The sequence below is a fragment of the Triticum aestivum genome, chromosome 2A (assembly GCF_018294505.1).
Source record: "Triticum aestivum cultivar Chinese Spring chromosome 2A, IWGSC CS RefSeq v2.1, whole genome shotgun sequence".
In the NCBI taxonomy this organism is placed as follows: Eukaryota; Viridiplantae; Streptophyta; class Magnoliopsida; order Poales; family Poaceae; genus Triticum; species Triticum aestivum.
Window position 1 is genome coordinate 500,310,212 of NC_057797.1, and position 72,089 is coordinate 500,382,300.

The window sequence follows — 72,089 nt, forward strand, 5'->3', positions numbered from 1 at the left end:
AGAGAACCGACTCTTTGTGGTGGAACCAGTCCATCAGAATTTCAGTCTTAAACTTGGCACTAGTGCTCTTATTTTTCTAGATTTATTTCAGGCACCCCGATGATGTTCGTTCAATGAAATAAACTTTCCCGTTGACTACATAGACGTTACGGTAACTTTGTCATTCTTAAGATGATGTGTCGATCGGTTTCTTGAATGTGCTCATAAGGTGCGTATGCATGCATTTATAGATGTGAATGTGTGTGCGTGTGTATGGACGTATTTGTCTGTACTATATTAAAATAAACACGGCAAAGAAAATAATTAATTATCCAGCACCAACTTTGTATTAGTATTGTTTGTACATATTTATATTAGAGGTAGTGTATTATTTTCTGACAAGGACCGACGTTTCAATCGACCACCAGAAGATCTGAGAACAGTTATGGCGGTTGCATATGTCGGATGGCAAGAGCAAAATAAAAACAGAAACAGAAATCAAAATCGAGATCGAGCAGAGAAACGCATAATCTCCGAGTGACAAGACAACATGGCATCGTACAATATGCAGTGTGGCGCCCACAGGCACAAGCACAAGGTCCATCGACCGACGAGCCACTGGCCGGCATGCATGGCGGTTGATCATGTAACCTGCCGGCAGATGCAACTAGAAATTTAAGGCGCTTCCATCCGTGTGTGTACCGAAAAACGATATATGGATCCTACAGCGTTGATTTCCAACAGAAAAACATGCACCATGTAACGAGAATTGAATGTGGCGGTTGCATGCACTGACCAGTGAGCCGTTGGACCCCCACAAGAAACGCAGGCCCCCCTCCGTCTCTCCCTCCTGAGCCCTGACCCAGGCGCACTTGGCCGGTTTTCGACCAGATGCCAACGTACAAATTTTTGTAACACGTACCAGATGACAAGCCGAGACGCTTGAGACGTACGACCGGCCGGCCGGCCAAGTGTTGCGGCATCCGATGCCTGGCACGGCATTTTGTGTATAGATCGGTGGCGCGTGTGCATGCATGCACATGCGCTGCATTCGGTCAAACTTGAGAAGGGGTTTCACCTTTCAGCAGCCGTGCTGCACATATTGTCGCTTCGACGTCGTGCATCGCGGATCTTTGTGCGGTGAAGTCGGTTGACGTGTGGCTGGACAGGGAGACGAGGGCGATGGTCCGATGGACCCGCGGAGATCGAGCGGGCGGCCGGCCGGCCAGGAGGAGATCCCCGATTCGAGGCCCGGCGGGACTGGTGATACGTACGCCGTATGGCCGGCCGGCCATGCACGCGTTCAGACTGGGAGACTCCGGAAAAGCGCCGCATGCATGCGCGGCGTGTCTGGTCGGTGTAGCGCGTTGGCGCTGTGTGGCGGGCGCGCCTGGGGACGGGACGGGACCGGGACGTCGTGGGCTGCAGCTTCCCGCCGGGCCACATGCACGACGGTATGCCGCATTTGGCCGGCCGGCCGGCCATCAGGGGTACTACGGTACTGGGAAAGGTATATTTCCCCTCGGGTCATCCACTTGTTCTATAGCGTTTTATATTTCTACCTTTTCATAGTTTTGGGTTCTCTATGTGCGGCGTGGTTCGAAAACAACCATTGCATATGGTTAACATGTGAGCTTTTTTATGGTACCCTATACTGCTACGGAAAAGGGAGCAGTATATACCTAATCTCACCGTTCAATTCTTGAGGGTATTTTAGACCTCTAATTTTCACATTAAAAGAAAACCAAACTGTTATTAGTTTGTATCTGGAATCTGTCATGGCTGTCGACTGTCGAGAGAAAATGCCACCGACTCAATCCAGACGCGCAGTCTCCCATATTGCACGCCCCGGCCATCTAACTCCCCCTCACCGCCGCCGTGCTAGTTCACTCCATCCATATCTAGCTATCTGCATGCTCCTTTTGTAGCCTCACAAATCCGTAACCTTCCAACAGGCCTCGAACGTCCGCCGCCTTGTTATGGATTAGAAGTTCAGTTATCCATACTTGGCTGCATCGTAGAAACTGAGTGATGTCAAAAACTTTCTTCCAAGGGGCTAGCTGCCGCTGCTAGGAACTAACAAACCCATCACTGAAATTGCCAACAGCCTGAACCAAGTGGTGCAGCTTAAAACCTGAATTTGCATTGGACATGGCCAACTCTCTACAAAGGTGAACACTAAATTATCCGTCAGCGCCTGTCACCTGTGGGATGAGGGTACTTCACATCCGGCCTGCCGAAGAAGAGAAGCTGCGCCATTCTGCCCTCACATCCGGTGTACGCAGGAGACGTCGGGTGCCGACTGCCGAGACCTGCGCCATGCCGCCAAGCGCCTGATCCACGAGCACAGGCTGGCCGAGGAAGGGACGAGAGATCGGCTCGCCGAGGGAGAATGCGTGGGGCGCCTCAATCTGACGAGCTAAAACTTAAAAATCTTCCCGAGTTGCCCTCAAATCACATATACCGCTTACGTTGATCGAGCAGTGCAGTCTTTATACTGCTAAACCAATTCCAGCAGTATATATCTCTTTGGGCCGTTGGATCTTCCAGAATGGAGGGCCCGTATTCATTACCCGGTACCGTAAAAGAGCTCTAACATGTAGTTGTCCGATGTACATCTAACGCCCGAAATAGATTGACTGACCTTCGAGAAACACATGCAGATAACTTGAGAATAGGTGATCCTTCACTCCTTTTACGTTTTGTAAAATGCAATAAAACCAAACCAAATTAACCAAAGGTAGTACGAAATGAGCATAGCTCTGATTGTTAGCCTTCTTACAGTGGACTGATGTTCGTTTAGTGAGAAAAAATGTTCCCGTTGATTACGAAGGTGTCCGTGTCAATCATAAAATGTTTTGCTGGCTTAGTATCTCAAAGATGCTCATGAGGATAAGATACATGTATTCATAGGGATGAGTGTATGTGCAAGTATGTAAGCATCTGTGTTTATACCATGTTAAGAAAAATAACCAAAGGTAAGTAATAAGTGGAGGCGCATGAGAGGACGAATTAATATTGTTCTCAAGATTTAACTTGCCACATCTATAATTGAAGATGCTGTTACTCCTATATAAAACCATGTGCCCTACTTGCACCCACCAGTCCAAATCATTGGGTTGACCACCTTTGGTCGTCCCCACAAAGAATCAAACCCAAAGCGACCTCTGCCCTGCATGCCTGTGATCGATCACTATGGCGAGCTCACCTCGCCGCCCCATCTACATGCATGATATGTGTACCCACATATATATTCCAACTAATTATTTCCTAAGATCGAATGATTGATTAAAAAAGGGGCTAGCGGTACTAGCACATAACGACGGATCACCTTGTTAACTAATCCTGTTAATGAGCTTGTCATGGCCAACCTCCACCCCACTTAACTAACCCTTTTCACTTTCCCGCACTTATATATACTCCCATGCAACACCGTCCCATGCAGCATCCATCCAACCACCATTTCAACCACCTCTGACCTCCCATCTCTCTCATCTCCACTTGTCAACGACCAACGCATAGTCACACACAGTCTCTATTGCTTGCTCTGTTTTGATCACGAGCTAGTAGGAAGATGAATTTCTCGTCCTACTTCTTCTCCTCATCCTCCTCGTCCTCCTCCTCGTCGGACAAGAAGTCGTCATCTTCCAAGCGCCGGCAGCAGGCGGCGCAGCAGCAGCCGGACTCCAACCCGACGCGGTACCTCGGGGTGCGTCGGCGGCCGTGGGGCCGGTACGCGGCGGAGATCCGCGACCCGGCCACCAAGGACCGCCACTGGCTCGGCACCTTTGACACGGCGGAGGAGGCCGCCGTCGCCTACGACCGCGCCGCGCGCTCCCTCCGCGGCGTCCGCGCCCGCACCAACTTCGCCTATCCCGATCTTCCCCCGGGCTCGTCCATCACCCCCTACCTCTCCCCCGACCTCACCTCCGACGACAACGCCGTGCAGCTCCTTCAGCCTTTCTACGCCGACCCCGTCCCGCCCCTGCCGACGCATCAGCCCGCGGCTGGTGGCGGCGGCCAGGACGTCGGCAGTGAGTACCTCTACGGCGGTGCCCCTGACATGTCTTCGCTGATGGACGACATCGCCATGCCCGACGACCTGCCCATGATCGACGGCGGCGGCGACATGGACTTCTCCATGTATGGCGTCGGCGGCAACGGCGCCAATGCCGCAGGCGGCGGCGGGTGGTGCGACGCGTCCGAGCTGGGAGCATACTCCTCCACGCCGGGTGGCGGCCACGGGGTGTACTTCGAGGAAGGGTACGTGCACAGCCCGCTCTTCTCGCCGATGCCGGCCGCCGATGACGCCGGTGCCGACGGGTTCCAGCTCGGGGGCTCGTCGTCTTCCTACTACTACTGATATGATCACGTGCGCGTCGGTGCCGTGTCGACCGCCTCTGCGCCCGCCGTTGTGCTGCGGCGTGGTGAGTTGCTGGGTGTGCTTAGCAGTTAATTTACTTACTTTGATAAGTCTCGTGGTAATAATGCGTCTTTTATCGTTTTTGCGTCCTTTTTCATATCATGGGCCTGTATCTTCTCTTTTGGAGATCCATGAGCCTTTTGTTCTGGGCTGTTTCCTTTTCCTTTTTTTTCCTTCTCTTTTTTCGTTTTAGGCCTCATTCGTATGTGCAGATATGATCAGTCGGCATACACCTGTGTGTTGCTGGCGCTTCAGTGTAATATATTATCCATGTTATATGATGATTTACCTGTTCGTTGTTATGTACTCCTGCCTATTTTACTTTTTCTTTCACTGCCAGATGTTCTGCCAATGTGCCGGTAACGCCCTTACGGCGTATAAGTCTCATATGCAACAAATTAATACATTGTTTTTCAAAACATAGTACGTGCACACACACATACACTCATATTATGGACACACACGTTCACCTGCACACCCTATTTCTAAGAACACCTTTGTTATGTTCCCGACTCATGTGAACTCCGGTGAACAGTATAACCAAAAAAATAAAAAATCTGAAAAAAAATTGTGCCAAACATTGATAAGTATTTTGATTTGTTATAAATTTTCATCACCAGCTGACATTCATGGAAAACATGGCAAAAAAAATCCTTCAAAATGTTATCTTCAAAAGCATTTTGGAACATCAATTTTTTTGCCGCGTTTTTCACGAATGTCATCCATTTTGGAAATAACATTTTCAAAAGCATTTTGGAACATCAATGTTATTTTTTAGCCAAGTTTTTCACGAATGTCATCCGCTGATGAAACTTTGCAACCAATTAAAACATTTGTCAATGATTGGCACAAAATAAATTCAGATTATATTAATTTTTTTTATTTTACTGTTCAGCTGAGCTCACATGAGCTCGGGATCAGAACAGCACTTTCGATAAAGAGAGCTCGTTCATTCATTCATAGTAAGAATACAGTTACTTCCCCTTCCCCGACCCCTTCGTCCGCCCTTTTCTCCGCTGGCGTGGTGGTTCCCTCGTTCCCTTCTTTCTTTCCGGCCTCGGTTCTGACGGCCTGCCGTCTCCCAGGCGCTTGGCCACGCTGCTAACCGCTTCTGGGCGCTTGGCTCCAAGGATGGGGATTCAGAGGATGAGCAGTCCTCTGCGGGTAGTGTCATGGTTGATGGCGGCAGGGTTGTTGGGGTGGCGATGCTGGCCCGCGGTAACGCCCATCGCCGCAAGTTCACCCTCGGCAGCCACCTTCCTGGTTGTGGTGCCTCGTCGGCTAGGTGTGGACCAGGGTTGGGTGCTCATCGTCTCCACCCGTTCTCATCCGTTCAATAAGTTTTCCTCTTGCTCGGGGATCCTTGGTTCATGTCTTCCTCCTCGTCGTTGTCCACTCCTGCTTCACCCTCCCCCTCGCCGATTTCGTCTCCTGTCACCGGCGGCAACTTGTATCTGAGGGTGGCGGATCCGCCTCCTCTTCGATCTCCATTGCTAATCCTAGTGGGGGCTGGTGCTGGCTTGGTGGTGGTTAGTCGGCCGCCTGGGATGAACCTGGGGCCACCTGTTGGGTTGCTTGTTGGGCACTATAACTCTTAGGACTGCATTTCCTTGGACCCCTTCCTCCCTCTAGTGCGATGTGTTGATATTGGTTCGGTTTTTGTTGTGTGGTTATGCTTGGTGACCCTGGCCTAGTCCCGTCATTCCCCCGTGGGTATTTATGGGTGCCCAAAGGGTGTCTTGACCCCTGTCTAGGGTTTCCAGCCACTGCCACTGAAGTTAGTAGATCTAAACTCCATCCCCGTTGCCCGGTCCATATTCCCCCTCCATCACCTCTCTCACAATCGTTTGTGGTTGTCATAGCCATGGACCGTTCATGTGGGTCGTCCAAACACCACAACTCTAACAACAAGCGACATTTGGAGGGCTCCAGTGAGGTGGCAACTGACTCTCTCGCCTATGAGGCGGAGCTGCGCTCCAAGTTGGAGGTAGAGCAAGCTGCGCGAGAGTGTGTGGCCAAGGAGCAGGAGGCATAGGGTACACCTTCGACGTGGTCTATGGAGGACGAGTAACACAAGGAAGAGGAGGAAGCTCAGCGGTGGAACGAAAGGCGCCAACCGTCCCCTCTTCGGCTACTAGTTTGGGGAATCAGCTGCCTCGATCTCATAGGCGGGCAAATCTGGTGCCTCTCATTTTCTTGCCTCGAGATCTCGTGCTCTCCCCCCATCGATGGTGGCAGCTCTACCCCTGCTGACAACTTTGCCCAACCGGCGCAATGAGATCCACAGCTACAACTCCGGCTACAACAACAACGGGTATCCCAGCAAAAACCAAAAGTTCAGGCAATGTGATCATCACCCTCCACCTCTTTCGGGTCCTGGTGCTCCTCCTATAGGATTAGGCTCTTCATCTGGTTCGTCTGCCCTTACTTGTTTTGCATGTCACGTCTTGGGCACTTCCAATTGTAATGCAACACTCCCTCCCCTTTTGTTTGATCTATCACGCTGACAACCAACTAACCGTGGACTACAATAACCGTTCTAGTCTGCATGTGCTCAAGCACTATTAAAAAGGTTTGCCTTGATGTGGTTTCTTTAGCGTCAAGGGTGGTTTGTATGTAGTCGGGGATGCACCCACCATCCATAACATGGCGGTGATTTCTATGCAATCTAAGGAGGTCACCTTGCAGATGATTTCTGATGAGTTGCGAGAGTGGGGTTGGAAGGATAGGACCTGCAAATCCAACAGCTCTCGCCCTCTGAATTTGGAGTGGTGTTCCCATCTAAAGAATTTCTCTGTATGGTTTCTACCAGTACCAGTTTTACTCTTCCGCTAGACTAATTAGTGATCTCTGTTAAAAGAGCATGTTATTGTGACAAGTCTTTAGGGTCCTTGGTGGAATCGTGGGTCCTGTTGGATGATGTTCCTGCTATGATTTGCAATTCTGCCTCCCTGATGGCATTATGTGAGTTGACCGGGAAACCAATTGGTGTTGAGCCTTGACTCGGCGTGTGTGCGTGTATTTGTGGAATTCTTTCGTCTCACCTTCACATATTGTATCAATGTTCGCGTGGAGGGACAACCTACTATCAAAATCCCCCTCCTCCTCCATCGCCTACATCACATGATGATAATACCAACAATCACAGTATGAGTGGGGATGATTCTGAACCACCATTCTCCCAGTAGGAGTGGATGCCATTGGACCCACTCTGGAACAACTTTATCATAGTCGTGCTCCTAGGGATGGTGGTTCTGCTGCTCCAAGAGACCTGTGATGCGTCAGCCATTTCGATGGTGGGTGCCAATGTCGTGATGGGGAACCGCCCTAACCCTATGTCTGTTGTGTGCTCCAACTAACCGGCCTGCCCAGCTCCCCCTTCTCTTTTTGGAATTGTTGATTCTCCAGAACACCCATCCAAAGATGTTGAGGTTTCTGGGCCAATCCCGAAGAAGAAAACCATTGTCAGGAAAGTTTCACCCCGCAGTCGTATCTCTTGTGCTTCCAAGCAGGTATTGGCAGGGTTGTACCGCAAGCTCGGTCATGATCTTGGCAAGGTCGCTGGTGATGAATTGCCTGAGATATTTTCCTCTTCGCCATTAGGGTGCTCTGTCCCCGTCAAGACTCTTGTCTCCATGGCACACGAGAGTCATCCCCCTCTTGATAATGGTGAATGGTGACTATGCGCGTAGAACACTGCGCTGCAAAGAATGATCGCGCCCTACATGTACTTCTTCATCTTCTTCCCCCAAAGGTGTTATTCTTCCAGATCATCTAAACTTGCATTTCACTAAGGTTGCTCTTGATTCCACTTTAGTCTTTGATTCTTCTTCCGGGTCCCCATCTAAATATCTTTATGTGATTCGGGCCAGTGAGTTAGCTCAGGTGTCTTTGGGCAAAGCCTGAGCAACAGTTGTGACTGCTACCTCGCCTTCTTCTGATATGCCTCTAGTCGATGGGGTCCGAGCTAGTAGTGGCTGGCCTACACCCGCCCCTGCCATCCGCACTTGAGGGAAAAAAGCTAAAAGTTGTGTGGCCTCTAGCAGGGCCGGTTTTCGTAAAAAAAACACTTCTTCAAATGAGGGCTCTTTTCTAGAATATACGGAGTTTTAGCGCGAGGGGCGCTGGAAGCAATTAAAGGATTATGTCTGTGATGCGCGCATTGATCTTATTTGTCTCCAGAAAACTATCATTTTTTCTGTAAATGAGTTGTCCTTTATCGCGGGTGCTGGTTACTTTGTGTGGAAATGGTTGCGTACAACCGTTCACTCCAGTGGTATCCTAATTGGGCAAAGACTGATGCTTTTTATTTTGTTTCTTTTGATTGTGGGGATTTCTTTGCTAGCATGGTTTTTTTTGCATCCATCCATTATAAGTTCTGGGAAGTTGTTGTTTTTTATGGCCAGACCGATTACTCACTGTTTCAAATTTTCTTAGATGAGCTTGCATTTAAGGTTTCTACTTTCAATCTCCCGCTTCTTATTGAGTGCGATTTTAACCTCCTTCAGGCACATGGGAATTAGAACAATGTCAACTTCTCGTGGTCTAGGGCCTCTGCTTTTAATGATTTTATAAACAATGCAGCCCTCCATGAGCTTCATGAAGTGGGGGCCCGACTCACGTGGTCTAACCGACAGCTGGACACTGTCAAGTCTATGTTCGACCGTGTTTTCATTTGTCTGCGAATTCCAAAAAAAATCATGAATTCAAAAAATTCTCATGAATATAAAAAGTGCTCACGAGTTAAAAAAATGTTCACAAATTTCAAAAAATGTCACGAGTTCAATAAAACTACACGAATTCAATAAAATATTTGCGAGTTCAAAAACATTTTTTGAATTAAAAAATGTTCATGAGTTTGAAAAATATTCACAAATTTTCTTTATAAAACTCAAGTTCAAAATTTTCACAAATTTCAGAAAATATTCATGGGTTTGAAAAAAGTAATGAATTTCAAAAAAATGTTTGCAAATTTAATTATATTTACGAATGTGCAAAATATTCATGAGTTTTAAAAATGTTCGCACATAGTTTAAAAATACACAATTTTTGAAAAAAATTCTGGGTTTTCAAAAACATTTATGAATTTGAAAATTGTTTGTGATATACAAAAAAATTTATCAACTTGAAAATTGTTCACAAATCATGAATTCATAAATGAAAAAAAAGGAAAGAAAAAATAATGTGAAAAAGAGAAAGGAAAACAAAAAATTAGAAAAACGAATAGACAGAAAACCCGCGCAAAAATAGACTAACGGGTTGGCCATTACTGTGGACGGGATACGTGTTTGGTCGCTATACCCAGGCCAGCGCGAGGAATAGGGGGACACCGGGATTTTTTCAGAGCAACTAATTGAGGAGTACTCCTACCAGGCCAACGCGAGGAATAGGAGGACACCGGGATTTTTTTCAGAGCAACTAATTGAAGAGTACTCCATGGCGAGCCCCCCTCCCCCCCCCTCCCCGCCAAGGTCACCTGGGGTGGGCTGGGAGCACTCCACTTGGCGCGCTCTCAGCCGCCGCCAAGTGTCACGCCACGTGTCGAAAGGGAAAAACGTGTTTTCTTGTTTCACGAGAGACCTGGATTTGCTTCCACGAGAGGCACAGACATGCCTCTCGGGAAGGAAAAAAAACATGTTTTTTTGTTTCGTGAGAGACACAAAATTACTTTTCATGGAGGCACGGACTTGCTTCCGTGAGAGGCACAGGCGTGCCTCTGAGGAAAGGAAAAAAACATGTTTTTTCTTTCGTTCCATGAGAGGTACATATTTACTTCTCGTGGAGGCGTGAATTTGCTTCCACGAGAGGAATGATTGTGCCTCTCGGAATGGGTACAAAATGTATGCCTCATCGGAAATGAAAGAAAATGTGCACCGATTCAGTGTTTTTCATTCGGTTTTCTCCGTGAAGAAAAAAAGTTTGTCGAAACCTATCAACACTGGATCTAATTTTGAAAATCTCAACGTGAGGGACCCAACAGCAAAAAAAGTTTAAAAGATAAAACATTTTGAATAAAGGAATCTGTGAAAAAAGAGAGGAAAACTCATACAGCATGCCATTTGTCACAATTTGAGAAGTTGGAAGTGTTCTTTTGAAGGAGTACACCTCAATTAATGATTTCATGAAGTTTCCTATTTCCCGGACGCTCGGCAAAGTGTGTTGCCAAAACGCATAGGCTTTGGTCAAATCAAGCGAATTGGCCCAGCCCATTTTCAGTTGTACACGAAGATATCTCATTCCAGTTTTGGTCCGTAAATAAAAAACGAGAAATTCGATAAGAAGAAAAAAAAGGGCCTCTACAAAAAGATAAGCAGAAAAGTCTGTCTGGATTTCAAATATTTGTTCATGCTTTTAGAAAATAGTCAGGATTTCAATTTTTTTTACCTTTTTCAAAACATATAGATTTCCAAAATTTATTAAATAATGTAAAGAATATTTAAGCAAATTAACGTTTATAATTTTTTTCCTGCTTTTCGAAAAGGGACGTGCTACGCGTCCACCGGCTGATCTTTTTAATAGATCAGCCGGGTCGCGAGCCGTTAGATGCCGCATCAAGCGGCCGGGTGCGCCCCACCATTGCAACGCAGGTCTTCTTGCAGAATTATTTCTGCAACATATGTCTTGTTGCGGAATTATTTCTGCAACATAGGTCTTGTTGCAGAATTTTTTTGCAACAGTTGTTTTGTTGCATTTTTTGCAACTGAGTTTAATGTTTTCTGCAATCAAGGTCTTGTTGCAGAAAAAATTTGTAAGAGAAGTTTTGTTACAAAACATAGATTCGTTGTAGACCATTGCGACACTACACATGTTTCAAAAACATTGCTCCTGTTGCAAAAGCGCGTTCGAGTGCGGGTCTCACTTAAACACGTGTAACACATGGGAGGTGGCGGACGCGCCGCTGCGATCCACCGGGTGATGGTAAGAGTTTCCCTTTCGAAAAATGCTCACAATTTTTCAAAAAAGTTTGAATTACTGATTTTTTGGGTGTAATTATAAGTTTATTTTTGAATTATATATTTTATTCATATATTTCCAACAAATTATTCATGTTTGCACAATGTGTTCAAAAAATTGAAAAATCTATACGCTATAGTAATGAATGCTATAGTTAATATCCTGCTGGAGTGAGTTCTTAAAACTCATTTGTGCTGTCATTTCTCACCAGCAGCCATAAATTCTAGTGGCTAGTAGTAAGCGTAGATAATTGTGACATCGCAGTTTCGATCCCTCACAAACTCATTGCTTTTTGTTATGTTGTGATCCAAATTCAAGCAGAAAGATGAAGACTAATTTCTGAAAGCGAAGCAAGGCCCGTCGCCGGTAAACTTGAGCTGAAGTGGATCAATAGGTCACCTATGTTATATATATATATATATATATATATATATATATATATATATATATATATATATATATATATATATATATATATATATATATATATATATATATATATATATATATATATATATATATATATATATATATAGCCGCTGCACGGGGTAAGTTGATCAGTTGTAAATCCTCGACGTTTTGTAACCTCTTCTGATATAGTGAAGATTTGCTGGATGGAGTCCATGGTTTTTTCTCTTCGTATTGAAGGGGTTTTTCATGTCAAATCCTTGTGTCCCTGTGTTTAATTTCGTTCTTCATCGTTTCGATTGTGTGTCGTTCCTCTAACAACTTCTCACCATTTTTTGAGATATACTAGCACATATGCCCATGTGTTGCAATGGGAGAGAAAATTACCGGTTATGTGCAAGCCCAAGGTCTTGTAGGGAATTTGTTACGATGAAAATTCTAGTTGTCCCGTCCACCAAAATGACCAATAATGCAACATCCGGATAGTGCCACCTTGTGGCAGGGATGCGCACACCAAAGCTAGAAAAAAAATGCATATCAGCCTGGCATTAAGCACATATGCTCATCCTTGCAACGAAAGATAAAATTATACTGAATGTACAACACCCAATAGCAAATTCGGTGAAAAAATGCATGTTGTGCCACCAAAACGACCAACACGCCCACACCGGCAAGTCGAGAAGGAATATCATCAGTTTGATTTTCGCTTTAATTATACACCTTTTAATCAGCCCACACAAATCCCGTTCAGCCAACTCGAGAAGGAGTAATCAGTTTCTGGTGATCTCCACTTTACTCCAGCTCACAATACTGTCTTTAATTATGCACCTTTTTCCAGCCCACACAATAGTTCTTTTAGTTATGCATTTTTTTTCAAGCCAACAAAATCATTTTTCAAGTTACTCCAGCCCACAATCATTCTTCTTTAATTATGCACTTTTTTCGCAGGGTGCAAAGCCTCTCTCACCTATTTTTTTAGGGATCCCATCTAATTAGCTCATGGCAGACAACGAAGCAGAACGTATATAAATTGGTGACAATTAGTTTTGTGCACCAAGGTGGGACTATTCAACATCAAATATCCATGATTTTTGTTCTTTGATGATAGCGGGCTGATGGAGCTGGCCCAGCTGCTAGAACGCAGGCCGAGGCCAATGACGGGCATGTGGCCCTATTGTTGTCATGTGTGTTATGTGGCCCGATGGTTAGGAAGGTATAAATTGCTTGTGGACAAGGTATAGAATTCGAATTCCAACATGCTCATTTTATTTGCTGATTTATTGATTATTGATTCACGGGAAGAAGTGTATTACGACAACAATAGGTTTTGCTTTCCTCTAGAACAGAAAATAAGTACATGTTTTCTCACCTCCCTCACGTACGGGTTTGCCTTTTTTCACCTTTTGTTTCCCTTTTATGAATATTTAAAATCTTAACTAATTTCAAATTTGGTTCAAGAATTTGAAACAAAATTCCACATTAAAACGTCGTGAGTTTGATTGCTCGCAACCGCACTGTTTTTTATTTTTGTGATTTTTTGTGCTATATATTGGTCCGCCCCAGTTGGGGCACTCCTTGAGCGGTGGCCAACTATTTGCCTTAGTGAGCGGCGTATAGTAGATCCCGTTATACCGATCGCCTATAGCAATCCTCTTATTAGCAATCGCTCCGAGCTATGACACACAATAGTTAGCAACATTCGTTCAGATCGCTCACGAATAGGTTTGCTTTCCTCTCAATAAGAGAAAATGTACAGGATCTCACCCCCTCCCTTGTTGGGGAACGTAATAGAATTTTAAAATTTTCTACGCATCACCAAGATCAATCTATGGAGTCATCTAGCAACGAGGGAGAGAGGAGTGCATCTACATACCCTTGTAGATCGCGTGCGGAAGCGTTCAAGAGAACGAGATTGATGGAGTCGTACTCGACGTGATTCAAATCACCGATGACCTAGTGCCGAACGGACGGCACCTCCGCGTTCAACACACGTACGGTTGGGAAGATGTCTCCTCCAACTTGATCCAGCAAGGGGGAAGGAGAGGTTGATGAAGATCCAGCAGCACGACGGCTGGTGGTGGAAGCAACGATGATCTCGGCAGGGCTTCGCCAAGCGCAGGGAGACGGAGGAGTGTCATGGGAGGGAGAGGGAGAGACCAGGGGCTTGGGTGCGGCTGCCCTCCCTCCCCCCCACTATATATAGGGTGCCTAGGGGGGGCGCCAGCCCTAGGAGATCCAATCTCCTAGGAGGGGGGGCGGCGGCCAAGGGGGTGCCTTGCCCCCCAAGGCAAGGGTGGCGCCCCCCACCCCTAGGGTTTCCAACCCTAGGCGCAGGGGGAGGCCCAAGGGGGGCGCACCAGCCCACTAGGGGCTGGTTCCCCTCCCACTTCAGCCCATGGGGCCCTCTGGGATAGGTGGCCCCATCCGATGGACCCGCGGGACTCTTCCGGTGGTCCCGGTACAATACCGATTACCCCCGAAACTTTTCCGATGGCCGAAACTTGACTTCCTATATATAAATCTTCACCTCCGGACCATTCCGAAACTCCTCGTGACGTCCGGGATCTCATCCGGGACTCCAAACAACTTTCGAGTTGCCGTATGCTTATATCTCTACAACCCTAGCGTCACCGAACCTTAAGTGTGTAGACACTACGGGTTCGGGAGACATGCAGACATGACCAAGACGCTTCTCCGATCAAAAACCAACAGCGGGATCTGGATACCCATGTTGGCTCCCACATGCTCCACGATGATCTCATCGGATGAACCACGATGTCGAGGATTCAATCAATCCGTATACAATTCCCTTTGTCAATCGGTACGTTACTTGCCCGAGACTCGATCGTCGGTATCCCAATACCTCGTTCAATCTCGTTACCGGCAAGTCACTTTACTCGTGCCGTAATGCATGATCCCGTGATCAACCACTTGGTCACATTGAGCTCATAATGATGATGCATTACTGAGTGGGCCCAGAGATACCTCTCCGTCATACGGAGTGACAAATCCCAGTTTCGATTCGTGCCAACCCAACAGACACTTTCGGAGATACCTGTAATGTACCTTTATAGTCACCCAGTTACGTTGTGACGTTTGGCACACCCAAGGCACTCCTACGGTATCCGGGAGTTGCACAATCTCATGGTCTAAGGAAATGATACTTGACATTCGGAAAAACTACAGCAAACGAACTACACAATCTTTGAGCTATGCTTAGGATTGGGTCTTGTCCATCACATCATTCTCCTAATGATGTGATCCCGTTATCAATGACATCCAATGTCCATAGTCAGGAAACCATGACTATCCTTTGATCAACAAGCTAGTTAACTAGAGGCTCACTAGGGACGTGTTGTGGTCTATGTATTCACACATGTATTACGATTTCCGGATAACACAATTATAGCATGAACAATAGACAATTATCATGAACAAAGAAATATAATAATAACCATTTTATTATTGCCTCTAGAGCATATTTCCAACAGTCTCCCACTTGCACTAGAGTCAATAGTCTAGTTACATTGTGATGAATCGAACACCCATGTAGTTCTGGCGTTGATCATGTTTTGCTTTAGGGAGAGGTTTAGTCAACGGATCTGCCACATTCAGGTTCGTATGTACTTTACAAATCTCTATGTCTCCATTTTGAACACTTTCACGAATGGAGTTGAAGTGACGCTTGATATGCCTGGTCTTCCTGTGAAACCTGGGCTCCTTGGCAAGGGCAATAGCTCTAGTGTTGTCACAGAAGAGAGTCATTGGGCCCGACGCATTGGGTATGATCCTAGGTCGGTAATGAACTCCTTCACCCAGACTGCTTCTTGTGCTGCCTCCGAGGCTGCCATGTACTCTGCTTCACATGTAGATCCCGCCACAACGATTTGCTTGCAACTGCACCAGCTTACTGCCCCACCATCCAAAATATACACGTATCCGGTTTGTGACTTAGAGTCATCCAGATCTGTGTCGAAGCTAGCATCGACGTAACCCTTTACGACGAGCTCTTCGTCACCTCCATACACGAGAAACATGTCCTTAGTCCTTTTCAGGTACTTCAGGATATTCTTGACCGCTGTCCAGTGTTCCATGCCGGGATTACTTTGGTACCTTCCTACCAAACTTACGGCAAGGTTTACATCAGGTCTGGTACACAACATAGCATACATGATAGACCCTATGGCCGAGGCATAGGGGACGACACTCATCTTTTCTCTATCTTCTGCCGTGGTCGGGCATTGAGCCGTGCTCAATCTCGTTCCTTGCAATACAGGCAAGAACCCCTTCTTTGACTGATCCATTTTGAACTTCTTCAATATCTTGTCAAGGTACGTACTTTGTGAAAGATCAATGAGGCGTCTCGATCTATCTCTATAGATCTTGATGCCTAATATATAAGCAGCTTCTCCAGGGTCCTTCATTGAAAAACACTTGTTCAAGTAGGCCTTTATGCTTTCCAAGAATTCTATATCATTTCCCATCAACAGTATGTCATCCACATACAATATGAGAAATGCTACAGAGCTCTCACTCACTTTCTTGTAAATGCAGGCTTCTCCATAAGTCTGCGTAAACCCAAACGCTTTGATCATCTCATCAAAACGAATGTTCCAACTCCGAGATGCTTGCACCAGCCCATAAATCGAGCGTTAGAGCTTGCACACCTTGTCAGCATTCTTAGGATCGACAAAACCTTCCGGCTGCATCATATACAATTCTTCCTTAAGGAAACCATTAAGGAATGCCGTTTTGACGTCCATTTGCCATGTCTCATAGTCATAGAATGCGGCAATTGCTAACATGATTCGGACAGACTTCAGCTTCGCTACGGGTGAGAAAGTCTCATCGTAGTCAACCCCTTGAACTTGTCGATAACCCTTAGCGACAAGCCGAGCTTTATAGATGGTTACGTTACCATCCGCGTCTGTCTTCTTCTTAAAGATCCATTTATTTTCTATGGCTCGCCGATCATTGGGCAAGTCAGTCAAAGTCCATACTTCGTTCTCATACATGGATCCTATCTCGGATTTCATGGCTTCCAGCCATTTGTCGGAATCCGGGCCCACCATCGCTTCTTCATAGTTCGAAGGTTCACCATTGTCTAACAACATGATTTCCAAGATAGGGTTGCCGTACCACTCTGGTGCGGAATGTGTCCTTGTGGACCTACGAAGTTGAGTAGCAACTTGATCTGAAGTTTCATGATCATCATCATTAACTTCCTCTCTAGTCGGTGCAGGCACCTCAGGAACATTTTCTTGAGCTGTGTCACTTACCGGTTCAAGAGGTAATACTTCGTCAAGTTCTACTTTCCTCCCACTTATTTCTTTCGAGAGAAACTCTTTCTCTAGAAAGTACCCATTCTTGGCAACAAAGATCTTGCTTTCGGATCTGAGGTAGAAGGTATACCCAACAGTTTCTTTAGGGTATCCTATGAAGACGCATTTTTCCGACTTGGGTTCGAGCTTTTCAGGTTGACGTTTCTTGACATAAGCATCGCATCTCCAAACTTTTAGAAACGACAGCTTAGGTTTTTTTCCAAACCATAATTCATATGGTGTCGTCTCAACGGATTTCGACGGAGCCCTATTTAAAGTGAATGTGGAAGTCTCTAAAGCATAGCCCCAAAATGACAACGCTAAATCGGTAAGAGACATCATAGATCGCACCATATCCAATAGAGTGCGATTACGATGTTCGGACACACCATTACGCTGAGGTGTGCCAGGCGGCGTGAGTTGTGAAACTATTCCACATTTTCTTAAGTGTGTGCCAAATTCGTGACTCAAGTATTCTCTCCCACGATCTGATCGCAAGAACTTGATTTTCTTGTCACGTTGATTCTCAACCTCACTCTGAAATTCCTTGAACTTTTCAAAGGTCTCAGACTTGTGTTTCATTAAGTAGACATACCCATATCTACTCAAGTCATTAGTGAGGGTGAGAACATAATGATAGCCACCGCGAGCCTCAACACTCATTGGACCGCACACATCAGTATATATGATTTCCAATAAGTTGGTTGCTCGCTCCATTATTCCTGAGAACGGAGTCTTGGTCATTTTACCCATGAGGCATGGTTCGCACGTGTCAAATGATTCGTAATCAAGAGACTCTAAAAGTACATTTGCATGGAGCTTCTTCATGCGTTTGACACCTATGTGACCAAGGCGGCAGTGCCACAAGTATGTGGGACTATCATTATCAACCTTACATCTTTTGGTATTCACACTATGAATATGTGTAGCATTACGCTCGAGATTCATTAAGAATAAACCATTCACCATCGGAGCATGACCATAAAACATATCTCTCATATAAATAGAACAACCATTATTCTCGGATTTAAATGAGTAGTCATCTCGAATTAAACGAGATCCTGATACAATGTTCATGCTCAAAGCTGGCACTAAATAACAATTATTGAGGTTTAAAACTAATCCCGTAGGTAAATGTAGAGGCAGCGTGCCGACGGCGATCACATCGACCTTGGAACCATTCCTGACGCGCATCGTCACCTCGTCCTTCGCTAGTCTCCGCTTATTTTGTAGCTCCTGCTTTGAGTTACAAATGTGAGCAACCGCACCGGTATCAAATACCCAGGAGCTACTACGAGTACTGGTAAGGTACACATCAATTACATGTATATCACATATACCTTTAGTGTTGCCGGTCTTCTTGTCCGCTAAGTATTTGGGGCAGTTTCGCTTCGAGTGACCACTTTCCTTGCAATAAAAACACCCAGTCTCGGGCTTGGGTCCATTCTTTGGCTTCTTCCCGGCAGCTTGCTTACCGGGCGCGGCAACTCCCTTGTCGTCCTTCTTTAAGTTCTTCTTACCCTTGCCTTTCTTGAACTTAGTGGTTTTATTCACCATCAACACTTGATGTTCCTTTTTGATTTCCACCTGTGCTGATTTCAGCATTGAATACACCTCAGGAATGGTCTTTTCCATCCCCTGCATATTGAAGTTCATCACAAAGCTCTTGTAGCTCGGTAGAAGCGACTGAAGGATTCTGTCAATGACCGCGTCATCCGGGAGATTAACTCCCAGCTGAGTCAAGCGGTTATGCAACCCAGACATTCTGAGTATGTGCTCACTGACAAAACTATTTTCCTCCATCTTACAGCTGACGAACTTGTCGGAGACTTCATATCTCTCGACCCGGGCATGAGCTTGAAAAACCATTTTCAGCTCTTTGAACATATCATATGCTCCGTGTCTCTCAAAATGCTTTTGGAGCCCTAGTTCTAAGTTGTAAAGCATGCCACACTGAACGAGGGAGTAGTCATTAGCACGTGACTGCCAAGCGTTCATAACGTCTTGGTTCTCTGGGACAGGTGCGTCACCTAGCGGTGCTTCTAGGACATAATCTTTCTTGGCAGTTATGAGGATGATCCTCAGGTTCCGGACCCAGTCTATATAGTTGCTGCCATCATCTTTCAGCTTGGTTTTCTCTAGGAACGCGTTGAAGTTGAGGACAACATGGGCCATTTGATCTACAAGACATATTGTAAAGATTTTAGACTAAGTTCATGATAATTAAGTTCATCTAATCAAATTACTCAATGAACTCCCACTCAGATAGACATCCCTCCAGTCATCTAAGTGAAACATGATCCGAGTTAACTAGGCCGTGTCCGATCATCACGTGAGACGGACTAGCCAACATCGGTGAACATCTTCATGTTGATCGTATCTCTTATACGACTCATGCTCGACCTTTCGGTCTTCTGTGTTCCGAGGTCATGTCTGTACATGCTAGGCTCGTCAAGTCAACCTAAGTGTATTGCGTGTGTAAATCTGGCTTACACCCGTTGTATTCGAACGTTAGAATCTATCACACCCGATCATCACGTGGTGCTTCGAAACAACGAACCTTCGCAATGGTGCACAGTTAGGGGGAACACTTTCTTAAAATTATTACGAGGGATCATCTTATTTAAGCTACCGTCGTTCTAAGCAAATAAGATGTAAAACATGATAAACATCACATGCAATCACATAGTGACATGATATGGCCAATATCATTTGCTCCTTTTGATCTCCATCTTCGGGGCTCCATGATCATCGTTGTCACCGGCATGACACCATGATCTCCATCATCGTGTCTTCTTGAAATTGTCTCGTCATCTATTACTTCTACTACTATGGCTAATGCTTTAGCAATAAAGTAAAGAAATTACATGATGTTTATGTTGACACACAAGTCATAAATAAATAAAGACAACTCCTATGGCTCCTGCCAGTTGTCATACTCATCGACATGCAAGTCGTGATTCCTATTACAAGAACATGATCATCTCATACATCACATATATCATTCATCACATCCTTTGGCCATATCATATCACAAAACACTTGCTGCAAAAACAAGTTAGACGTCCTCTAATTGTTGTTGCAAGTTTTTACGTGGCTGCTATAGGTTTCTAGCAAGAACGTTTCTTACCTACGCCAAAACCACAACATGAATTGCCAATTTCTATTTACCCTTCATAAGGACCTTGTTCATCGAATCCGATCCGACTAAAGTGGGAGAGACACACACCCGCCAGCCACCTTATGCAACTAGTGCATGTCAGTCGGTGGAACCAGTCTCACGTAAGCGTACGTGTAAGGTCGGTCCGGGCCGCTTCATCCCACGATGCCGCCGAATCAAGATAAGACTAGTAACGACAAGCAAATTGACAATATCGACGCCCACAACTGCTTTGTGTTCTACTCGTGCATAGTAACTACGCATAGACCTAGCTCATGATGCCACTGTTGGGGAACGTAGCAGAATTTTAAAATTTTCTACGCATCACCAAGATCAATCTATGGAGTCATCTAGCAATGAGGGAGAGAGGAGTGCATCTACATACCCTTGTAGATCGCGTGCGGAAGCGTTCAAGAGAACGGGGTTGATGGAGTCGTACTCGACGTGATCCAAATCACCGATGACCTAGTGTCGAACGGACGACACCTCCGCGTTCAACACACGTACGGTTGGGAAGACGTCTCCTCCAACTTGATCCAACAAGGGGGAATGAGAGGTTGATGAAGATCCAGCAGCACGATGGCGTGGTGGTGGAAGCAACGGTGATCTCGGCAGGGCTTCGCCAAGCGCAGGGAGACGGAGGAGTGTCACGGGAGGGAGAGGGAGAGGCCAGGGGCTTGGGTGAGGCTGCCCTCCCTCCCCCACTATATATAGGGTGCCTAGGGGGGGCGCCGGCCCTAGGAGATCCAATCTCCTAGGGGGGGGCGGCCAAGGGGGTGCCTTGCCCCCCAAGGCAAGGGTGGCGCCCCCAGCCCTAGGGTTTCCAACCCTAGGCGCAGGGGGAAGCCCAAGGGGGGCGCACCAGCGCACAAGGGGCTGGTTCCCCTCCCACTTCAGCCCATGGGGCCCTCCGGGATAGGTGGCCCCACCCGGTGGACCCCCGGGACCCTTCCGGTGGTCCCGGTACAATACCGATTACCCCCGAAACTTTCCCGATGGCCGAAACTTTACTTCCTATATATAAATCTTCACCTCCGGGCCATTCCGGAACTCCACGTGACGTCCGGGATCTCATCTGGGACTCCGAACAACTTTCGGGTTACCGTATGCTTATATCTCTACAACCCTAGCGTCACCGAACCTTAAGTGTGTAGACCCTACGGGTTCGGGAGACATGCAGACATGACCGAGACGCTTCTTCGGTCAGTAACCAATAGCGGGATCTGGATACCCATGTTGGCTCCCACATGCTCCACGATGATCTCATCGGATGAACCACGATGTCGAGGATTCAATCAATCCGTATACAATTCCCTTTGTCAATCGGTACGTTACTTGCCCGAGACTCGATCGTCGGTATCCCAATACCTCGTTCAATCTCGTTACCGGCAAGTCACTTTACTCGTGTCGTAATGCATGATCCCGTGATCAACCACTTGGTCACATTGAGCTCATTATGATGATGCATTACCGAGTGGGCCTAGAGATACCTCTCCGTCATACGGAGTGACAAATCCCAGTCTCGATTCGTGCCAACCCAACAGACACTTTCGGAGATACCTGTAATGTACCTTTATAGTCACCCAGTTATGTTGTGACGTTTGGCACACCCAAGGCACTCCTACGGTATCCGGGAGTTGCACAATCTCATGGTCTAAGGAAATGATACTTGATATTCGGAAAAGCTACAGCAAACGAACTACACGATCTTTGAGCTATGCTTAGGATTGGGTCTTGTCCATCACATCATTCTCCTAATGATGTGATCTCGTTATCAATGACATCCAATGTCCATAGTCAGGAAACCATGACTATCCTTTGATCAACGAGCTAGTCAACTAGAGGCTCACTAGGGACGTATTGTGGTCTATGTATTCACACATGTATTACGATTTCCGGATAACACAATTATAGCATGAACAATAGACAATTATCATGAACAAAGAAATATAATAATAACCATTTTATTATTGCCTCTAGGGCATATTTCCAACATCCCTCACGTACTGGTTTGCCTCTTTCGTTTCACCTTTTGTTTTCCTTTTTACGAATTTTTAAAATCATAACTAGTTTGAAAAATTGGTTCATCGATTTGAAATGAAGTTCCAAATTCAAAATGTTCGGAAAATTTGAAAACAAAAGTTCATGAATCAAAAAATGTTCATGCATATGCAAAAATGTTAGTGAATAGAAAAATATTAACAAATTCAAGTAAAGTTTACGAGTTCAAAAAATTTCATGAATTTGAAAAAATGTTAATGCATTATAAAATATTCAGGAATTTGAATAATGTTCACATCTTAAAAAAATTACGAATTAAAAAAATGTTGGATGATTTTTGCAATCTCAAAACATGTTCATGCAAATACAAAAAATGCTCATGCAATAAAAAAATCATAAATTCAAAAACGATCATGAATTTTAAGAAAATTGTGAATGGAAAAAAACTCGGATTCCAAAAATGTTCATGCGTATATAATAAATCTTCATGAGTTCAATTTTTTTCATGAATTCCAAACCAATTCTCAAATTTTGAAAACTATCCATGAATACAAAAGCTGTTTGGATTTTTTAAATCATGACATTTTAAAAAATGTGAACAATTTATGAAATTCAGATTATTTTGAAAAAGCACAATATTTTTGAAACTAACAATTTCTGAAATTTCAAGCATGTTTTTAAAATAATGAACAAAATTTTGAAACATGATTTTTTTTAAAGATCATTTTTTTTTATTTAGTTGAAATTTTGCAAAAAAATAAAAGAAAGGAAAAAACGTGGAAGAAAAAGAAGAAAAAAACCGAAAAAAAATGAGACATAGAGAAAGAAGAAGGAAACAAAAGAGACATGATGAAAATAATAACCCAGAAAGAAAACCATTACAAAAAAATGTAGGAAAAAGAAAAAAAAACATATGGAATCTCCTAGAAGCAGATTGAAGTTTCAAAAACCGGACGAAAAACACTCTCATGTCTCGACTGATCCCTTCGCATGTGGTAAGGAGTCGTCCTACAGGAGCACCCTCAGTATGCAATCGCTGTCTTACGCGTTAGTGTAAGCGATATGTGTCAGTTATGGGAATAGGATCCTCACGAGTGCTTGTAATTAGCGCCTTCAGCGCTGGTTTGGAACTGGCGCTCGCTTCAGCAACACTTGGGCCGGCCGCTTAGGATAGTTTCTCGCCTGCGCTTGCCCGTCCACTACCTTCCCTAAAAAAAGCAGAAAACATGACTTGCCCTAAAAAATCCTCATCCGTTGCTCCCTGTCCAGAAAAAAAAACAATAGTGGTTGGTTCTGATAAAACATAAGTTTTTTCTAAAAACCAAATGTGAATTTTGCAAAGTCGTGAAGAGGCACCTGTTTTCTAAGAAAACCTGAATATTTGAAAAACGTTCACGATTTTGAAAAAAATCATGACTTGTTTTTAACAATGAATTTTCAATTTTTTTGATGAATTTTAGAAAAAGTTCACAAATCTGAGAAGAGTTCACAAACATGGAAAAAGTTCATGAAGTTTAGAAAAACACAGTTAAAAAGTTTGCAAAAACAAAGAAAAGGAAAAAACACAAAGAAAAGAAATAAAATCAGAAAACAAACCGCGGTCGGAAGCTCGTAGAAGATTCACAAAACCGCTTGGAAGCATTTAGAAGCTTTCACAAAACCGGATGGTTGATGTTTATGTAAAAGAACGCAACCTATATGGGTCGGCCATTCCTTCGTAGGTGTGCGCGATGTACAGAATTGCCTATAAATAGCGCCTTGAGCGCCAAATAGGAATTGACAAACCGAAGAGAGGTGACGGACAAAAGGACGCGCCGATGAATGAAAAAAATTGAAAAATAGTGAGGACTAGAACGTATTTAAAAAACACACTATCACAGTTCAGGTAGGTGTCTCTCAGGCTCTACAAAATGTCCTGCAAAATCACCATGTTATCTCTACTTTTTTGCTAAAAACTACCACTACGAGTTAATTACTAATTGGGCTAAAATTAAACCCGATGTGACAACATTTGCCCACCGGTCAGTTCCACGTGGCGCCACAAGGTCAACTTTGTTTGGTTGACCGTTAAGTTGAGCGTTATAACATGTGGGACCCACATGGTTGTCTTAATAAAAAAATCCACTAGTTTAGTCACCCAGCCTCAATTGAGCCTCGATGCCCCGATCCAGCCCCGATGCCCAATGTTCCTCGAGGTGATGCCTCGCACGAGGTGCCCAAAAGAGTGCCCCTGCCGCCATCGACGAAAAAGAGGCTCTCCGGCAAGTGCAGAGCCTTGCCAAGCCAGTCCACGACCACCATCTCCGGCTTAGCAGCTACCGGGGAGGTGGCCCACATGAATGGTTCCATATTGATGTAGCTAATGAGCCCCTCTCCGAGAGGAAATGAACGACACCACGTTGATGCCAACCACTTGTTGCTGGACACGGGAAGTGTGTGAAGTGGCGAGGGCTCTGCTAGTGCGGATGAGGTCACAGATGTCCCTTAGCATCGAGCCAATTGAGTCGGGCTCCAGACGGGACGACGGGTCTGCGGGGAGCACGTCGTTCCGTGTCCGTCACCTCCAGTAGTTACGGTTGCCATAGCGGATGCAACTTCAACGGTGAGGGAAGAACGACCACGTGGATGCGTCCGTTCTGCAGCTGCCACTGGAGCCGAAGCACAAAGTGTTTGAAGGCACCGTCTGTGATCCATGCCTGTCGGCGTCTTTCATCTTGGTGAAGACAGTCAGGTGGGCCTTTGAATCCCGGCGGCGGCCTCCTTGCGGCCGGCTGTAGTGGCCGTCAGCTCCTCCCTCCGTCAAGCTTACACTGCCACTCCCCGTGACCACATGTACTGGGGTGCCCACAAATTTATTAAAATGTCATAGAGATAATGGTTGACTCTGATGGGTGGGGCCCACATACAACTTGACGGTCAAACTACTCAATGCCGTGTCAGATTTGACAGATGGGCCACCCCTGGGCTGTCATAATCCGGCTTAAAATGCCTGAATCGGTACCTTATCAAAAGTGATAGTTTTGAGCAAAAAACAAAAATGCAAAAAATGGTAGTAGTTTCATAGGACTTTTTGTTTTTTTAGAAAAAGGGTATTACACCGGCCTCTGCATCCGAAAGATGCATACGGCCTATAATAAAAACCAAAGTAGCCACAATATCTGAAGGTACAAAAAAAAACAAGCTGCTCCAGTGAGCCAAATCAAAAAAATCCACAACCGGCTGGCAAATAAAATAGGAGCACTACATGCCTATCTTATAACATGACCGCCATCCAAACCGGTTGAAAATACCCCGAGCTACCATCTCCCATCGGGTAGACGCAGTAGCCAAACGCCCCCTGGCCTCCGTCGGAGTGAGTAACGACCACATACGGATCAATGCTGTGGCCCTGAAGATAACCTGCAAAAAGTGAAAGTTCGTTTTTCTGTTAAAAACCAAATCATTTCTGCAATTCCATATTGCCCATAACAAGGCACACGCTCCCACACAAATGTGTCTTGCTATATTCAAGTTAACCCCATCAAGCCAAGTTCCAAATAACATATTGATAGATGTAGGTGGAGTAATATTAAAAGCAATATGAATCGAACGCCAAAGAATCTTAGCCAGCGGACAATCTAAAAAGAGGTGCCTTATAGTTTCGTTACAATCACAAAAGCTACACCTAGCAGAACCCACCCAATTACGTTTTGCCAGGTTATCTTTTGTCAAAATCACTTGTTTATGCACAAATCACATAAACACTTTGATACGCAAAGGTACCTTAACTTTCCAGACGTGCTTCGAGCTTGTAGCGTGGTAGGAGTAGTTATGAGGGTCACTTTGCCCGAATTGTGGTAGTTTTTTCTGTTAAATTCTACCTAGATAGATAGGGAGACCTGCGATATAAGCTCGTACGATACTGTCAACGACGTATGTATATTCCCCGCAAAAAAAAAACGACGTATGTATAAAGACAAGAGTGTCAATTTAGCTCGGTGGAGTTGGTAGGGAGTCCAAATCCGATTGAAGCCCCAAGGGAAAACGAAACAAATGTCTAGGACGCCCTGGTCCGTCGCGCTAGACAGGGATCCCATAGCAGCTAGGACGCGCTGGTCCGTGGACACTGGACATCAAACAAGAAACAAGTGCACAAATCCAAATTGCAAAAGTCCTGGTCCTTCATTGTTTCCCGTGGGAAGTACGATTTGGGAGGGAAAGGACATGCAAAAAAGTTGGCCCTTCATTATTCCACGTGGATTGTTTGTAACTACTCACTTCGTTCCTAAATATAAGTCTATGTAGAGATTTCATTATAGACTACATACGGAGCAAAATGAATGCATCTGTTTCTAAAATGTATCTACATATATCTGTATGTGATCCATAGTGAAATCTCCAGTGGCGGAGCTTGAAAGAAAATTTTGGACGGGCCAAAGGGTGTTTTTTCTTCTAATTCTGAATCTTACAAGATGGAGTCGGCAGATTCTGAATCATAAGCACATACAGAGATATGAGAGGATGGGGAATTGGAGACGTTGTGCGTCTGTGTACGGTGCGAGTATGAGACGAGAGGGGATGGGCCTGCTGTGTGTTGCGTAGGCTGGGCTAGGAACTAGGAACAGCACATAGGTAAAAGAATTTGGTGAAATTCCTGGGCGGGCCATGGCCCTGTTTAGCCCTAAAGCTCCGTCCCTAGAAATCTCTACAAAAACTTACATTTAGGAACGGAGGGAGTATATCTTTACATATACTTACAAGACAAAGTATTGTTAGTGGATGTATGTCTATCTGCAACTGTATTTTTTTTAACCGAGACAAAGATTTGTCTCACTAATTAATTAAGAAAGAAAGAGTTTATAGTCCATTACATCGGCTCCACAACATAGCCCATCATACAAGTATAACGCCGTCAAAAAATAGGATTACCCTCTCAACATGACAGCGCTCAGGTGCCTAGTCCCTGCGGGGATCCATAGTCTTCCCTGTCCTGGATGAGCTTCACAATGTAGAAGGGGTGATTTACTATAAATTACAAATTTATATGCATGATCTCACGAAAATTATAAACTTATGTGCATGTGCAATAGTCTTTCCCACTGCATTACTTGTCATTATATGAGTGTTAAACCCTGTGATGATACGGACTTTTTTCTAGTCTTTCCTACTACACTAGTGAACTAGTACCCATGACTGATGGTCTGATGTTATATAATACTTGGATACATATGTATGTTTTGTAGCTAGATGAGAAAATGCAAGTAAATGACTGTCCTTAATCCTGAATACCGCCCTATACCTACCTATCTGCTCAGCTCGACCTCATGTTTGTGTTATGGGGCTATTGTGCCTTCGTGTGTTGTTGGCCACTGACCTGCACAATCTGTCTATCCATCTTAGATCAGAATTGTATGCCATTGATGTTGACTCGTGATAAGAGGGGTCTGGACCGAGTTTAGTTGGGTGTCAAATTGGATGGTATCATATCGTGTGTTTGCACGTGGCTACACATGTACAATAACTTTTTTTGATTTATATAAAATATATCCCAATATATATGGATTTATTATGGTAGACCAGCCCACCCAACTTTAAATCCCAATAAAGACTAACGCGCGCTTCGTTGCACTGTTTTTCACTCGTGGGAATGGAATTAACTCTTTTTTCTCTAGCAGGTTATTGTAGTCAGTTTTTTCGTTATAATTTTATTTGTGTTGGCTTGGGTCATAATTATGTCATGGCGGTGTTTTTTTATTCGTATACCATGTTGGGCTGTTTTTAGAGTTGGTATTTGTTCTAAGAAGACAGTAGAGTTACTTGATGCATGCTTGTGGACCTGTGGTGTCCTTACATGTTTCAGGTTCAGTGTCAGCCAGTGGTGATCGTGTAGCTCCTTGGGAGTTCCTATTCCATGCTTAGACCATGGAACTGCTGCTATAACGCTCACATTGTTCGGTCCATGAAGCTCTTGCCCGCTCGGCTCGGCTCCCTGCTCCGCTTGCTTAGTTTTTTTCCTGCTCGCTTCAATTCTAGCTTGAGAAAAACAACTTATTTGAAAAACTTCGCTGAATCAAAATATGTTCACTAATATTTTTAAACATACTGGATTTTAAAAATGTTCCAAATTAAAAAAGAAATGTAAAAATTAGTCAAACAAAAACGAAAAAAATCATTATTTTGTACACGAGTTGAACCATCCATCATCATTATGTTGTGAGAAACAGTGTTTCATGAAAATAGACTTTCACTCAACTTTATATATAAAGGACCGACCACTGCCAAACAACAAATTATTCAAGTGCAAGGAAACTAAGAAAAAAAGTCTATGACAACCTCTCTTTATTCGATAAATAAAACCTCCCTTTATTATAAAGCATCGACCATAGCAGTACAACAAATTATCCAAGTGCTAAGAAAATGAAAGGAGTTCTACCAAGGTCCAAGGCAATGGTACATCACATGCCCAAAAGCGAAGAAAGAAAATCGGTACACGACTCAGAAATAGTGTTTTGGTGGGAAGCAGAATGATATGTGCCGGTGAAGATGGACCCGCGCTATAGGACGTACAAGCACCCTCCATCATTGCAAGTTTTTTGACCGCTTGGTAAACACCCTCCATCATTGTGGACTATCAATAGTACAACAGATCAATAAATTACTTTCGCTAAAAAAGGATAAATTAAATCACCTTCACAAATATTCTCAAAAGAAAAATCACGTTCACAAATAAAACAGGATTTACATGTACAACATATCAATTAAATTACATCCACAAATAAAAATGATTACATGACACATCTTCCTCCTCGAACGTATATTGAACAGCTGAACTCGTAGACGTACAGAAGTAACACTGGACTAGTTTATTAAGGCTCGCATTATTCGGATTTTCGATGCATGGTAAAAAAAATTAGGCGGTGCAGATAACGTGGCAGCACCACATCAGTGCAGTCCATGGGTTGTTCATCGTAGTAATCCAAGATCAATCATCACATGATGGAGCAGGCATCCGATGGGTTCTCCTCCGTGAACCATGGTGGCGGCATGAAGCAGGGTTGCTGCGGCGGCCAGGTGGGCGGCGGCCAGCAATTAGCAGGCGGCTTGCCGCAGCCACAGCCACCGTGAGAGGGGTGTTGCGACTGCGAGCACTTACAGGGCTCCGGCTTGGGGGGGTCCGGCGGCGGTGGGGGAGGCGGTGGCGGCGGGGCCGGTGGCTTTTCGGCAGGGCAGCAGTGACACTGCTGCGGAGGGCAGTTCCACGGCGAGCTCTGGCACTGCATAGGGTACGGCACCGGGTACGGGTATGGCACGAACTTGTATGTTGGTTTGGCCTCAGGTTTGCATGGTTTGTGCTCAGCCGGGCATGGTTTGGCCTCAGGTTTGCATGGTTTGGGCTCAGACGGGCATGGTTTGGGCTCAGGTTTGCATGGTTTGTGCTCAGGAGCCGGCGGGCATGGCTTCGGGTGACATGGACATGGTTTTGGCGGCTCGGGCGGAGGCGGGCATGTGCATGTGCATGGTTTTGGCGGGTCAGGCGGAGGCGGGCATGTGCATGCGCATGGTGGTTTCTTTGGCTTGTCTGGGCATGGGGGCGGCGGCGGCGGCGGTGGCGGCCATTGTTTTACGATCTCGATCTCCTTGACGGCCTTGCAGGCCTTGCACCAGATCTTTTTGCAGAGCTTGTCCGCGTCGAATTTCCCACGGACGATCACCCTGTTGTCCTTGTCCTCGTACTCAATCTTCTCGATGCAGTAATCCTCTGTTACACGCAAACACGACTTGTTAATTGCATGAATCCTCTTATGATCAATCTTACGTAAGAAGAACTATTATGTGCAGTTTCATCGAAAAGCACTACAAATAGCAAATCTGGAACAATTTCCTTGTTTTGAAGATACCATTCCCAGTGCAAGAATGAGCCCTGGTTTTACCTTTGAGACACTCGAGGACATTCTTGATCTTCTTCTTGCAGCGGCAGCATTGCAGGTCTACCGTAATCACCAGTATACTCATCTGCAAACAGTCACACAGATGAAAACAGCCCGGCAAAGCAATCATAGTTTTTTTTAATATAAATTGTATTTTCATTTGATCGTTATATCGCACCGACCGAAAACCTGCAATCCTAGCATGTGTCCATCATTTCTGAAATTTCTAGCTGCTCTGCTCAGCAACATATCGAATGCTTTTGAAAATAAGAAAAACTAGTAAGTGTCAACATTGCTTACATGCTTACCTCGTGGATTAGCACGAATAGCTCTGCAGCAACTAAAGGAAAAACGTCTAGTGGTGGTGGTGGGGTCGATAAAGCTCACCTCTCAGCTCTGGAGCATGAAGGTTGCAGTGCCCATGGGCGAGTGGAGAAACGGAGGAGGATGAGCAGGGAGAGGTGAACCATGCGTTCCTTTATGTTGGGGGTACGCCGAAGGCTGCCAAAAAATGGTGATGTCCCGTCTGGTCCGTCCGATCGCGCCTCCAGTGGAAAGGACGATTTGGTCGTTTTCAGATAGTTCCTCTCGTTTTCTTGCTTTTCTGCTCGGTTCAGAAGTTCCTTTTGGCTTACGAAGAAGGGATTAAGATCTTGCCGATCCCTCTACAGTGTGGTTGTTTTCTTGCTCTCCCTTCGGTTATGAGGGTACACGGCAAGGCAACAGTAATCCTGACTTGTGTCTAAATCTAGTCCTCCCACCCAATGGGAGAGAACTCAGAAAACACAGCAAAATTTGACTAGTATCCAAGTGAAAATCCTTGATCACCTGCTCCTCCGTGCGGCTGCCACCCGCAACATAATCGCCGCGTCCTTCCATGGCGCTCGCGCTGCTCGTGCTCGATCTGTAGAACAATTTTCGAAGCTTGGGTTCAAAACATTGCGGCCTTGGACCGATTCGTTCTGATCCTTTTTCTTCTTCTTGCTGGTGCACTCGGGCTTTAGCGCCACGAGCTGCCGAGTCTTGTTTTTTTTAAAGAGACATCAGAAAAGGTCTTATATCTACACGTTAGCGTCGTCCCTAAAAAAAACTTAGGGTTTCTTTGCCTTCCGGCGGCGCCGCCACCGATCCGCCTCGTCTCCGATGGCCTTAGGGCCATGGCGGCGCGGTGGATCTCGGCCTTTGCCGGCGGGAGGGCTCCGTTTTTAGGTGTTTTTTAAAATTTTGTTAGGGTTTAAGTCCTGCTTAGAAAGACGAGACAACGATGGCTATCTGAAGATGGAATAAGGTCTTCCCCGCCTAGCCCCTGTTCCGGTGATGTGTCTAGCATCATCGATGGACGTGTGGAGGTTGGATCCTTCCGATCTACGCTACTCTTTATCGGCGGCGGTTGCTCTTCTGTTGCGCCGGTCCTATGGAGCCTTAGTACGACGACTTCTCGAATGTCTACTATAACAAGTTTTGCCCTGCTCCGACAAGGGAGGGACAATGACAGCGGCGCGCCTTCGGCTCGCTTCAGTGCTTGTAGTTATCGCTAAGTGGTCTATGAACCTGGATGTAATCTTTATTATTTCTGGTGTTCGTTGTATTGCCATGATTGAAGATAAGTAGATTGGAAGTTTTATCAAAAAAAGAAGAAAATATCTTATATCTGAAATTTATCAAGATAAACAACGGCCAGTATAATAAAAGGACAATTGGACGTACACAGACTGCTACTTCCTCCGTTCCAAACTAAGTGTTTAACTTTGTACCAATTTTAGTACAAAGTTATATTAAGGTTGATACACTTATTTTGGGACACAGGGAGTACAAAATAGAATTACATTGCAAAATGTATTAGCTTTCTTCTTTGATATGATCGTATGCTGCTCGTCAGAGATTGAAAATTACAATGAACCAACATTGAAGAAAAAGGACACCTACAAACATCTTGGCCATACCAGAATTAAAGACCGCAATAGCCACTTGCCTCTTGAGACGAGATCTATTAATCATTGAAGAAGCATTCGTTGAAGCATCATCCCACGCAGAGCAACTTGCATTCCATCACCACCGGTAGAAGATATCAAAATCTTTGCACAATGGCTAGCCAATTTGCTTTCACTGAAGGACACACCAACTGTCAAGATGTGAAGAGAACAAATAGATCTGGGACACCAACTCTCACAGGCCTATCGACGAAGCCGGATGGCAAGGTAGAGAGAGACTGTCGGATGTGGGGCTCCGGCTAACCCTTAAGATTCGAACACTGGGGTGTGCGCGAAGTCTTTCCCTCCTACCGATCTACGTTCTAACTCGCTAAGATCTTGCGGACGAACTCGACGAACTCGCAACATGGAAAGACACGGGGTTTATACTGGTTTGGGCCACCGTTGTGGTGTAATACCCTACTCCAGTGTGGTGGTGGTGGATTGCCTCACAGGTTGATGACGAACAGTACAAGGGAAGAACAGCCTCCTGAGGTTGAGGTGTTCTTGTGCTTTCGGACTTGTGTGTGTCTCTGGGTCTGATCCCCTCTCTCTCTACTATGGTGGCTAGCTCTACTTATATAGGCCCTGGTCCTCTTCCCAAATATTGAGCGGGAAGGGAGCCAACAATGGCGGGCTAATCTGAAGGGGGGCAACTAGTACAAGCTATCCTGACAAAAGGTAGTCTGCGCCTGTGAAAGGCTCTGGGGTGACGCCGTCTTGGGCTCCATGATGAACTCCGCCTGGTCTTGGTCTTGTTGCACCAAAATGGCAACCTTTGCCTGAAGCCTCGGTACTCCGCGGCTGCGCTTGCCTCCTTTGCACCAAAGGAGAAAGAAGGACGCTGCGCTCGCTGGCGCCCGCCTGGTGTCGATCGTCATGGCTTACGTCACGAGAGCCTCGCGAGGTTTGCCCCGCCTTGATATCTCCGCTCCTCGTGAGCCTGCCTGGCCAGATCACTCCAGAGGAGGTCTTGCGTCGTCCGCCTCGCGAAGCTTGGCCCCTCACGAGGGTCTTGGGTGCCTTGTTAGTGAAGGTGGGTCGTACAACCTGCTGGCTCAGCCACGCCGTGGGCCACAGGCAGGCAGGTCTGGGGACCCCCATTCCCAGAACACCGACAGTAGCCCCCGGGCCCAAGGTGCGCTCGGGCTTGGCTTCGCAGCGAAGCCAAGGGTCAAGTTCGGAGCACCGCGAGCCCCAAAAGCCTGCGGCCTCGGTCGACGCGTGGCGTTTGATTGGACGTGGGCGTCTCCGCTTCCCCACGCTGCCTCGTCAACTGCATGACTTGACAAGTCCCTGCGACATGCAAGGAAAACCATCATTACCTGAGATTGTGGGAGGTGCCGGTTGGCCTTCTTCCGTTATAAATGGAGAGGGGGGCGGAGCCCCCGTCACCCATCTCTTCCTCGCTTGCTTGCTTCCTCCTCCTTGCTCTACTGCTTGCTCCAATGGCGCCTATCAGAAGGTTCTCCGTCGAAGAGAAGGGGGAAGCCCCCCGGGATGTCCCGGAGCCACTCCCGCCGAAGAAGAGGTCGATCCATCGCCGTGACGAAGCGCCTATGCAAGTGGTGACGAGGCCTTGGTGCGAGCGGCCTCCACTGGGGTACCCGCTACCCCTGTACGCCCAAGCCGAGGGCTTGGGAGGATGAAGTGACGAGTAGTGCCGCCCATGCTGCATCCGGGGTCGCCGTGCCATGACGACGCGTGCCGTCCACGCTGCGGACTCCTCGCACGAGTTGGTGCTGTGGGCGCCGATGCCTCCGAGCTCCTGGATCCGCTTCCCGCGGTTCTTCTCTGACGTGATGCCGCCGAGGGGGCCTCTCGAGCTCTGGCTGCAACACGCCGACTGCAGCGCTTCAGCGACCGGAGCGGAGATCGAAGCGGTCCCCACCGGTAAGATCTTCATGACCCGCGGCTGGGGGGAGATCACTCGAGTCTGTCGTGCGAGGGGCGCCCTCGCGATCCACTTTGAGTACGACGGTGCCTCCACGCTCTTCTTCAAGGTCTTTGACGCCGAGGGCCATTGCCTGGAGTGCTGCTCCGGAGAAGAGCGCGAGGCTGATGCGCGCTCCGCTCGCGACCACTCTAGCAGCAGCAGCCCTTGGGAGTCCAGCAGCTCTCCCGAGCTCTACGAGACTCTGGAGACGAGCGACAATAGCTACGTGTCCCCGAGCTCTCGCCGCGCTCGGAGCAGGGCTACGCCATCCGGCCGCCGCCACCGCTGATCTGGATGGGGTTGGCGCCGGCCTCCCGTGGCCCACTGTTGATGATGGCGTCCGCCACGGAAGGATGTAGATAGGACCCCCCTTAGCATCAGCTTTTGTTTCCTGCGAAGAATCATGAATCACCCCGTGGGGGCATGTAAGGATCTGCAATGCCTTTGTACTTATCTTCCTTGTTATGAAGATTTCATGAACGCGTGTCCCGTTAAGGCTCGGTCCCCCCTTTCTTTCCTCGCGATAGCTTGTTGCTCTACGCTGACGGGTCCCGGTCCCAAGGCGGCTACAACCGTCGCTGGTATGCCAGGTCACGATGCCGTGGTCAAGGCCATGAGGTGCGCGGCCCGAGGTCCAGTAAGAGCCCTGAGACGCGATGCTCAGGAGGTCCCCCTTAGCGCCCAAGCGGCCATGGTAAGGAAAGAAAGGAATATGACTTGGCCGCAACGGGGTTGCGACATGGTATGAGCGACTACTAGGCCCAAATATTTAGTCATCCGAGGGCGAGACTTATCTTGCTGACTCTGCGGTGATTCCTGATGCTGCGCTAGGGCTGCGCGCCAACTTATGCGACATAGCTAGGCCGGTCCGTATGAGTTTTCCTTCTCCCGGGCTCTTCTTAGTGCTCTACATCCTCAGGTCCCGGCCCTCAAGCGAGCTCAGCCGCCACTGGTATGCCAGGTCGCGATGCCGTGGTCAAGGCCAGGGGGTGAGGGCTGGAGAGCCAGTAAGAGCTCCTGAGTCGCGATGCTCAGGAGCCGCCCTTTTAACGCGCAAGCGAATTGCACGAAAGAAAAGGAGACTCGCGGTGCCGCCTACTATTCTTCCCGCGGGGTCCCTGTGGATAGGCACAAGAAGAAACATGGTTTGTCGTTACTGCCGCCTGCCTGCCGCTGGTTGGTCCGGATGAAGTGAAGGCATTGAGGGCCTGGTGAGGTGACGTGCACGGCGCGTGCCGCGAGCCAGAGCTCGACCACTCAGATTTGTCGGTCGTGGTAGGCACAGACCCATGTACCAGCGCCATGCCTGTGTAGAGGCCCCGAGGGAGGCGATGATCGAGCAGGTGATAGCAGTTGGCAGGTTAAGCATGAAGAGCAGATCGACTTGGATAAATGCAGGAAGATACATGCCACTGGGTCTGGCCCGAGCGGCTTAGGGATGATGCAGCCCGAGGGGCGCCCCCAGCAAGGTAAGCTAAAGACTTAAGCAAAAGAGATACATGCCATAGGGACGGACCCGTGTGGCCTAGGAATAATGCATCCCGAGGGGCTCTCCCAGCTTAAATGAACTTGGAAGATGTCACCTGGTTCTGTAGACGAAGTAGAGTTGGTGCAGCTGAAGCCACACGTTGAAGGAATGGCTCCTCATGAGCCACCGGGACCCTGAGCCTCGGGAGGCTCTGGGGGCTCGGGAGGTTCCCTGAAGACCGTCCCCATCTCCCCCCAGAACGGCGTGGAACCTGGCCTCCTGAGCCGCCAGGACTTGCCACACGTTGTGCTGATAGGCCGACGCCACGCCCGGCAAGCCGAAAGGCATGCGAACGTAGCTGTGTGGTGGACCCTCACAACGACCCGCACGTGATGGCCAGAATCGTTCCTAAGATGCAGCCCTGTTGAGCCCTGGGATGTCGATGCAGACGCGCAGTTCAGCACCCTCGCCTGGATGGTGAGCCACGCTCGGTGAGCGGCTCTCGCCGCGCATGGCTCTCGCGTCTTGTAGCTCTTGGGTGGTCTTGGTGATGAACTCCTGGGTGGTGGGCACTCCTTGCCATGTGCTCTCCTGAGGAAAGAGTGCCATGAAGCACGCTTCCAAGGGGTGCCCAAGCGCCTCCCCCGTGAGGTTGACAAGGTCTGAGGCCCTCCAGAAGAGAGCCCCCGAGCCCTGCCCGAGGAGGGCACCAAGCACGCTTTCCTATGCGGTGGAGGGAGGCGCCCCTGGAGCGGGCACTGATCCTGACGAGGCTCCTAACGCGAGGCCATCTTCTTGGGGTCCTGCGCGGCGCGACAGCTTCTTCTTGGGGATGGTCTCCGGAGGGCCTTCACTTCTGCTGTCAGGGTTGTCGATTGCTGCGGCTTGGAAAGCGCGCTCAAGGGAGCATATCGCATCCCTTTCTTCACATGGGACCGTGATGATTCCCCTGCTTTCTGGCATCTTGAGGACGTTGTAGCCATGGTGAGTGATTGCCATGAACTTGGCCAGGGCTGGATACCCGAGGATGGAATTATACGGCAGGCGGATGTGCGCGACGTCGAAGTCGATGAGCTCGGTGCGGTAATTCTTGCGCTCCCCGAAGGTGACAGGCTGGCGGACTTGCCCCACCGGTGTGGTGGAACCGTCAGTCACTCCTGAGAAAGGCTTGGTTGGCTGGAGTTGCTCATAGGGCACTTGGAGGTTGTCGAACGTGTCGACGGATAGGACGTTGAGCCCAGCGCCACCATTGATGAGAGTCTTGGTGACTTGCACATTGCTGATGACTGGGGAGCACAGCATAGGGAGTGCGCCAGCGGTGGCTGCGCACTTGAGCTGGTCGGCCAAGTCGAAGGTGATGGCGCATTGGGACCACCTGAGCGGGCGCGTGGCCTCGAGCTTGGGGATCGCCGTGTTCACCTCGCGAGTGAACTGTTTGAAGATGTGTTGAGAGGCTCGGGCCTGAGCAACGCCCAAGATGCAAGCGATCGCACGCGGCTCCTAGAAGCCCCCAGCCCCCTCGTCCTGGTGGTGGTCGTCGTTCCTTCTTGGTGGAGGCAACGGGGGAAGACCGGCGTTGCCCTCGAGACGATCCTCATGAGGCCGGTCCCTTCAGGCGCCCTCGCGAGGTTGGTCCTGCCAGCGGTCCTCACGAGGCCAGTTGCGCCACTCCTGGTGTGGGGCACGGTCGTCCCAGCATCCACCTCCGCGTCCTCCTCCGCGGCCGTAGCCCCGGTCGTTGCGCTCGAGGCGTCGACCGAAGCGTCCTTCCCGTATGGCTCTGAGCTCTTGACAATCGCTGGTGTTGTGGGTGTTCAGGTTGTGGAAGGCGCAGAACGGACGACCGTTCTTGGATGACTCAGGCTGATCTCTGCCTCGCTTGGTGTCAGGCTCCGCTGTGAGCACCACTACCTCTTTGCGCTTCACGTCCTTGGCCTTGGCCTTCTTCTCCTCCACTCCTGCAGCTGGCAGCTCAAGGAGAGAGAGGCGCCCCTCCTCAGCTCTTGCGCACTTGGTCGCCAGGTTGAACAGCTCCTGAGATGTGCAAAGCTCCTCGTGGATAGCCAACTCTTCCTTCATTTTGACCTCACGGACGCCGTCTGAGAACACGGAGATGATGGCTTCGTCCGTGACCTTGGGGATCTTGAGGCGGGTGTTGTTGAAGCACTGGATGTACTTCTGGAGGGTCTCTCCTGGCTGTTGCTTGATGCGGCGTAGATCGCCCGCGGCCGGGGGGCGGTCGCGAGTGCCCTAGAAGTTGGCGACGAAGCGGTCACGCATCTCGTCCTAGGAGGTGATCGAGCCGTGCTGCAAGTTCAGGAGCCAGGAGCGGGCCCCATCCTTGAGAGCCATGGGAAACTAGCTCGCCATGACTTTTTCGTCGCCGCTGGCCGCTTCGATGCTTAGCTCATAGAGCTGCAGGAACTCCGTGGGGTCGGCGGTGCCGTTGTACCGAGGAGGTAGATCTGGCTTGAACTTGTCTGGCCAGGCAACGCTACGCAGTTCGGGGGTGAAGGCTCGACAGCCAGCCAGGGCCCACTTCTGAGGCAGAGCTTGGTCTTGGCGAGGTCCGCGCTGCGCCACTGCAGGCGGCACACGGTCTTGACGAGGTGGCGCGGGAAGCGCTGGTGCAGCTTCTCGCGGCCGCTGGATTTCTTGCTAGCTTCTTTCTTCACGCACGGGCGCCGGGCACGGTGGATCACGCCACGGAGGCGCGCGCCTTGGTGCCAAGGCACCGTCTTGGGGTCGAGGCGGTGGAGGCACGCCATGAGCCCCGTCGCCCGTGGCTGGTTGAGGGGGAGGCAGAGAGTGGGGCGGCATCGGAGAGCCCCCTGCGGCACGGACGAGCTCGGCGACGCGGTCGAGCCACTCCTCATAGAGGTCGTCGACGGGGCGGTAACGCAGGAGCTCGTTCGCCGCGATGAGCATGGCCCGTGCCTCCATGAGAGCACGGTGCGAGTGGAACGAAGAACCAGCAGGGGTGAGTGATGGAGCGAGGACGCCTGCCGCACTGAAGGATGCAGCGAGGACGCCTGCTGCTCGTTCCCCACCGGGCCGGTGGTAGCGATGGCGACGGGGGACGGAGAGCGACAAGGTGGCCCGCCGACAGGAGCCGTCTAAGTGACGCGGGCGGCGAGGGCAGCCCGACGCTCAGCTCGGGCACGGTGAGCGTCCGCCATGGAGACGACGGAGCGGCGGAGCGACGGACCGATGGAAGGGAAACTATGGCGCACCCCTACCTGGCACGCTAAATGTCGGATGTGGGGTTCCAGCTAACCCTTAAGGTTTGAACACTGGGGTACGCGCGAAGTCTTTCCCTCCTACCGATCTCGCTCTACCTCACTAAGATCTTGCGGACAAACTCGATGAGCTCGCAACACGGAAAGACACGGGGTTTATACTGGTCCGGGCCACCGTTGTGGTGTAATACCCTACTCCAGTGTGGTGGTGGTGGATTGCCTCACGGGCTGACGATGAACAGAACAAGGGAAGAACAGCCTCCCGAGGTTGAGGTGTTCTTGTGCTTTCGGACTTGTGTGTGTCTCTGGGTCTGATCCCCTCTCTCTCTACTATGGTGGCTAGCTCTACTTATATATGCCCTGGTCCTCTTCCCAAATATTGAGCGGGAAGGGAGCCAACAATGGCGGGCTAATTTGAAGGGGGACAACTAGTACAAGCTATCCTGACAAAAGGTAGTCTGCGCCTGTGAAAGGCTTCGGGGTGACGCCGTCTTGGGCTCCGCCTTGCCGTCCGCCTGGTCTTGGTCTTGTTGCACCGAAGTGGCAACCTTTGCCTGAAGCCTCGGTACTCCGCGGTTGCGCTTGCCTCCTTTGCACCAAAGGGGAAACAAGGACGCTGCACGCGCTGGCGCCCGCCTGGTGTCGATCGTCATGGCTTACGTCACGAGAGCCTCGTGAGGTTTGCCCCGCCTTGATATCTCCGCTCCTCGTGAGCCTGCCTAGCTAGGCCACTCCAGAGGAGGTCTTGCATCGTCCGCCTCGCGAGGCTTGGCCCCTCGCGAGGGTCTTGGGTGCCTTGTTGGTGAAGGTGGGCCGTACAGCCTGTTGGCTCAACCACGCCCTGGGCCGCAGGCAGGCAGGTCTGAGGACCCCCGTTCCCAGAACGCCGACAGAGACCGAAGGTACCTTATTTCAATATGACATCGCCGCTACACCTAGTCAACGTCACCGGAGAAACAAAGCCTAAGAGTAAAAATGGGAACGGACGGACGGGTCCCCGCTACTCTTACGATCAGACGGGAAAGAGAAGGAGGTTCGATGTGGCCGCTGTCGGTGTCAAAACCGGCGGATCTTGGGTAGGGGGTCCCGAACTATGCATCTAGGATCGATGGTAACAGGAGACGGGGGACATGATGTTTACCCAAGTTCGGTCCCTCTCTATGGAGGCAATACCCTACTTCCTGCTTGATTGATCTTGATGAATATGAGTATTACAAGAGTTGATCTACCACGAGATCGTAAGGGCTAAACCCTAGAAGTCTAGCCTATGTGGATATGGTAATGAGTATATGTGGTGTCCTTTCCGGACTATCCCCCTCAGTTTATATAGACACCGAGGGGATCTTAGGGTTTACATGGAGTCGGTTACATAAGACGGAATCTTCGGTCGCCAAGCTTGCCTTCCACGCCAAGTAGAGTCCAATCCGAACATGAGTATAGTCTTCGATCTTCACAGCCCATCAGTCTGGCCCATGGATAATAGGCCGGATGCCCGAGGACCCCTTAGTCCAGGACTCCCTCAGTAGCCCCTGAACCTGGCTTTCAATGACGAGGAGTCCAGCGTGCAGATTGTCTTCAGCATTGCAAGGCGGGTTCCCCTTTCTCCGAACTCCAAGATAGTCTTCGGATGCGACGATAGTATCCAGACCTGTCACATACCACACACAACCGCAGAGAGAATATATATTTTCACACGAGTTCTACCCGCTGACATCTTTTTACAACACGGCATTTTGTCTGGTCATAATTTCGAACCGCTTTTCGTCTGCCGGCCCACATTTTGAGACGTGGTTGCCATTTGCACGTCTTGTCAAAGCAGAGATCGTGTCCCCTTATCACGGGATTCTCATCAATGCGGGCATGGGTAACCCAACCGTGCCACTTATACAACCCTTGGGAATAGGCGAGTTTTTAGGACGAGTGGGGAGGCGCTTGATATTCACGGCCTTTATAAGGGGATAAGGACACTCTCCCTTTACCCACACCCTTCTTCGCCTTCAGTCCTTCTGTCCTCGAGCTCTAGCGCCCAAGCTTTAGCTTTTCCTCGTTTGAGAAGGCACTCCAATCATGTCCGGATCCGGAGCTGGAGGCAAGTGGATGGCCTCCTCCGTTAAGAAGAAGGACATCGCGGAGCTCCGGGAGGCCGTCTATTTAGCCAAGGAGATTGCTCACCGACTTCCGGCAAAAGGGCAAATTGTCCCTACCCCGAGCCCCATGAGAGGGTTGTGTTTCTCACACACTTCGTCCGTGGGCTGGGATTCCCTCTTCATCCATTTGTCCATGGATTGATGTTTTACTATGGGTTGGACTTCCACGATTTGGCCCCCAACTTTATCCTCAATATCTCCGCATTCATAGTTGTGTGCGAAGCCTTTCTCCGCATCCCACCTCACTTTGGCCTATGGCTGAAGACTTTTAGTGTAAAACCAAAGGTGGTACGCGGCCAATAGGCCGAGTGCGGAGGTGCCATGGTGGACTGGATGCCAAATATCACCTGACTCGAAGGCTCCTTTGTAGAGATGGTGAAGGGATGGCAATCGGGGTGGTTCTATATCACCAAGCCGCGCGACGCCAACTGGACGGCGGCTCTCGAATTCCGATCTGGAGCCCCGATGTGGCTTACCTCCTGGCAAGAGAAGGGCTTGACCTGGGGATCTTTGGATGAGATCACGGGGCTCCAAACGTGCCTCTAGAATATGATAACCCGGAAGATCAAGCTCGTTGATGTGATCCAGGTCATGCTTGTACGCCGGGTCCTTCCATGTCTGTGTCGGACCTGTTATTTGTGGGAGTTCGATTCGGCCAAGCACCAGACGCCGCTAAAGCTTTTCGGCACAACGCACAAAGATATCTGGAAGGTGCTCTTCAAGGGCAGCAAGACACCGCCACCCTCGACCAAAGATAGCGGGCTCAACTTTAAGCGTCAGGCCAATTCGGTAAGCCATCAAGGTATATTCTTTAAGGACACACTTCAAGGAAGGATACTAAGCCCTCTTATTAATTTCTTTTTCAGGCCTGGGCCGACCTAGCGGGATGGATTAATAATCCGGCTCCATTGCCCGAAGACAAAGAAACCCCGCTCCTTATGGAGATGTTATTTCCGGCGCCTTACGATGTGCTAGAGAAGAAGGTCAAAACCACGGCCAAGGGGACCAGGAGTGGGCTTCGCCGAAAGAGCACCTTGGTCATCTTGTCTGACAATGAGACAGACCCCTTAGCCGCCGACGATGGTGACAAGGAGGGAGGTGACTCCCCTCCTGCGGGAGGAAGGAAGAAAAGGGAGGCCTCCATGAGTTTGGAGGCGGAGGTGCCCAAGAGGGGGAGAGGCTCCCTCGCGGATAACTCCACGTGGGATGTTGACAGTAGCCCGGAGCGACCTCGCCGAACCAAGCCTCGGGCCGCTTCGTAAGTACTAGGATCTACAAACGTCTGGCCTTCCTGGTTTATAATATTGACATATCTTAAACCTTGTCACTACAGTCCGGCGCGCTATGGGTCCCCGCGATCCTCGACAAAGGATTCACTGGCCACGGAAGAGATGGCTAGCATGTCTCTGCCACTTGCTCATTCCGTCTCACCCAAGGGCGATGACAAGGCGGCGTCTGAAAAGACTTTCCCAGGCCGGGGGGAGATTCCGAAGATCATGGGGGTGACGTCCCATGATGACTCCTCGGCCGCCGGACACACGGGGGAGAAAGTTCCCCCAGGGACTGGTGATGGGGCCCGAGTTCCCTTCGGGCCTCGGCCGAATACTACTCCAGAGATTTACACGGCTCCGGGGTCCAGCGATCGGCATTCCCCCCAAGGGGGTAACATGCCTGTTCCACCGGTGACCTCTTTCCATCCAGAGGCACTGGATAATCTGCTGGAGGCGCTATGAGGCGCCTCTACCATGGATGAGCATCGTGTCCTTATGGACACGGTGATAGAGAAGGTTCAGTTTGCCAAAAGTGGACTGACCGAAGCCTGCACTAGCCTTCTAACAGGCTTTGAGGTAAGTAATGTGATTGTAGAAAAAATATCACATCATAGATAGTAGCCCCTGATGCTCTGTTTGGTGTTCGGGAGGAAAAGCCAGGCAGAGGATCAAGAATGAATATCGCAGGAGTCTAACATGGGTTGTCTATGTTAGTAAGCAGGTATCGCTACAGGCTGTCACTGCTCATGCTGCGGAGGTCTCCGGACTGAAGCAGAAACTGGAGCGGGCCGAGGAGGAGCTCGGCCTCGTGAAGAAGCATCTGGAGGATAGCCAAGGTATGCAGTAACCTGTTGGTATATTTCGAAAAATGAGATAGTCTGACTGGACTGAAGTGTCATGAACTTTATTAGGGGCCACGATCGAGGTGGCGGCCCTTAAGAAGGCGCTAGCCGAGGCCGAGGACAAAGCGGCCAAGGAGCGCGCCTCGCGCGAGAAGCACGAGGCCTGGGTTGGTGAGGCGTAGCAACAGCTCCAGCACGTGATAGAGAGGTTTGAGTCCTTGGAGCGCGATTATAAGGTGCAAGAGTCTGAATTGGCGAAGGCCCGCCAGAGCGTGCAGGATGCACGAGCCGAAGCCCAGAGCGCCCTCCAGGAAATTCAGGCGGCCAAGAAGATTACGACGGGTAAATCTTTCACCATTCATAGCAAGTGTGTAGAAGGAACGTTCCTTGTACATATCCTGAATTTGGATTTTCCAGGGGCGTTTATAGATCTGCCGCATAGTGTGTCAAATGCTGCCGAGCATTATAGAGCCGAAGAAGGGATGACTACGGAGAAGCTATTCTAGTCCCAATATCTGGGATCCGAACATCCGGTGCCCTTCAGCGACCAGCTAAAGCAGTTGGTCGAGCTGCATAGGTTGGCAGAGCTAGCCATGAAGGACCTGATAGTCCGGCTGTGGCCTGCCGATCGTATACCTAGCATCTACTTCGGGCTTGTGCAGCGGCTTGTGAGTGCCTGTCCGTGGCTCGAAGCCGTGAAGCGGTCGGTTTATATTGAAGGTGCGCATATGGCCTTTGCCCGCGTTAAGACGCATTGGGCGAAGCTGGATGCCAAGAATCTAATGACCGAGGGGCCGCCGGAGGGCAAGGAGCACCGTCGGCCCGAGCACCATTTTGATGGTGTCCTGGAGGGGTCCCGCCTTGTGGCGGAGCAATGTTCGAAGGATATCATATTCCCATGAGAACATGTGTATTACCTTGCCCTGTAATATGGAACAATGGTGTTATGTAGTATAATGCTTATGATTTAAATTTACCTCCTGTGCGGCCATTTATTAACTCCGAGGGTTGACCAGTCGTCGGCTTCTGCCCCCACGTAGATAGTACGGGAGTGTTCAGGATAAATCTAAACACTCTTTACTCCACATTCTGGTCCTTAAAGGAGGTGTTTAGCGCAACGAACAAGGCAATCAGACTATGCGGCCTTACCTCCCTGACTTAGCCATATGAGTTTGAAAAAAAAGTTGGCAAAGCCCCTGGTATTCGGAAGACCGAACTAGGGGCCCTATGCATGCCTAATCGGGGGAACCGATTCTTCGCAAGAAGCGGAAAAGAATCTCTAACGATTTGGAACCTCTCGAACAGCTGAACGGATCTCACCGCATCATGATAGTTAGTTTTCGGCTTTCTCCACTGAGGTGCTCGTCCGGAAGAACCGGGACACAATCGCAGTAATTCTTCCTTTACTACCCTAGCCGATATAGCGGAACATAAGGTAGCAAGCACAGGAGCCTGGCAACCCAACTATTGACCAGAGGCATGATTCGGAGCCGATGCATATAATGCTATAAGTTGAGGGTGCCGAACTATACTATAAAAGTGTTCAGACTTTTTATTGCCGTAGTGTTGGGTGTAATGAAGCCCCTGTCATAGTAATACGTACCATGGTGTACGTGTGCAGTGAGTAATTGATACCGAGGTGAGTAAACGGGAAAAATGAAATAATAAGATTACGCTACCGTGTATTCACCATTGTGAAGTAACTAGTATGTCAAGGCGTACTTTGTATAAGTAATGCGATAAGCAAGTGGGGCTATGCCGCAACCAAGGGCGAGCTACGTGCGGGTATGAAAAGCAAGTATGGCAATCATTTAGTAGAGACCACCTGGGGATTCCCTTGTAATCCAGAGCTCCTTTCCTCCTTGGTGTGTTCTGCAAGCGGGTTGTCCGTATAGACCTCCAAAAGAGAAGAAAACCCGCAAAAAAGAAAAAGTAAAAGCGTGCGAATCCCAGGGTCGGTCGAGCCGTACAGTGGATCGCGAACGAGTTATGCCTCCGTTAATTCCCATGGGGTTTTGAAAGCGTAGTTTATGTATGCGCGGTATTAGTGCCATTGCCTCATCGGGGCTAGGACGGAGGTCAAATTGCTAATTCGACTCTTGATGAGCCGAGCTGTCCTGCTGCAGTGTGCTCTGGACCCTCTTGATGATGTCCAGGGGCTCGGCAGCCGGATTATAATGCTGCTTGAGAAGGCCGCTCTGTACTTTTGCTGCTAGGGCGGTAGTGTGCTCCTCTATACGGAGGGACTGTTCCGTGTTTCCATTTACTGTAATGATGCCATGTGGGCCGGGCATCTTGAGCTTGAGATAAGCGTAATGTGGCACCGCATTGAATCTAGCGAATGCGGTTCATCCGAGCAGGGCGTGATAGCCGCTGCGAAATGGGACGATATCGAAGATTAGTTCTTTGCTTTGGAAGTTATCCGGAGAACCAAATACTACCTCCAGCGTTATTGAGCCCATACAACGGGCCTCTACGCCTGGTATGACTCCTTTAAAGGTAGTCTTCGTGGGCTTGACCCGTGAGGGGTTGATGCCCATTTTACTTACTGTATCCTGATAGAGCAGGTTGAGGCTGCTACCACCGTCCATTAGGACTCGTGTCAGGTGAAATCCGTCGATGATTGGGTCAAGGACCAGTGCGGCTGAACCGCCATGGCGGATGCTGGTTGGATGATCTCGGCGGTCAAAGGTGATCAGAAATGACAACCACGGATTGAATTTCAGGGCGACTAGCTCTAACGCATAGACGTCCCTAAGTGCGCGCTTGCGCTCCCTTTTGGGGATGTGTGTAGCATATATCATGTTCACTGTTTTGACTTGAGGGGGAAATTTCTTTTGCTCCCCAGTGTTCGGCTGCCGGGGCTCCTCGTCATCGTCCTTGCTCTGTGATTCTCCTTCCTTGTTTCTGCTGTTGACCATGCTGGCTTGTTTAAAGACCCGGTAATCTCTGTTAGTATGGTTGGCCGATTTGTCTGGGGTGCCATGTATCTAGCAAGGACGATCGAGTATGCGGTCCAAGATGGATGGTCCTCCGCTACTCCTTTTATAGGGCTTCTTTCACTGGCCGGACTTGGAGCCACTGAATCCGGCGTGAACTGTAGTGTCATCGGCGTTATCGCCATTGCTTTGGTGTTTGTGTCTATTGCGCCGGAGCTTGCCGGTGCTGTTTTTGGCCTCGGAGGGGCCTATTTAGTTGGTGTGTTTGTACTGCGAGTGAGGGGATCCTAGATTAGGGGGTCCTCAGACAGCCGGACTATATCCTTCGGCCGGACTGTTGGGTTATGAAGATACAAGATTGAGGACTTCGTCCCGTGTCCGGGTGGGACTCTCCTTTGCGTGGAAGGCAAGCTTGGTAATTTGGATATGTAGATCTCCTCCCTTGTAACTGACTCTGTGTAACCCTAGCCCCCTCCGGTGTCTATATAAACTGGAGGGTTTAGTCCGTAGGACAACAACAATCATAATCATAGGCTAGCTTCTAGGGTTTAGCCTCTACGATCTCGTGGTAGATCTACTCTTGTAATACTCATATCATCAAGATCAATCAAGCAGGAAGTAGGGTATTACCTCCATCGAGAGGGTCCGAACCCGGGTAAACATTGTGTCCCTGCCTCCTGTTACCATCTGCCTTAGACGCACAGTTCGGGACCCCCTACCCGAGATCCGCCGGTTTTGACACCGACATTGGTGCTTTCATTGAGAGTTCCACTGTGCCGCCACGATAAGGCTTGATGGCTCGTCTTGTTGTCAAGGACAACATTACCTCAGGGGGAGCCCTGGCTATAGGCCAAACTCTTCGAGTAGGCGGCTTCGTCATGACCGCCCATTCGGCCGTCGCGCGGACGATGACTTCTTGGGTCATCAAAAACAGCCTCCACGTCGGCTCGGGATTCGCCGAGCAGATGGATCCAATAGAGCTCTCTTCTCTGAACGAGCTCTTGGATTGCATCGCCGCCCTGGGAGTCGCAACAAACTATGATCGGATCGGGCTTAACCCCGACCAAAGGGAGATTAACTCTCCACCGGTCACCCATCAGATAGCGGTGGTGGAGGAGCAATGTAGCAATTCTTCCTCTATTTTGAGGATAAACTATGTCCGGATTCCCGAGCTCTCCGAGCCGGATACCCGTCCACGGGAGGACATGGCCCAAGCTTCGAACCTAGAACCAGACAGCGGGCCAGAACTATTGGGAAACATCCCGGAGTCCAAACTGCCAAGCTCGGAAACTCCTCTGCCCCTGGGTCTCAGATCGGGTCAGGGTTTGGACCTAAATCTACCCACCCACCCAGATTCAAGTGATCTTTCCCAAATTAGACAAGAGCCCAAGAGACAGTACATCACTATTGGGCCAGATTCTGCCTTGTAATGAGCAAGGTCAAGGACTATCGCGAGGAAGACGCAATTTCATTCTTTTGCAAAAATTGCACGGATAAGGGAATCCTCAACGCCATAAGTCGCCGTGACATAGCACACTTTGCTGACTTAAAGGCCATAGTACGGAAGTACTGTGCGATGGAAAGCGCCTGGAAAACCCGAACCAAATTCTGGGACCCTCCGGCTCTCACTAAACCCCACGTCCGAACTAAAAGGGTGTACTCTCGTAAGTCACCCGATCCAATCACAAAGAAACAAAAGCCCACTACAGGGCATAGAACTATATTGGAGGGATGGCTCAATGGGCCATGCAAAATTCACAGTACAGTGGATACCATGCCAACACACAACCTTAGAGCATGTTGGATACTCCGGCAGGTGGCCAAGAGCGGCGGATATCCTCATCAACAATACAACAGAGTACCATCCCGCGGAAAATAACAATACAATATTGACAGTCTTCGAGACCTTCGCCTCAAATAATAGGCGCAAACGAACACTCTGCAGCCTTGCCGAAGTCTGCCACATTGCAGCAATAAATCCATGGAACGACACGGCCATAACCTTCAATGCCAGTGACGAACCTCAATTCTGAACAGCCCGAGCACCAGCCGCTTTGGTCCTTAGTCCAATTGTGGACAGCTTCCGGCTTACTAAAGTGCTCATGGACGGTGGCAGCGGATTAAACCTCATCTATGAGGAAACTCTCAGCAAAATGAAAATAGACAAGAGCCGCATTGAGCAAAGCAGCACGACCTTCAGAGGAATCATCCCTAGTCGGGAGGCACGATGTGCGGGAAAAATCACACTAGATGTGGTATTCAGCACGCCGGAGAATTATAGGTCCGAAGAATTCACATTCCAAGTGGCCCCGTTCAGTAGCGGATACCACGCCCTTTTAGGGCGGGAGGCATTCACGATCTCCCAAGCTATACCCCATTACGGGTACATGAAGCTCATAATGCCCAGGCCCAATGGAATCATCACTCTGGCTAGTGATCCGGACATAGCACTCTGCGCCGAAAATAAAACCGCCGCACTAGCCCTCGAGGCATTATTCGAAGCCCTTGTGGACGAAGAACTAACTGCGCTACGCTCCACGGTGGACAGGGACGACGTGATACTCGATAAAAGACCCAAGTCCACCTCTTTTAAACCAGCGAACGAAATAGTCAAATTCCAGGTCCACCCAACGGACCCTACAAAAAAATCATCCATCGGGGCACAGCTGAACCCCACAACAGACGCCGCACTGCGGGAGTTCTTGCGTGAGAATTGGGACATCTTCGCCTGGCATCCTTCAGACATGCCAGGAATCCCACACAGGCTGGCCGAGCATAGCCTTAACATTCTAAAGGGGTTCAAGCCGGTCAAGAAGACTCTTTGGCGTTTCTCTGAGCCTAAGCGACGAGCCATGGGAGAAGAGCTAGCCAAGTTACTCGAGGCCGGATTCATTAGAGAAATAAAACATCCGGAGTGGCTAGCAAACCTGGTGATGGTACCAAAGAAGGACAAATCCTGGCGCCTATGTGTCGATTTCAAGGACCTTAACAAGGCTTGCCCTAGGATCCCTCCCCCTCCCCTGCATCAATCAAATTATCGACGCTACCGTAGGACACAACTCATTGTGCTTCCTCGACGCATACTCTGGATACCATCAAATTAAGATGGCGAAGCCCGATCAAGCCGCAACGACATTCATCACTCCATACGGCCCCTTTTGTTTTAACACCATGCCTTTCGGGCTCAAAAACGCCGGTGCAACCTATCAACGAATGATTCAGACATGCGTGTAAGCACAAATCGGCAAAACAGTGGAGGCATACGTAGACGATGTGGTCATTAAAACAAGACACGTCGAATCCTTAATAGACAACTTGAGGCTCATGTTTGACAATCTCCGAACATATGACATCAAGCTCAATCCGGAAAAATACGTTTTCGGCGTGCCCGCTGGAAAGCTCTTGGGCTTCATCATCTCCAATAGAGGAATTGAAGCAAATCCGGCTAAAATCCGAGCTTTGTCATAGTTGGCTATCCCAACAGACCTCAAGCAAATCCAGAAGTTAACTGGATGCGTGGCTGCCTTAAGCCGCTTTATCTCCCGATTAGGAGAAAAGGCACTACCTCTTTATCGCCTTCTTCGACGCACCAAACACTTCAAGTGGACGGATGCGGCCACGACCGGATTGGAAGAAATAAAGGCCGTATTGGCCACCAACCCAATCTTGGTTGCGCCAAATGTCGGCGAACCAATGCTGTTATATATAGCGTCAACACACCAAGTTGTAAGCGCACTGCTCATCGTCGAACGAGAGACGGACGGACATAAGTGCCCGCTTCAAAAGCCGGTATACTATGTATCCAGCGTCCTCACTCCATGTAAATCATGGTACCCACATTATCAAAAGATAGCATACGCGGTCTTCATGGCATCCCGGAAACTACGACACTACTTTCAAGAGTGTTCAATTACGGTGGCCTCCGAAGTACCACTCAACGACATAATAAATAACCGCGATGCCATGGGCCGGATTGCTAAATGAGCTATCGAGCTCCTCCCGTTCGACATAACATATAAACCACGGCGAGCCATTAAGTCGCAAGTACTGGCTGATTTCGTCGCCGAATGGACAGAAGCCGAAATCCCTAAAGAGTACAACGCGTACTCCAATTGGATCATGCACTTTGATGGCTCTAAGATGCTAGCTGGTCTGGGGGCAGGCGTCGTCCCGACATACCCCACCAGAGATTCAGTCCAATACATACTCCAAATATTATACACAGACTCCAACAATGCAGCAGAATATGAGGCCCTGTTGCATGGTCTCCGGATGGCAGTCTCCATGGGCATTCAACGCCTAGAGGTGCGGGGGGATTCGAACCTCGCAATATCACAAATAAATGGGGACTTTGACGCCAAGGACCCAAAAATGGCGGCTTACCGCAACGCCGTCCTCAAAATGTCAGCTCGGTTCGAGGGCCTCAAATTCCACCATGTGGTCCGAGAAAACAATCAAGCGGCGGATATCCTCGCCCGCATCGGCGCTAAGCGCGACCCTGTCCCACCTAATATCTTCTTGGAAAGGTTGTTTAAGCCATCCGTGGTGTGGGAAGGGGAGACCGCCAAAAACAGTCCGGATCCGGGCACAAGGCCAAACCCCGAACACTCTGACGTAATCGGAGGCTCTGCCACCAAAATAACATCTTCGGCCCACGTGATTATGGCTATCATCGCCCCGTGGACAGAACCCTTCTTGGCTTACCTAAGTAGGCAAGAACTCCCTGATAACCCAAACGAGGCACGTTGCATTGTGAGGCGGTCTAAAGCCTACAAGGTCCACGAGGGAGAGCTTTATAAGAAAATCGCTATCGGAGTACTTCAAAGGTGCATCTATGAAGAGGAAGGACGACAACTTTTGGCAGAAATTCATGTTGGACTTGGCGGCCACCACGCCGCAGCTCGGGCCCTTGTAAGCAAGGCCTTCCATACAGGTTTTTATTGGCCGACGACCCGAGCAGACGCACAGGACCTCGTTCAACATTGCGTCGGTTGCCAGCTTTTTGCAAACCAAAGCCATATGCCACCTACCGCTCTCCAAACAATCCCCATTACTTGGCCCTTTGCGGTCTGGGGGCTTGACATGGTTGGACCCCTTAAAGGGGGAAGCCATAAGAAAAAAATACCTATTGGTCATGGTGGATAAATTCACCAAATGGATAGAAGCCAAACCAGTTAAAACGGCCGAGTCCGGACCAGTGATAGACTTCATATCCAGGGTTGTACACCGTTACGGCGTCCCTCACAGCATCATCACCGATAATGGCTCGAACTTTACAGCCGACGATGTAAAAACTTGGTGCAGCAACATGGGCATTAAGCTTGATTATGCCTCTGTCTATCACCCGCAAACTAACAGTCAAGTCGAGTGAGCAAATGGTCTTATCATGAGCCGCCTTAAACCCAGATTAGTGCAATCCTTGAAGGAATCAGATACACACTGGGTGGAGGAGCTTGACTCCGTACTATGGGGGCTGCGGACCACGCCGAATCGCACTACCGGATACACACCGTTCTTTATGGTGTACCGCAAAGGCGGTACTGCCCTGTGACATCATTCATGACTCACCTCGAGTGTGCATGTACAAAGAGAAAGAAGCCGAGCTTGATCGGCAGGACAGTTTGGACGCCCTGGAGGAGGAGCGTGACGTGGCAAAAGCCCGCTCCGCATTCTATCAGCAACAGGCTCGGCGGTATCAAAGCAGAGAAGTACGGGCCAAAACTTATAACGTTGGCGAACTTGTTCTACCCTACCGGAGAATAAAAAGGACAAGCTCAAGCCCAAATGGGAAGGTCCCTTCGTTATTGACAAAGTACTGACCAGTGGAGCATACCGTCTGCGGGGTGCATCGGACAATCGACTCGAGCCAAACCCGTGGAACACAGCCAGACTCCGAAGGTTCTACGCCTAGTGCCGGACTCTGTGTTCGTCTCCTTACCTCCGTCAATTTTTTATATATCCATTATCTGTCTTTTCTTTCTTTCTTTCTTCCCTTTTTCCTCACGGCCTTAAAAGGTTAAAATGTGTCTTGACTACACAATCTTGACACGCTTGGCGTGCTCATTATACCTGGGGGCTTCTTATACGGAAGCTTAATATAACTATGTTCCGGGCTCTATGCCCCCCACACATGTGTTATTTTTCCACATGTACCTTTTCTTCGCCATTATATGCATCGATATGACTTAAGTTTTGGCCAAGCTGGGTTGCCTGGCTCTTGTTTTTATGCCCTACGTTCCCATTAATTAGGCTAGGGCATAAGGGGAGAACTTCTGAGATTGTTACCGCCGGGTTAGCCGGATGTGTACCACAGACTGGGTGAAGCCGAAAGCTAGCGTTCTTAAGGGAATATTCGGTCGGTGAACAAAAAATGACTTTTATTTATTGTAATACATGCCCCCAGATGTTCATATCCCGCGTCTCTTCTCGCACTTCGGACATGCACATTAATGCATGCGTACCCAAGGAAAGGAACCCTTAACGGAACTATTCTCCCTGGAAGATGTTTCTTACTATCCATGTAATATAACATAGCTAGTTGGGTACTTGTCTGTTCAAGCACTTATGACCCCTACGCCTGGTTTCCACGCGTACCTCGGTTTTTACATAACTGAGCAGGTATTCGAATACACTCCGGACTGTTGGGTCCGGAGGTTGAAGCGAAAAGGTCCGCCATGACAAATGATTTACAATCCGGCAAGGGACAATATATGTCACTTGAAGTACACGGTCACTTAGACTGACTAAATTCTTCTTCTATACCATCCAACAGGCTGTCTAGCCTACAATCCTGCTGGGAATACTTTGCGGCTAATTTCACCTGGTCATACACCAAACTGACGGGGATCTCTTTCCCATCAAACCCCACAGGTCCGACCTTGACCATGTTGTTCGGGTCAGCCTTGGTATATCGCGTCTTCACCATGGCTCAGGCTTCCCTTGCACCTTGTCAGCAGGCTGATATCTTCCATAATCAGAAGAGCCGCCGCGCTCCCTTGAGCATCTCTACAAGCTCCCCTATGCCTCCTGGCAGGGAGGCGGATGGCCACAAGGCTTGGGCAATGCCCTGCATCACCTCCCGAACTTGTTCGCGCAGTTATGGGAGCTCTGGCAGAAGATCGCCCGCAGACCCGGGCATCTCCTGTACGGGACGACCCGTCAGCATACCTATAGATATAACTCTGTTAGCCGGTTTCTTCACCGAACACTATAAAAGCTCATTGAAGCACTTACTAGAAATGCCATGTCGAAGCCTCTTATTCTCCTTTACGGAGTCAGCAAGCTGGGCCCAAACATCTTTTAGTTCAACGCCCAGCCGGGTATTGGCATCTTGGAGATCGTTTTTCTCCCGCCTAACCTGCGTAAGCACGCGCTCGCCAGCCTTTAATTGTCGTCGAGCATGTTGCTCATCCCCTCGCACGACCTCCGGATTCACTCCGGGATCATCTGCAGAATCTATTGTTAGATTTGCATGCATGCCTAATACTAACTGGTACATGTCATTCTTTTAGATAGAAACAAGTGTTACCAGATGGGGCCTTCTCGGACTCCTTCATTGCGGCAACTGCGGCCCGTAGCTGGGCTTTGCACTCCTCCAGCTCTTGAGACGACTGGGTATTCTTCTCCATAAGAACCTACGCAAACAATGATCCTTAAATCAGTTGTCCCAACTGTTTCAAGTCTCAGGGGCTACTGATATACATAATTATTAGATTTTCTTACCCGTATATCCTTCACATACTGGTCCGTGGCTCGGGCAAGACCTTTTTGAGCAGCCCGGATGTACGCGTCTCCTGAGTTGAAGGCACCGAACGCCTCTTGAGAGAAACAAGCATCGCGGAGTATGGCCCCGCGAAGCCTGTGATTCATGGCACTCTCCACTTCGGAATTCGTAGAGGACAACCTATCCGCATCCTCTGTAGGAGGAACATCCGGTGTTGGCCCCACGTTAGCATCTGCCTCTAAGTTCGGCTCTGGAGCCTGGCTGGTGGAGGCTTGGCCAGCAGGCTCTTAGGATATGGTCCGGCGAGCGTTTTTCCTACCAGGAACCATGGACGTTATTATATTTTGAAAGACGACAACCACGGAGCGGGGTTCTTTTTCATACCTCTGCGACGGTGTCTCAGTCCTAACCGCCTTCCTTTTAAGCCTACCCAGCTTCGGTGCCCCTTCTTGGTGAGTCACTACGGGTTCGGCATGGCGTCCTGAGGGCCTTCCCTGTAAGACACCATATGTGTGCGGTAGGTGAACTGCAAAAAATAGGGATCCTTCTCGGTAGTTGGGACTCCGGTTTTACTTACATGCGATGCAGGGAGCAGTCCAGGATAATCGGCTATGATGGCCACCAAGGCACCGTCATAGCTTAACTGATAGAACGTCCTTTCGATGAGCTCCACAAATGTGTCTGGATCCTCTTCGAGTCCGGGGTCGAGGGCCCGGTCAGGGTCCTCTGGTTGTGGAGACGGGCTGTGGACCTCCCTCACAGCTTTTCGAAGTTCCTGCTATGAAATAGCAAGGTAAATACTTATGACGAAGAATGCGAGAAGGTCTGGAGTAGAAAGTAGCAGCTCACCCAGTTTGGGGGGTTGTACATGGAGAATCCATCCCGTGGCTTAATGTGGATGAACTCCTCTTCCTCTCCTTTATATAAATCGGACAGTATTTTTGCTTGAGCAGCGACGAGTCCGGTCCCTTACGACCGCAGCGGGTGGCATCGTTTTCTCCATTAAAGTGCCACATGGGTTGTCCCCGATATTGAAGTGGCTGCACCCCCCGCATTATACATATTGACATAACCTCGATTATTGTCAATCCTGATTTGGCCAGCGTTTTTATCCGGCCCATCAGATAAATGACCTCTCTGTTATCTTCCTCCTGGGGGCTCCGAGGGCGCCAGCTGCGGCGTTTCTTCAAAGGGGCGTTATCAAACTCAGGAAGGCCCATCCGAATAGGGTCCGGAAGGGGGATGCCCTCCATATAAAACCACCCCGAAGGCCAGTCTTCGAAAGTCTCCTTCGGAGTACCGGACAGGTATCCGGTCCCGGCGATGCGCCATATCTCGGCTCCGCCCACTTGATATATTGACCCCTCCTGTGTATGGGGTACGAGGCAGAATAGCCTCTTCCATAGCTCGAAATGAGCTTCTGATACGTCCATTTTGCATCATGCTTTTATATCGATATTTATTGCATTATGGGTTGTTATTACACATTATGTCACAATACTTATGCCTATTCTCTCTTATTTTACAAGGTTTACATAAAGAGGGAGAATGCCGGCAGCTGGGATTCTGGGCTGGAAAAGGAGCAAATATTAGAGACCTATTCTGCACAGCTCCAAAAGTCCTGAAACTTCACGGAAGTCATTTTCAGAATATATAAAAAATACTGAGCGCAAGAAGTTCCAGAGGGGGGCCACACCCTGCCCACGAGGGTGGGGGGCGCGCCCCCTGCCTCGTGGCCCCCTGGTGGCCCTCCGATGCCCATCTTCTGCTATATGGAGTCTTTTGATGAGGAAAAAATCATAAGCCAGCTTTCGGGACGAGACTCCACCGCCACGAGGCGGAACCTTGGCGGAATCAATCTAGGGCTCCGGCGGAGCTGTTCTGCGGGGGAAACTTCCCTCCGGGAGGGGGAAATCATCGCCATCGTCATCACCAACAATCCTCTCATTGGGAGGGGGTCAATCTCCATCAACATCTTCACCAGCACCATCTCCTCTCAAACCCTAGTTCATCTCTTGTATCCAGTTCTTGTCTCTAAGTCCGGGATTGGTACCTGTAGGTTGCTAGTAGTGTTGATTACTCCTTGTAGTTGATGCTAGTTGGTTTATTTGGTGGAAGATCATATGTTCTGATCCTATATGCATATTAATACTCCTCTGATTATGAACATGAATATGCTTTGTGAGTAGTTACGTTTGTTCCTGAGGACATGGGAGAAGTCTTGCTATTAGTAGTCATGTGAATTTGGTATTCGTTCGATATTTTGATGAGATGTATGTTGTCTCTCCTCTAGTGGTGTTATGTGAACGTCGACTACATGACACTTCACCATTATTTGGGCCTAGAGGAAGGCATTGGGAAGTAATAAGTAGATGATGGGTTGCTAGAGTGCAGAAGCTTAAACCCTAGTTTATGCGTTGCTTCGTAAGGGGCTGATTTGGATCCATATGTTTCATTCTATGGTTAGGTTTACCTTAATACTTTTGTTGTAGTTGCGGATGCTTGCAATAGAGGTTAATCATAATTGGGATGCTTGTCCAAGTAAGGGCAGTACCCAAGCACCGGTCCACCCACATACCAAATTATCAAAGTACCGAACGTGAATCATATGAACGTGATGAAAACTAGCTTGACGATAATTCCCATGTGTCCTCGGGAGCGCTTTTCTCTATATAAGAATTTGTCCAGGCTTGTCCTTTGCTACAAAAAGGATTGGGCCACCTTGCTGCACTTTATTTACTTTTGTTACTTGTTGCTCGTTACAAATTATCTTATCACAAAACTATCTGTTACCTATAATTTCAGTGCTTGCAGAGAATACCTTGCTGAAAACCGCTTATCATTTCCTTCTGCTCCTCGTTGGGTTCGACACTCTTACTTATCGAAAGGACTACGATAGATCCCCTATACTTGTGGGTCATCAAGACTCTTTTCTGGCGCCGTTGCCGGGGAGTGAAGCGCCTTTGGTAGGTGGAATTTGGTAAGGAAAAATTTATATAGTGTGCTGAAATTTACTGTCACTTGTTACTATGGAAAGTAATCCTCTGAGGGGCTTGTTCGGGGTATCTTCACCCCGACCAGTAGAGCAAAGAGTTTCTCCTCAACCTATTGAACCTACTGAAAATGAAAATGTCTACTTTGAGATTCCTTCGGGTATGATAGAAAAACTGCTAGCTAATCCTTTTGCAGGAGACGGAACAATGCATCCTGATGAGCACCTAATATATGTGGATGAAGTTTGTGGATTATTTAAGCTTGCAGGTGTGCCCGATGATGTTATTAAGAAGAAGGTCTTCCCTTTATCTTTGAAGGGAGATGCATTGACATGGTATAGGCTATGTGATGATATGGGATCATGGAACTACAAACGATTGAAATTGGAATTTCATCAGAAGTTTTATCCTATGCATCTTGTTCATCGTGATCGCAATTATATATATAATTTTTGGCCTCGCGAAGGAGAAAGCATCGCTCAAGCTTGGGGGAGGCTTAAATCAATGTTATATTCATGCCCCAATCATGAGCTTCCAAGAGAAATAATTATTCAAAATTTATATGCTCGGCTTTCTGATAACAATCGCACCATGCTCGATACTTCTTGTGCTGGCTCTTTTATGATGAAGACTATTGAATTCAAATGGGATTTATTGGAAAGAATTAAATGCAACTCTGAAGATTGGGACCTCGACGAAGGTAAGAAGTCAGGTATGACACCTAAGTTTGATTGTGTTAAATCTTTTATGGATACCGATGTTTTCCGTAAATTTAGCACTAAATATGGACTTGACTCTGAAATAGTAGCTTCTTTCTGTGAATCTTTTGCTACTCATGTTGATCTCCCTAGGGAGAAGTGGTTTAAATATCATCCTCCCATAGAAGTAAAAGTAGCTGCACCTATTAAAGTTGAAGAAAAGACTGTCACTTATAATGATCCAATTGTTCCTACTGCTTACGTTGAGAAACCACCTTTTCCTGTTAGGATAAAAGATCATGCTAAAGCTTCAACTGTGGTTCGTAAAAGCAATATTAGAACCTATACACCTCCTGAGCAAATTAAAGTTGAACCTAATATTGCTATTGTTAAAGATCTCTTGTCTGATAATATTGATGGGCATGTTATTCATTTCTGTGATGAGACTGCTAGAATTGCTAAACCTTGTGCTAAAGGTAAACATAGACCCATGGTAGGCATGCCTGTTATTTCTGTTAAAATAGGAGATCATTGTTATCATGGCTTATGTGATATGGGTGCCAGTGCTAGTGCTATACCTCATGACTTATACAAAGAAATTATGCATGATATTGCACCTGCTGAGATAGAAGATATTGATGTTACAATTAAACTTGCCAATAGAGATACCTATTCACCCATTGGAATTGTTAGAGATGTTGAAGTCTTGTGTGGGAAAACTAAATATCCTGCTGATTTTCTTGTTCTTGGTTCCCCACAAGATAGCTTTTGTCCCATTATATTTGGTAGACCCTTCTTGAACACAGTTAATGCTAAGATAGATTGCGAAAAGGATGTTGTTACTATTGGTTTAGGTGATATGTCTCATGAATTTAATTTCTCTAAATTTCATAGACAACACCGTGAAGAGGAATTGCCTAGTAAAGATGAAATTATTGGTCTTGCTTCTATTGCCGTGCCTCCTAGTGATCCTTTAGAACAATATTTGCTAGACCATGAAAATGATATGTTTATGAATGAAAGAAGGGAAATAGATGAAGTATTCTTTAAACAGGAACCCATCCCGAGACACAATTTGCCTGTAGAAATCCTAGGGGATCCTCCTCCACCCAAGGGTGATCCCATGTTTGAGCTCAAGCTGTTACCTGATACTCTTAAATATGCTTATCTTGATGAGAAAAAGATATATCCTGTTATTATTAGTGCTAACCTTTCAGAGCATGAAGAAGAGAGATTATTGAAAACTCTGAAGAAGCACCGTGCTGCTATTGGATATACTCTCGATGATCTTAAGGGCATTAGTCCCACACTATGTCAACACAAAATAAATTTGCAGAAAGATGCCAAACCAGTTCGTGATCCCCAACGATGGCTGAATCCTAAGATGAAAGAAGTGGTAAGAAAGGAAATACTAAAGCTCCTTGAGGCAGGTATAATTTATCCCGTTGCTGATAGTCAGTGGGTAAGTCCTGTCCATTGTGTCCCTAAAAAGGGAGGTATTACTGTCGTTCCTAATGATAAAGATGAATTGATTCCGCAAAGAATTATTACAGGTTATAGGATGGTAATTGATTTCCGCAAATTAAATAAGGCTACTAAAAAGATCATTACCCCTTACCTTTTATTGATCAAATGCTAGAAAGATTATCCAAACATACACATTTTTGCTTTCTAGATGGTTATTCTGGTTTCTCTCAAATACCTGTGTCAGCTGATGATCAATCTAAGACCACTTTTACTTGCCCGTTCGGTACTTTTGCTTATAGACGTATGCCTTTTGGTTTATGTAATGCACCTGCTACCTTCCAAAGATGCATGATGGCTATATTCTCTGACTTTTGTGAAAAGATTTGTGAGGTTTTCATGGACGATTTCTCCGTCTATGGATCCTCTTTTGATGATTGCTTAAGCAACCTTGATCGAGTTTTGCAGAGATGTGAAGAAACTAACCTTGTGTTGAATTGGGAGAAGTGCCACTTTATGGTTAATGAAGGTATTGTCTTGGGGCATAAAGTTTCTGAAAGAGGTATTGAAGTTGATAAAGCTAAGGTTGATGCTATTGAAAAGATGCCATGTCCCAAGGACATCAAAGGTATAAGAAGTTTCCTTGGTCACGCCGGTTTTTATAGGAGGTTCATTAAGGACTTCTCAAAAATTTCTCGGCCTCTGACTAATTTATTACAAAAAGATATACCATTTGTTTTTGATGATGATTGCGTAGAAGCATTTGAAATACTTAAGAAAGCATTAATCTCTACACCTATTGTTCAGCCACCTGATTGGAATTTACCCTATGAAATTATGTGTGATGCTAGTGATTATGCTGTAGGTGCTGTTCTAGGGCAAAGAGTTGATAAGAAATTAAATGTTATTCAATATGCTAGTAAAACTCTAGACAATGCCCAGAGAAATTATGCTACTACTGACAAAGAATTTTTGGCAGTTGTATTCGCTTGTGATAAGTTCATACCTTATATTGTTGATTCTGAAGTAACTATTCACACGGATCATGATGCTATTAAATATCTTATGGAAAAGAAAGATGCTAAACCTAGACTTATTAGATGGGTTCTCTTGCTACAAGAATTTGATTTGCATATTATTGATAGAAAGGGAGTTGAGAACCCCGTTGCAGACAATTTGTCTAGGCTAGAAAATGTTCTTGATGACCCACTACCTATTGATGATAGCTTTCCTGATGAATAATTAAATGTCATAAATGCTTCTCGTACTGCTCCATGGTATGCTGATTATGCTAATTATATTGTTGCTAAGTTTATAACACCTAGTTTCACATACCAACAAAAGAAAAAGTTTTTCTATGATTTGAGACATTACTTTTGGGATGACCCACATCTTTATAAAGAAGGAGTAGATAGTGTTATTAGACATTGTGTACCTGAGCATGAACAGGAACAGATCCTACGCAAGTGTCACTCCGAAGCTTATGGAGGACACCATGCTGGAGATAGAACTGCACATAAGGTACTACAATCCGGTTTTTATTGGCCTACTCTCTTCAAGGATGCCCGTAAGTTTGTTGTATCTTGTGATGAATGTCAAAGAATTGGTAATATTAGTAGACGTCAAGAAATGCCTATGAATTATTCACTTGTTATTGAACCATTTGATGTTTGGGGCTTTGACTATATGGGACCTTTTTCCTGCCTCCAATGGATACACACATATTTTAGTTGTTGTTGATTACGTTACTAAGTGGGTAGAAGCTATTCCAACTAGTAGTGCTGATCATAACACCTCTATTAAGATGCTTAAAGAAGTTATTTTTCCAAGGTTTGGAGTCCCTAGATATTTAATGACTGATGGTGGTTCACATTTTATTCATGGTGCTTTTTGTAAAATGCTTGCTAAATATGATGTTAATCATAGAATTGCATCTCCTTATCACCCACACTCTAGTGGTCAAGTAGAATTGAGCAATAGAGAACTCAAATTAATTTTGCAAAAGACTGTTAATAGATCTAGAAAGAATTGGTCCAAGAAACTTGATGATGCATTATGGGCCTATAGAACTGCATATAAAAATCCTATGGGTATGTCTCCGTATAAAATGGTTTATGGAAAAGCATGTCACTTACCTCTCGAACTAGAACATAAGGCTTATTGGGCTATTAAAGAGCTCAATTATGATTTCAAACTTGCCGGTGAGAAGAGGTTATTTAACATTAGCTCACTTGATGAATGGAGAACCCAAGCCTATGAGAATGCCAAATTATTTAAAGAAAAAGTTAAAAGATGGCATGACAAAATAATACAAAAGCGTGAGTTCAATGTAGGTGATTATGTATTGCTATACAACTCTCGTTTAAGATTTTTTGCAGGAAAACTTCTCTCTAAATGGGAAGGTCCTTACATTATCAAGGAGGTCTATCGTTTCGGTGCCATAAAAATCAACAACTTCGAAGGCACAAATCCGAAGGTGGTGAACGGTCAAAGAATTAAACATTATATCTCAGGTAATCCTATAAATGTTGAAACCAATGTTATTGAAATCGTAACCCCGGAGGAATACATAAGGGACACTTTTCGGAACATTTCAAACTCCGAAAAGGAATAGGTATGTGGTACAGTAAGTAAACCGACTCGAAAACAGTTCTAATGGCAATTTTCTTTTGTTTTGGAATATTTAGAAAAATAGAAAAATAAGAAGCAGTCCGGGAAGGACACGAGGGCTCCACGAGGGTGGAGGGCGCGCCCCCTACCTCGTGGGCACCTCGTGCGCTCTCCGGACTCCGTTTTCTTGCATGTTACATATTTTGGTCGGTAAAAATTCATTATATAACCTTCCAAAGGTTTTGACCACCGTATCACGCAAATATCCTCTGTCTTTGTTTCGAGCTGTTTTTCTGACAGATCTAGGTCGTCATGTCGTCTTCAAGTTCGAGAAGGTCATCAACCCCTACCTCGCAGAAGTGCTGCAACACCCTCAAACCATTGAGATGCGTGAGGGGTTGTTGCATATCCGCGATGTTGAGGGACCAAGGAAGACCGGAAGCACGAAGGCAAGGCTCGAGGCATTGGAGCAACAAGTTTTCAAGTGTCAGGAGCTGGTGGAGCGTAGACTCGATTCCAATCACATTATGATCACGGAGTTCACCAACAACCACAAGCTGGACGTCAAGGACATTGGGGAGGCCATCTTCAAGCTTCATGAGAAAATCAAGCACCTCCAAGCCCAGATCTATGACCTGCAAAATCAAAACTGTGAGTATGAATATTGATTCAAGAGGATGAGTTTGGCTGCAAATTTGAGGTTTCAGGAGACTCGATCATCCTTCTATGATGGTGAGCCTATGCCTTGGAAGAGGGACGACAAGCCTATGCCATCAACAAAACCATCAACTCCTTCACTAGCAAAAGAGATATAATCACATGGGTATGAGCACTCCCCTTGGCAGCTGCCAAGCTTGGGGGAGTGCCCCGGTATCGTATCACCATCACTTCTATCTTTACCATTTTTCTTAGTTCAATCCTTTTGGTAATATCTTGATCTAGTATAATAAAGTTTTAGTATGATCTAGTTGTGAGTTTTGCTTTATGATCCTTCTATGTAATCGAGTCCGTGAGCTATATATAATAAAGATTAGTGTTGAGTCAAGGGCTTGATTATTTTGGCATGATTTTGAGTGAATAAAAGAAAAGAGAAAGAATAAAAAGGAAATAAAAGAGATCTTATGGAGAGTAATGAGCTCACATATAAAAAGTATGATGAATAAAAGTTGTTGAGAGTTGACAAACATAGTTTTGGTCATCGTTGCAATTAATAGGAAGTAATAAAGAAAGAGAGGTCTTCACATATAAATATACTATCTTGGACATCTTTTATGATTGTGAGCACTCATTAAAATATGACATGCTAAAGAGTTGACGTTGGATAAGGAAGACAACGTAATGGGTTATGTTTTCTTACATCTCAGATAAATTATATTGTCATGGATCATCCAACATGATTGAGCTTGCCTTTCCCCTCATGCTAGCCAAATTCTTTGCACCAAGTAGAGATACTACTTGTGCTTGCAAATATCCCTAAACCCAGTTTTGCCATGAGAGTCCACATATCTACCTATGGATTGAGTAAGATCCTTCAAGGAAGTTGTCATCGGTGCAAGCAATAAAAATTGCTCTCTAAATATGTATGACTTATTAATGTGGGAGAAAATAAGCTTTATACGATCGTGTGATATGGAAGAAATAAAAGCGACAGACTGCATAATAAAGGTCCATATCACAAGTGGCAATATAAAGTGACGTTCTTTCGCATTAAGATTTTGTGCATCCAACCATAAAAGTGCATGACAACCTCTGCTTCCCTCTGCGAAGGGCCTATCTTTTACTTTTATCTCCTACCTTACATAAGAGTCATGGTGATCTTCACCTTTCCTTTTTACATTTTATCTTTTGGCAAGCACAACATGTTGGAAAGATCCTGGTATATATGGCTAATTGGATGTGAGTTTTCATGAACTATTATTGTTGACATTACCCTTGAGGTAAAACGTTGGGAGGCAAAACTATAAGCCCCTATCTTTCTCTGTGTCCGATTAAAACTCCATACCCATAAGTATTGCGTGAGTGTTAGCAATTGTGAAAGACTATATGATAGTTGAGTATGTGGACTTGCTGAAAAGCTCTTATATTGACTCTTTCCTATGTTATGATAAATTGCAATTGCTCTAATGACTGAGATTATAGTTTGTTAGTTTTCAATGAAGTTTATGATTCATACTTGAAATTGTGATTGAATTGTTACTCTAGCATAAGAGATCATATGACAAGAATTATATAAGTTGATGTTCTAAGAATGATCATGATGCCCTCATGTCCGTATTTTATTTTTATCGACACCTCTATCTCTAAACATGTGGACATATTTTTCGATTTTGGCTTTCGCTTGAGGACAAGCGAGGTCTAAGCTTGGGGGAGTTGATACGTCCATTTTGCATCATGCTTTTATATCGATATTTATTGCATTATGGGATGTTATTACACATTATGTCACCATACTTATGCCTATTCTCTCTTATTTTACAAGGTTTACATAAAGAGGGAGAATGCCGGCAGCTGGGATTCTGGGCTGGAAAAGGAGCAAATATTAGAGACCTATTCTGCACAGCTCCAAATGTCCTGAAACCTCACGGAAGTCATTTTCAGAATATATAAAAAATACTGAGTGCAAGAAGTTCCAGAGGGGGGCCACACCCTGGCCACGAGGGTGGGGGTGCGCGCTACCCCCCTGGGCACGCCCCCTGCCTCGTGGGCCCCCTGGTGGCCCTCCGATGCCCATCTTCTGCTATATGGAGTCTTTCGATGAGAAAAAAAATCATAAGCCAACTTTCGGGACGAGACTCCGCCGCCACGAGGCAGAACCTTGGCGGAATCAATCTAGGGCTCCGGCAGAGCTGTTCTGCCAGGGAAACTTCCCTCCAGGAGGGGAAATCATCGCCATCGTCATCACCAATGATCCTCTCATCGGGAGGGTGTCAATCTTCATCAACATCTTCACCAGCACCATCTCCTCTCAAACCCTAGTTCATCTCTTGTGTCCAATTCTTGCCTCTAAGTCCGGGAATGGTACCTGTAGGTTGCTAGTAGTGTTGATTACTCCTTGTAGTTGATGCTAGTTGGTTTATTTGGTGGAAGATCATATGTTCCGATCCTATATGCATATTAATACTCCTCTGATTATGAACATGAATATGCTTTGTGAGTAGTTACGTTTGTTCCTGAGGACATGGGAGAAGTCTTGCTATTAGTAGTCATGTGAATTTGGTATTCGTTCGATATTTTGATGAGATGTATGTTGTCTCTCCTCTAGTGGTGTTATGTGAACATTGACTACATAACACTTCACCATTATTTGGGCCTATAGGAAGGCATTGGGAAGTAATAAGTAGATGATGGGTTGCTAGAGTGACAGAAGCTTAAACCCTAGTTTATGCGTTGCTTCGTAAGGGGCTGATTTAGATCCATATGTTTCATGCTATGGTTAGGTTTACCTTAATAATTTTGTTGTAGTTGCGGATGCTTACAATATAGGTTAATCATAATTGGGATGCTTGTCCAAGTAAGGGCAGTGCCCAAGCACCGGTCCACCCACATACCAAGTTATCAAAGTACCGAACACGAATCATATGAACGTGATGAAAACTAGCTTGATGATAATTCCCATGTGTCCTCGGGAGCGCTTTTCTCTATATAAGAGTTTTTCCAGGCTTGTCCTTTGCTAAAAAAAGGATTGGGCCACCTTGCTGCACTTTATTTACTTTTGTTACTTATTGCTCGTTACAAATTATCTTATCACAAAACTATCTATCACCTATAATTTTAGTGCTTGTAGAGAATACCTTGCTGAAAACCGCTTATCATTTTCTTCTGCTCCTCATTGGGTTCGACACTCTTACTTATCGAAAGGACTACGATAGATCCCCTATATTTGTGGGTCATCAGCTTCGCAGCCCAAAAACAGCCCGAAAAGGGCAACGTAGCCAACGATGTGTAATATGGAGGCGGGAGTAAAGTTATGCAGCTGGAGGCCATAGATCTCCAGGAGCCCGCGGAGGAACAGATGGATTGGAAATCCAAGCCCCTCAATAACTAAGGGACAAGGCATACTCGCTCCCCCATGGATGGGTTGGGAAAGCTCTCCGCTTGCTCCCCGCCATTGTAAGTGGCAAGTTCGGCTCGAACGGGGACCATATACGCTGGAGGGAGAAACCCCTGGGTCTGTAACTCTACTAATTGGCTGTGGGGGACAGAACACTTCTTCCAATCGCTTGGCTTAGGGCTACGGGAGTGAGAGGAGGAGCTGCGATGGCCAGCCATGATGGGATGGACTTTTTTTGGGCACGCTCCGATGAATACTCGCTGTGGGAGGATGGTGTGATCTGGATTTGAGGATCCCCGTCTCTTTAAATAGACGATTTACTCACATGGTTAGGGTGGCAAGTGTAAAAATGCCCCGATTTCTCGCATTCACTCAACACGTGGAGGATAGCCATTATTAGGCGCAGAAGCCAAGGAGTGCAACATTTCATGGGAAGCCGAACACTACTCAATAGGTATTCGGAATTTGGAGAAGAACCCGCCTTGCAATGCCGAAGACAATCTGCGCGCCGGACTCATCGTCATTGAAGCCTGGTTCAGGGGCTACTAAGGGGATCCTGGATTAGGGGGTCCTCGGACAGCCGGACTACATCCTTCGGCTGGACTGTTGGGTTATGAAGATACAAGATTGATGACTTCGTCCCGTGTCCGGATGGGACTCTCCTTTGCGTGGAAGGCAAGCTTGGTAATTCGGATATGTAGATCTCCTCCCTTGTAACCGATTCTGTGTAACCCTAGCCCCCTCTGGTGTCTGTATAAACCAGAGGGTTTTGTCCGTAGGACAAAAACAATCATAATCATAGGCTAGATTCTAGGGTTTAGCCTCTAGGACCTCGTGGTAGATCAACTCTTGTAATACTCATATCATCAAGATCAATCAAGCAGGAAGTAGGGTATTACCTCCATCGAGAGGGCCTGAACCTGGGTAAACATTGTGTCCCCTGCCTCCTGTTACCATCTGCCTTAGATGCACAGTTTGGGACCCCCTACCCGAGATCCACCAGTTTTGACACCGACAGCGAGCCAGTCAACTACCCTCTTCCGCGCAAAAGCGGGTCATAAGTGCCGTGAGGGCTGCCATGGATGTCGGCTTTTCCTAGCCAAGGTGGTGGGCAAGCCATTCGTCCCGGATGCTATGCTTAAAGGACGCTAGGGCTTCAGCATTCGGACAGTCAACGATCTGGTTCTTTTTCGTTAGGAACCTAGTCCAGAATTTTCTGGCTGATTCTCCAGATTGTTGAACTATGTGGCTTAAGTCATCGGCATCGGGTGGCCGGACATATGTACCCTGGAAGTTGTCGAGGAAGGCCTCTTCCAAGTCCTCCCAGCTGTCGATGGAGTTCTCAGGCGGACTATTTAGCCAGTGTCAAGCTGGTCCTTTGAGCTTTAATGGGAGGTATTTGATGGCATGGAGGTCATCTCCTTAGGACATGTGTATGTGAAGAATAAAATCTTCAATCCACACTCCGGGGTCGGTTGTTCCATCGTATGATTCAATATTGATAGGCTTGAACCCCTCGGGGAATTCATGATCCAGCACCTCGTCTGTGAAGCAGAGAGGGTGTGCGGCGCCTCTATAGCGGGCCGTGTCATGGCGTATCTCCGACGATGTCCGTCTGTGGTTATCGGCCCGAGTGTGATTAAGTTTGTCACGTCCGAATAGGTAGCTGTCGTGCTGAGTATGGAGACGTCCTCGGGATCCGTATATAGATCTAGTGTGTCTTGCTCTATTGTCCAATTCCTGCCGAAGATCGTATGTATGGTCCCGAGTTGGTCTGTCCCTGTTTTTGTGAGGCGGTGGGGCGGGCTGCTGTTCGGTCTGAGTTGTCGTTTTATCCCGACCGCGGGGTGGCCAGTTCGCCGCTCTATCTCGACCACGAGGTGGATGGTCCGCATTGCGTGAGGGAGGTATGGGATCTGTTGCCTCCTCATCGAACTGAGGTAGTAGTCTGCGTTTGGGGTACCTCTTGGCTGGGCGCTGGAGGCTGTATTCCTCATCTGACAGGACATCAGTCCATCTGTCGACGAGCAGGTCTTGTTCAGCTTGAAGCTGATGTTGTTTCTTTTTCAGGCTCCTTGCAGTGGCTATGAGCCGAAGCTTAAAGCGCTCCTACTCGAGAGGATCCTCAGGCACGATGAAGTCTTTGTTGCCAAGGCTTGTCTCCTGCTCGGAGGGTGGACGGTAACTATCATCCTCCGAGTCATCTTCTATGGCCTGTTCATCAGGGTTGTTTTGCCTGCTCTTCGTGTCCCTGTTCAGATGTAGCCCCGATAGGGTCTTCATTGTTTTCGGTGTCACCCAGAGTACTATTTTCTCCGGTGCCAGTGTTGCCGTCCTTTGAGCAGCAGGGCTTGGGGCGGCGTTTGGGCCGCCGACGCTTGGACTGTGTCTCAGAGGTTTTATTCGCATCTGGTTCTTCTTTGTCATCACCAGATCCTTTAGGTGTATCAACCATGTACACGTCGTATGAAGAAGTAGCCGTCCAACGTCCAGTGAATGGCAGGTCTTGGCCTTTCTCCTTGTCGGCATCGTCATCCATACCGTCGATGTCTTCGGAGCCATAGTCAAGCACGTCGGTTAAGTCATCGATGGTGGCTATGAAGTAGGTGGCGGGTGAGAAGCAAAATTCCTCATCATCCGTCCCTAGCTCGAACCGGACATAGTTTAGCTGTGAGTCCTTCTCCAAGGACAAATTCTTCAAAGATTTTAGCACGTCACCCAAAGGCGAGTGTTGGAAAACGTCAGCGGCGCTGAGCTCGAAGATCGATAACCGATCTAGCTCGGTGTCCGCGGGCGTACACGGTCCGAAACTTATAGCCGGAGATGAGTCCGAAGTTCCGTTAAAGCGAATATTGCAGGGTGTTGAGTCCATGTGCGGCTCCAACGCTGCGGACTCTGAGGCCTCGGATGGCTCGATCTGCTTCGGCTCTAAGGTCGTTGCAGCCCCAGGAACCATCTCCTGGGTGTGATCCGATGACAGATTTAAGTCACGTTCATCTGGATGAGGGGAGCGATCGCCGTGGGCTCAAATCCCTCGAAGATCAAGTCTCCATGGATATCTGCGACGTAGTTCAAGCTTCCGAATCCAACCTGATGGCCAGGGGCGTAGCTGTCGATCTGCTCTAGATGGCCAAGCGAGTTGGCCCGCAGTACGAAGCCGCCGAATACGAAGACCTGTCCGGGGAGGAAGGTTCCTCCTTGGACAGCGTCATTATTGATGATTGAAGGGGCCATCGAACCTTTTGTCGATGGCACAGTGGAACTCTCAATGAAAGCACCAATGTCGGTGTCAAAACTGGCGGATCTCGGGTAAGGGGTCCCGAACTGTGTGTCTAGGATCGATGGTAACAGGAGACAGGGGACACGATGCTTACCCAGGTTCGGGCCCTCTCTATGGAGGTAATACCCTACTTCCTGCTTGATTGATCTTGATGAATAAGAGTATTACAAGAGTTGATCTACCACGAGATTGTAAGGGCTAAACCCTAGAAGTCTAGCCTATGTGGATATGGTAACGAGTATATGCGGTGTCCTTTCCGGACTATCCCCCTCGGTTTATATAGACACCGAGGGGATCTTAGGGTTTACATGGAGTCGGTTACATAAGAAGGAATCTTCGGTCGCCAAGCTTGCCTTCCACGCCAAGTAGAGTCCAATCCGGACACGAGTATAGTCTTCGATCTTCACAGCCCATCAGCCCGGCCCATGGATAATAGGCCGGACGCCCGAGGACCCCTTAGTCCAGGACTCCCTCAGCCGCGTTGGGAAAAAACTTGAAGACAACCACTAGGGGTGAGAGAGGCTGCCCTAAGGTATGCATTACATGCAAAACTCTAAATAGGTGCGGGACGACGGGATCGAACACGAACTAGGCTATCTTCTCAACTTGTGCACACATGCTTTTTTTCCTTTTCTTTCTTTCTTCAGTTCATGTTTTTTCCAGATCATTAGTTTACACACGTTTTTATTTGTTTCTTCTTTTTCCTTTTTCAAATTTTTCTTTTCATAAATAAGCGGATTTGTTTCAAATTTGTGTTTTTTCAAAATTGATGAACTTGCTTTCAAATTCGCTAACTTTTTCGTGAAATTGATGAACTTTTTTTCCAAAATCCATGATTTTTGATCAATTTTTTTGAACTTTTTGCAAATTGCACGAACTTTTTTTCAAATTCAAGTGCACTTTTCTTAAAATTGATGAACTTTTTTAGTTTTTATGTCTTTTTTCAAAATTGATAAAGAAAATCCATTCAATGAACTTTCTTTAATTGGTGAATTGTTTTACAAAATTTGATGAATTTTTGAAAAATCAACAAACCTATTTCAATTCTCTGTGAACTTTTTTATTGAAAAGTGATGAATTTATTTGGAAATCATTGATTTTTTTTCAAAATTGATAGAATTTTTCTAATTATGTGAACTTTTTTCAAAACTAATAAACTTTTTTAAATTCCCTTTTTCTGAAAATTGTTTTTTTGAAAATGTCAATGTGAGTGGCGTACCGGTCAACCGTGACTAGTCAACCCACGAACCCAGCAGCCAACAAACTAATTTTTTTGGTGAACCAGCAAACGGAACGATCCCCGAGTGAAGCCAATCGCTCCTGTTGGGCCGGCCCAGGAGGGGTAGCGCACGGGCGCTGTTTCTCCTAACATGCGCCAGAAGCACCTAAGAGCTCCCTTTGTAACTCCTATTGTTTTGCCTGTTTATGCTAAATGAAATGTTTAGATGGGCCGTTTTGGCCCACGAGTGACTTTTCAGAAATAAAAAAATTTGACTGTAAATAATTAGTTTCCTTTGTGTGCAACTAACTGTCGCTCAAAAGGATATATCTAGCACTGAAATACGTTTATATACATCTTTTTGTGTGATACTTAGTATGGAACGAAGGGAGTACAATATTGCTTGTAGTTACATCGGTAAAATGCATCTTATTATAGATCGGATGCTATAATTTGTAGACCAATTTTTTCGAACGGAGGGAGTACAAGATGTTTTGTTGGTCAAACTTAAGGTCAAAATTAAACCTTGAAGACTTCCTATTGTTTCTTATCATAACCCTTGGTGGCTAGGGTAAACTCTCCCCTCCAGACTTCAATGGCAAGCCCGTGGATGTGCCTCTGGCCTGTCGCTTCGGTGGGTGGTGGTTGGGAGCACTAATGCAGGATGGTCTAAACGCGACAGTACAATCAAAGACTCTTCGACAAAACTGTGTGTGATGCATTAATCGCAAACAGTGATGTAATAAAACCGTAAAAAAAGATACAAAACGTTTGTGATGGCTGAGACATCAAACACGATTCGGATTATAGTTGCGTGTGCGATGTGTGGCATCCAGTTCGCTCGAATAAAATGTTTGTGATGAGCTTAACAACAAAAACGCGCAGCCAGATGAAGGGTGTGCGATATATGACATACAGTTCACTTGGATGAACTGTTTGTGATTAAGCAACACAACAGAAACGATGAGCCAGATTAAGGGGTGTGCGATAGAGGGCATACAGTTCTCTTGGATGAACTGTTTTCATTGAGCCAAGAGAACAGAAACATTTCAACTCAATAAGAAGTTTGTGATACGCGGCAAACAGGTTCGTAATCAGAAATGTGCGCAAAGATCGATAATAAGACAGATGATTGCTGCTAATAAGTCGTGTGTGTTGTGGGTAAACGCTTCCTGGTATACAATTGTCAGCGATTGATGAATTCATCACCGACGGTTTCTCTAGTATTGTCTATGTGCGATGTGACTGCATATAGAACAATAACATATATACTTATAAAGACATGATTGCATAACCAAATTAAACATCCAAACATAGGTGGCTAGTACACACATGAGATTTGCACACACCAAAGTAACTATAAATGCATAATTAACTAGGATAAATGATCATCTGATCATCATCTACTTCTTCTTGCGACTCTTGCTAGTGACTCGATCTGGCCTCGTCGATTATGGGAAGGAGGCACTCCCTCATGTCAACGATCCGCATGTGCATCTTGTAGCATGTGTACATGTTCTTGGCCGCGAACTTGAGGTGAGCTTCATCCAGTTGCCGCATCCAGGCCCCGTGCAGGGGATGTATTCTCTTGGCATCCTGCTTCATCTTTTCGTAGCAGGGGTCAATGATGGCCGAGGCGGGTTTAACCAGGGAGTCCTTCTTCATGCTGCCCCAGACTTGTAGTGGCCACAGATTTCAATAATGTTCTTATAGGCCAAGCCTGTACCCTTGAGCGTTGGCTAATTGTGTAGTAAGACCGATAATAACAAAGACATTTCCTGCTAATAAGTTGTGTGTGTTCTTGGCAAACTTTGCTTGCTGCTAAATTATTGTCTGCCATTCCTGACATTATCATCGACTTGTTCCTTAGTTTAATCATTTGCCATGATTTGCTCAGTCTGCACAACATCTACGCTCTCTATGTACAAAACAATATTCTTTATTGTGAATAGTGTGCTCTGTTGGGCACATAAGTATATGGATCATAGCCTTGGGCGAGCAATGTGTCCGCATGCGTTGTACTAGCTCATTGTTCCTTCTATGCTAAATTTACATTAATTGATGGCGTTTTATGAACACGGCACAG

At 47.3% G+C, this 72,089-nt stretch overlaps 2 protein-coding genes across 4 annotated transcripts; one reads left to right on the forward strand and one right to left on the reverse strand.

The window, feature by feature from the left end:
• Positions 1–3,435: 3,435 nt before the first annotated feature.
• LOC123185449 (ethylene-responsive transcription factor LEP-like) lies at positions 3,436–4,686 on the forward strand. Its single transcript, XM_044597322.1, has one exon. The coding sequence runs from the start codon at positions 3,554–3,556 to the stop codon at positions 4,340–4,342; it is 789 nt and encodes a 262-aa protein (XP_044453257.1). The 5' UTR covers positions 3,436–3,553; the 3' UTR covers positions 4,343–4,686.
• A 24,236-nt stretch (positions 4,687–28,922) lies between these two features.
• On the reverse strand, positions 28,923–30,677 carry LOC123189104 (protein PYRICULARIA ORYZAE RESISTANCE 21). 3 transcript variants are annotated; one of them, XM_044601437.1, is made up of 3 exons: positions 30,541–30,677; positions 30,157–30,238; positions 28,923–29,984 (listed from the first exon to the last, which is right to left on the reverse strand). In XM_044601437.1, exons 2-3 carry the CDS (start codon positions 30,236–30,238, stop codon positions 29,215–29,217), a joined length of 852 nt encoding a protein of 283 aa, XP_044457372.1. In that variant the 5' UTR covers positions 30,541–30,677; the 3' UTR covers positions 28,923–29,214. The 3 variants fall into 3 exon arrangements, with proteins under 3 accessions (XP_044457372.1, XP_044457370.1, XP_044457371.1); XM_044601435.1 differs by having other exon boundaries at positions 30,462–30,626; XM_044601436.1 differs by having other exon boundaries at positions 30,454–30,610.
• Between the last annotated feature and the right edge of the window lie 41,412 nt (positions 30,678–72,089).

Coding starts and splice junctions, on each gene's coding strand:
- LOC123185449 (XM_044597322.1), top strand. CDS start 3,554: ATGAATTTCTCGTCCTACTTCTTCTCCTCATCCTCCTCGTCCTCCTCC.
- LOC123189104 (XM_044601437.1), bottom strand. CDS start 30,238: ATGAGTATACTGGTGATTACGGTAGACCTGCAATGCTGCCGCTGCAAG. Junction 29,985..30,156: donor TGTCCTCGAGTGTCTCAAAG/GTAAAACCAGGG, acceptor TGCGTGTAACAG/AGGATTACTGCATCGAGAAG.